The sequence below is a fragment of the Sturnus vulgaris genome, unplaced genomic scaffold (assembly GCF_052056855.1).
Source record: "Sturnus vulgaris isolate bStuVul1 unplaced genomic scaffold, bStuVul1.hap1 Scaffold_155, whole genome shotgun sequence".
NCBI classification, from domain to species: domain Eukaryota; kingdom Metazoa; phylum Chordata; class Aves; order Passeriformes; family Sturnidae; genus Sturnus; species Sturnus vulgaris.
Window position 1 is genome coordinate 2643638 of NW_028276072.1, and position 72089 is coordinate 2715726.

Genomic DNA, 72089 nt, shown 5'->3' on the forward strand with positions numbered 1-72089 from the left:
ATCTGTGCAGAAATCCCAGGCTTACCATCTTATTGGAAGTGTCCTCCGGAGCTGTGCCCAGGCTGGTCTGCATTGTCCTGCAGCCAGAGGCTTCCTGTGTCAAGGGCTGGGAGTGATTCTGCCCCAGTCACTTCTGAGCATCTTCCCAGCCCTGACTGATTGAAGCTCTCTGTGCCTCTGTGCTGTGCCCGAGGTGGCTGCAGGCAGTGCCCCAGCCCTGCTCTGCTGGGAAAGGAGCTGCTCATGAAGAGAAATGTGTTTTTGAAGCTCTTCTTGGTTGCCAGGATCTCCCTCTGTGCCAGGAGCCCAGCCCAGCTCATCAGCACAGACACAGCACAAGGACTTTAATGACCATCCTGGGGTTTGTACTGAGGCCCTGAATATCAATCCCTGAGAGGGAGATGAAGAAACCACTCAAGAACTCCAAGTCATAATCCAACTCCAAAGTTTCTTCAAGTTTTAATGGGTCCCACTGAGGGAAACAACTGAGAAAGTGTCCCCAGGTTCCAATTAGAGCAGGAAATTTGAGGCAGTGATGGCAAGTGGGGACAGCAGGGTGTGTGCCACCAAGGGCTGGGAGGAGACACCTTGTCCTGAGCCACTGGGGCCTCCTGGCACAGCCCCAGCAAGGCTGGCCACTGTCACCCCTTGTCCTGCCCTCAGCATCCCCCCACATCCCAGTGGCCTCAGGGATCTGCTGGGACGAGTCCCTGGGGAGCCTTGGTCAGGAATGGCCCTGGGGGCTCCTTCATGCTCCCAGGGACTGCAGGTTTTTCACAGGACTTTGGGTTTTGCTTTTGCCTTGGAATCTCTGAAAGCTTTTTGCAATCATGGCCTCCAATTATCTTCTTTAATTAGTCCCTTGAGAGCCTTTGTCAGAAAGAACACTCAGTGGGGCTCATTAATGCTTCAAGGTACTCAGGATTAATTTAAGTTCTACTTTTTGACACTGAGTCTCTGAGAGGTTTGTGCAGTGATGGCCTCCAATTATCTGCTTTAATTAGTCCCTTGAGTGGCTTTGTCACTAATGATACTCAGTGGGGTTCATTAATGTTTCAAGGTACTCTGTTTTTTAAGGTACTTGGAGGTTCCCTTTTGACACCAACTCTTTTAGTAGTTTATGCAATGATGCCCCCAATTATCTACTTTAATTAGTCCCTTGAGAGCTTTCTATTGATACTCAGTGGGGTTCATTAATACTTTGAGCTACTCAAGGTTTTAAAGGTACTTTGGATTTTCCTTTGGATTTCCCTTTCTCTCTGAGTTTCTGAGAGGTTTTTGGGCAATCCTGGTGTCCAGTTCTCTCCTCCAAGGAGTCCATGAGGAGCCTGTGTTGGGGATGGGCCTCAGTGGGACTCATTAATGCTTTGAGACACTTTGGGTTTTTCTTCTGACTTGGACTCCTGGAAAAGTTTGTGCAATCTCCTCTCAGGCCCTGAGTTTCAAGGGCTCAGCACCAAATGCACCCTGGGGCTGATTGGGATCAAGCAAGTCCTGCCAAACCATGGCTCTGCCTTGATGTCCATCTGGTCTGGTGTCATTCATTAGGAAGAGTTTCAAATCCAGTTATGGAGAAATATTTCCAAGAGATTCTAAGAAATACACATTCCTATTTTGAAGGGTGTATTTTATTGCTATTCTCTTTAGAGCAGGAAGTGATTACAGCATTCTGTGATTCATATTGATGCAGTGTCTCTCCTCAGGAGGTCTGGCCTGCTCACAGATGCTGTGCCTTGAGGTCTGAGCCAGTGTGGACAACCTTGCTCCACATTCCCCAATCCCATCCTGTCTGTCCTCACTCACCTGGGACCTGCTTTCTTTGCAGAATTGGCTGCACTCAGAGTAAGAGTGGTTTTCTTCCTTTTCTTTTTCTGAAGCAATCTAAAACTCCTGAGTTTCCCCATTACAAAGAGACACTCTCCTTAATTGTGTGCTAAGCCCAAGCTGCCACCATGGAGGTTTCTCTTCCCAAGGCAGAGCCAAGCAAGAACTTCTTTAGACATTTGGACTCCCTTAGTTCCCTGAGGCTTTGATTTGTCACCATGGACTCTTGGTTCTGTGAGGTTCTGTAGTGTCACAATGGATGTTTGGTTCCATGTGTCCCACAGTGTCACAGGGGTTTCCTTTTCCCTGTGGCAACCAGCAGCAGAACCCAATGACAGGGCCAAATGCCTGGGAAGAAGGAGGAGAAGGGGACATTTGGAGTGATGGTTTTTGTCTTCCCAGGGCACAGTGACATGGGCTGGGGCCCTGCTGTCCTGGAGATGGCTGAACACCGGCCTGCCCATGGAAGGGCTGAGAGACAACAACCTCTGTGCATGGAACTGCAACAGCAGAGAGCTCAGGCTGAAGGCTGGGTTTAACAGACTGTCACCAGCACAGGAACCATCAATGTGAGAGGAAAGATGTGTGCTCATGTCTTTCCAAATCATTTGGTGGGTGAAGGGATGGGTGTTAAGGTCTTTGAAATGGGTTGTAATGTTTCTACTGACTTTGGGCAGCAGGTTTGTTACCGGGCCCAGCCAGCTTGGCTCCTGACACAGACAAGGCTCTGCACAAGGCTGAACTCCTGAACTTCGGGGGGGAATGCCAGGTTCAAGGGGGGATATGGAGCTGGATGTTCAGGAAGGCTTTACCTTCCTAGTGCCTCGGTCAACGAGGAAAGGAAGAGGGCAACGTGCAGCTGAGATTTCAGGATAAAAGGAGGCTGCGCTCTCTGAAACCTCGAGAGAGAAAACCCCATGGGCGTGTGCCCTGGTGAACTCTCTCCCTTTATTCAAATAAAGTTGAAGGACTCCTCTGTCTCTTTTTTGGACATAAACCTCTGACAGTGACAACATGGAATCTCATGGAACCAAGTGTCCACAGTTTCACTGCACAGTCTTATAGCATCAATTGTCACAATGGACATTTGCTTGCATGAGCCTTGGAAATGTCCCATTGGCACCTGGGTTCCATCAGGCCCTGCTCTCTTGAAAATTTACCTGTTGTTCCAGGACATTCCATTGCCTCACAATGGTCTCCTTGGTCCCATGAGGCCCCTCTGTCTCACAATGCAGTCTTGGTTTCTTGAGATTCCCTTGTGTCACAATGGTCTCCTGTGTCCCATTATGCCCAGCTGTGTTACAATGGACACTTGGTTCCATGAGCAGTGGCAATGTCCCAGTGGCACCTGTGTTCCATGACACCCTGCTGTGTTACACCTGACAGTTTGTTCCATGAGATTCCACAGAGTCACACTGGTCACTTGGGTTCCATGAGGTCTCGCTGTTCTGACAATTGACACTTGGCTCCATCAGATTCCATTGCCCCACAATGTTCTCCTGGGTTCCAAGAGGCCCTGCTGTGTCTCATGGCCCCTTGTTTCCATGAGCCATGGCACGGTCCCACTTGCCCTGGGTTCCATGAGGACATGCCGTGTTCACAACTGGCACTTGCTTCCATGAGATTCCATTGTGTCACCATGGTCCCCATGTTTCCATGAGGCTCTGCTGTGTCACAATGGACACTGGATTCCACAAGAGCTGGCAATGTCCAAGTGGCACCTGGCTTCTGTGAGGCCCCACTGTGTTTCCAGCTGACACTTGTGTTCCCCAGACTGCCTTGTGTCACAGTGCTCTCCTGGGTGCCCTGAGCCCCTGCTGTGTCACAATGGACACTTGTTTCCATGACATCCCATTCTTAATTACAATGCCTTATGTTAATTTTTTAGTCAATCAAATACTTCTACAAAGTTTGCTAGCATCCTTTTTCACCAATCATTAATTGCTTTGCTTCCCATGGCTTTGCCACAATGCATCATTTATCAACCAATCCTATAACACTTCACAAACCTACACTGATAAACCATAAATTTCTAACTAACTTTATAACAGGTTCTATTGCTAAGCTTTACAAACTTTTACTATCTTACTTAACATACTGCTTTGCTTACATAATGCATATTTCTGTTTGCTTAAAACATATTTATACTTAAAATAAAAGCTTATATTCTTATTTTATATCTATTCTACTTTTAATGCTCAGATTGCCCAAGATTTCTCCAAGGGCTTAGGTCAAACCTTTGATCCTCTATGAGCCTGTATGCACAAGGCCCTGAGAGCTCTCTGTGCCTGCATTTCCCACACCACCTATCATCTCTGCCTCCAATTTCCTGCTCACACTGGAACCTGGGGACACTTTCTCAGTCGCAGCCCTCAGCAAGACCCATGAATGGTATCAGAAACTATGGAGTTCGATTCTGACTGAATTCTTGAGATGTTTCCTAGAAAACAATGGTTCTGCCTTGATTTCCCTCTTGTCTAGTCCAGATTATTCGGACGTTTTTCAACTCCAGTTATGGAGAAATATGACAAAGATCTTCTTAGAAATATCCATTCCTATTTTCAAGACTGTATTTTATTAATGTTGTCTTTAGGGCAGAGGTGATTGCAGCACTCTGTGATAGGTATTTGTGAGAAATGGATTTGTAAAGGATTCTCAAAGCCTGACTGAAAGCTCACACAGTCTTGTACATCTGGATGCAAACTCTGAGATAAGGTGTGCTGACTCAGAATGGTCCTGGAATAGAGAAGACATTGCTGAGAGAGAGATTGAACTAGAAACAAGTTTCAAACATTGGCCTTGTAAAAAGATCAAATATTTGGGAAAATTAGAACTGTGAAAAATGCATTGTGGTAAGACTACATGGAGTAAAAGACTAGGTGATTAGTGTTAGAATTATTAGCACCATTGTGTGGCAAAAGCTAATAAGCTGAAAAACATTTATAAAATATTGTAACCAGGAAAGAAGTTGGCTTCAGATAGAATGGCATGGAGTTTTACATCTCTTATGTTTCACTCTTCAAGGAGTCTGATCATGGAATAAAATCTTTTTAAAACCCCTCTCAGTTGCCCCATCTCTGTAGAGATGGGATTTTCCAACAATGCGGAGTCCTTGAACATCAGTCCCTGAGAGGGAGCTGAAAGAAAACTTCTCAAGAACTCAAAGACATATTCAAACTCCAAAGTTTCTTTAACTTTAATGGGTCTCAATGAGGGATATGACTGAGAAAGTGTCCCCAGGTTCCAGTTAGAGCAGAACACTGAAGGCTTTGATGACAGGTGGGGACAAACAAGGGAAAGGTGTCTCTGATGCTGAGCAAACCTGGATGTGTTTCAGGAATGCAAAGGGCCAAGGGCTGAGCCCCAGCCCCTGGCAAGGCAGATCCTGTCCCTCCCTCATTGCTCAGGGCTCTTCCCGGGCCACTGGGCTCTGGGCATGTGCAATGCCAAGGGCAGCACCATGGGGCGGCCCCTGCCAGGCTGCTGAGCAGGGACAAGGAGGCAATGAGGCCCCAGCACAGCAAGGCTCACTTGTCCCCTGCTGGCCTCAGGCCCAGGGCCAGCCTGCATGGCCCAAGTGCTGCAGGAGTTGGCTGTGTCAGGGCCTTTCAGCTGCTGCCCATCCCTGTGCCCTCTGCAGCCCAGGCTGTCCTACGGTGTCCCTGCAAGGATGTTTGGAAGAAAAGACATCTGGGTCAAGGATGCAGTGATAGAAAAAACAAGGACTGAAACTGGGAACATGGGGTGGGTTTCATGGCAATGGGTAAATTCTAATACACATGTAGCAACTGCATATGAGCAACATGCTTTTACACTCATGTGTCCAGGTCAGGTTAGGTGTTATCCCCTGCTGGACCTCAGACCTGAATAAATGATGCCCTCTTTAACATTAATTTAGTGTTAAGGATCCTTATTCTCATATTTTGGAGATTTGATCACAGCATGGCCTCACATACCCAAGGAGTGAGCTGTGACATTGGAACCTCATGGCACAAAGGCTCCATTGTGACACAGCAGAATCCCATGGAGCCAAGGGGCCATTTTGACATCGTGGGGCTGCATGGAACCTAAATCCCTTCAGAAACTGCAGGGCCACATGGAACTGATGGTCCATTGTGATACTGCAGATCCAAGGAGACCGTAGTGACACCATGGAAACAGTGAAAGGCCTCATGGAAATAAGGGACCATTATGACACATCAGGGCCTCATGGAACAGAGGATCCAAGGACACACTTTGGAACCAAGAAAGCTGTGGGTGACAACATGACAGTTCATGGAACCAGATATCCATTGTGACACAGCAAAGCCTCATGGAACCAAGGATCCATTGTGACACTCTGCAGCCTCATGGAACCACAAGCCTTGGCGATACAGCAGGGCCATGTTGAGCCAAGGGGCCATGGTGACAGTTCAGAACCTCATGGAACAAAGGGTCCATTTTTACACTGCGGGACCCTGTGGAACCATGGGAACCATTCTGATACTGTGGTGCTCAATGAAATAAAGGGGCCATTCTGATTGTGCCAGGCCTCATGGAGCCAAGGTGCCAATTGTGTCACAGTGGGGCTTCGTGGAACCAAAGGTCCATTGTGACACTGCAGGGCCTCATGGAACAATGGACACTATTGTGACTCTTTGGGACCCATGGGATCCAAGGGGCCATTGTGACACTGCAGGGCCTTGTTTAACCAAGGGACCATTTTTAGCACAGCAGGGTCTCATGAAATCAAGGGGACCACAGTGACAGTGTGGGGCTCCAAGGGATGAAGGGTCCATTCTGACACTGTGGAACCAAGGACACCATTGTTACACTGCAGGACATCATGGAACCAAGGAGGCCATTTTGAAGCAGTGAGGCATCATGGAACCATGGAGACCATGATGCCACTGTGGGGCCTGAGCTAACCTAAGGACCATTGTGGCACTGCAGGGACTCATGGAACCAAGGGCACAAGAGTGACACTGTGAGGCTCCAAGGGACTAAGGGCATTCTGACATTGCAGAACCAAGTGTCCATTGTGAAACAGCCAGGCCTCGTGAAAGCATGGAGGCCATTTAAAAGTTTGAGGCCATGTGAAACCAAATATCGATTTTAGCATTTCAGGGCCTTGTGAAACCAAGAGGACCCTAGTGACACTGGGGCTCAGTGAGACCAAGGGGTCACTGTGACACTGTGGGGTCTCACGGAACTAATGGCCTATTGTGACATTGCAGAGCTTTATAGAAACCGTGACACAACAGATCTCATTGAACAAAGGGGCCATTGTGACACTTTGCAGCCCCACAGAACCAAGGAGTCCATTGTGACACTACAGGGGATTGTTGGGCCAAGGTTCAATTGTGGCACTGTGTGGCACCACTGAACCAAGGAGACCATTGTGACACTGCAAGGACTCATGGAAGCAAGGGACAGTTGTTATACAATGGGGCTCCATGGGAACAAGGTGCCACTGTGACACTGCAGGGCCAATGGATCCAAGGGAACAGGTAACAGGTCTGGTTGGCTTGGCCTGACTTGTCCAAGTGCCCTCAGCATGTCAAGGGTCTCTTCTCATGTGCCCCTGAAACACTGGGGCTCTTGCCTTTCCTTCAAATACAAAAGAGCTGTCCTTCTCCTGCAGGTGTCCATGGCCAAAATGGGATTCTGCCTCCAAAATTCCCAATATCCAGGGGTTGCTCCTAGACAAAGACTGACATTTCCAACAAGTCTGGCTGCCCTTGGCTTCCTGAGAGCCATCTCTATCCTGCCTTGACACACTGAGGCCTTGGGCTGTCCTTCCTATGGAAAAGAGCTGTCCTTCCTGCCCAGACATCTATGGCCAAAACTGGTACTTCTCCAAAATTCCCTATCTGCAAGGGTTTCTCCCAGATGGAAAAAACTGCCAGGACAGACATGGCTGGCTGGCCTTGGCCTCTGATGGTCACCTCCAGTTTGCCTTGAAATACTGGGAGGGGGTCTGTGCTTTCCCTCCTATGGGAAAGAACTGGCCTTCTCATCCAGGCGTTCATGGCTGAAATTGGGATTCTGCCCCCAAAATTCTGTATATCCAAGGGTTGCTCCCAGATGAAAGCTTGCCAGGACAGATGGGTCTGGTTGGCCTTGGCCTTCAGTGGCTACTGCTCCTCTTTCCCTGAAGCACTGGGGCTCCATGCTTGCCTTCCTATGGAAAAGAACCATCCTTCTCTCAATGGTGCCATGGCCAACATTAGGATTCCACATTGCAAATTCCATATATTCAAGGACTGTTCCAGACAAGCCTGTCAGGTTAGACAGGTCAGGCTCCTCTTGGTGGCTGGTGGCTGTTGAGCATCAGCCCAGGAATCACAGAATCACAGGATCACAGGATCACAGAATCACAGAATCACACAATCACTAGGTTAGAGAAGACTGTCTTGGTTTAATTTTGACTTTCCCGGCCAATGCACCAAATTAATGTCTTGAGTTTGAGTTGCCAATTTGAATAAACTTATTTTTCTTGTTGTGAGACAGAACCAGGAGCAAAAGAGCAAGGCAGGCCTAAAACTTGAGAGAGTATAAAAGAAAATTTATTAACTACACAAACAAAAAGAGATGAAAAAAAAATTTCAGAATAAGATTTTCTAGATCACTCCTTCCCTCCCTCTCCCAATCTTCATAACAACAAAACAAACATACAACAAATACTTCGGTCAGTGCCCAATTTAGTCTTTTTCAGTTCACTCCTGGAGAGAGAAGTTTCTTCTTGTTGAAGTTGTAGGGATTTTTCCCACAAGAAGGAAAAAAACAGTTCTCTTGTGGTTTTGTCTTTCACGATTTGCATCCGCCCGGGAACCTGCAACCGTGACGCTCCTCCCACCTCTACAGCTGTCCCAAAGTTGTAGATGTGGGCCATGTCTGTCTCATGGGGTATTACTTTTAAGAATGAAATGTTCAACTGCAAAGATTCTCTCTGTCTCCTTTTTCTCTGCTCAGGCTTTATCTTCAGAAAACCAAAATCCCCTTCTTTTCTCAGGACAGAAATTCTCAACACAGGTGCTCTTTAGTCAAATCATCTATTAAATGGAACATTTCCATCCCCCCATGTCTCTTTCCATGGTTTATAGGAATATTCAGTACATCAGTTCATTCCTACAATTTCACAAAAAGATTTTCAGCCATTTCAGCATCTTCTCATTCTCTTTCCATCTTAAAAACTTAGCTCTTACATCACTGACTTCAGAAATCTTCTTATTTCCTTTCATATTCAAAGGAAAGGCTGGAGGCTTTGCAAATCTTATCTGAGGACTAAAGAGTTAAAGTTTAACACAACTACAAGAGTTGGGCCAGGCTCAGGCCGTGCTGGGGGTGTAGCTGAGGTGTCAATCAGCCTTTCTGGGGCTGGGCTGCAGCCCCACACTGCTCATGGCCACCCGGGCAGGCCCGGCCCGTCCGGCAGCAGCAAGAGTCGGCCTCCCCCCCACGCCAGAGCCGCAGGCCCGTGGAGGAGGAAGCTGTGAAGGTCTCATCACACAACTTTTCCTCCCTCCGGCCATCGGGTCCCCCTCGTTGGCAAACGGGGCCCAAGCGGCCCCCTGAGCCTTCCCCCCCCCCACGGGGGAGGCGGAAGCTCGGGTTGGTGTTACCTGCTCAGCCACCGGAAGACAAAGAGGCTCAGTTCCGGATTACCTTCCTCAAAATGTGTGTTCATGGAGCAAACTAACTTTCTCTAATTGGCTGTTGCAGGTATCCCAACCCCCAACCCCCACAGAGGAAATTCCCTTAGGAAGAATCTCTTCTGAGTTTCTTCTTCCTAAGTCAACCTATCACAAAGACTTCCAAGATCATCAAGTCCAACAAATGCCCTAACACCTAAACAAAACCAAGGCATTGAGTGCCATATCCAGTCTTTTTTTAACACATTCAGGGATGGTGTCTCCACCAACCCTTGGCAGATCATTCCAGTACTTTATCACCCTTTCTATAAAAAACTTTTTCCTAATAGCCAACCTATATTTCCCCTGGCACAGCTTAAGACTGTGTCCTCTGGTTCTGTCAGTTGCTGCCCAGTGAAAGAAACCAACCCACACGTGACTACAATCACCTGTCAGGGAGTTGCAGAGAGTCATAAGGTCACCCCTGAGTCTACTTTTCTCCAGGATAAACATCCCCAGCTCCCTCAGCCACTCCTCACAGGACTTCTGTTCCACACACCTCACCAGCCTTGATGCCCTTCTCTGGACACTCTCCAGCCCTTCCATGTCCTTCCTAAATTGGGGACCCAGAACTGGACACAGCACTCGAGGTGTGGCCTCACCAGTGCTGAGCACAGGGGAAGAATCACTGCCCTGCTCCTGCTGGCCACACCATTCCTGATCCAGGCCAGGAGCCATTGGCCTTCTTGGCCACCTGGGCACACTGCTGGCTCATGTCCAGCCTGCTGTCCATCAGTGCCCCCAGGGCCATTTCTGCCTGGCTGCTGTCCAGCCACTCTGTCCCCAGCCTGGAGCACTGCAGGGGTTGTTGTGGCCAAATGCAGGAACTGGCACTTGGTCTTGTTAAACCTCACCTTGTTGGATTTGGGCCCTGGATCCAGCCTGTCAAGGTCCCTCTGCAGAGCCCTCCTGCCCTCCAGCACATCCACACTCACACCCAGCTTGGTGCCATCTGCACATTTGCTGATGGTGCACTCAATGCCCTCATCCAGATCATCAATGCAGATATTGAAATCCACGCTGGCTGCCTCTGATCCCTCAGCCATCCTGTAGGTGCCCTGGGATGGCACTCAAGGTGATCTGTTCCATCACCTCACCAGGCACCCAGGTCAGGCTGACAGGCCTGCAGTTCCCCACATCCTCCTTCCAGCCCTTCTTGGGGATGGGCTCACATTGGCACCTCCAGTCCTCTGGCACCTCCCTGCTGAGCCAGCACTGATGAGAAATGATGGAGAGCAGCTTGGGGAGCTCATCCAGCAGCTCCCTCATCCCTCTAGGATGGATCCCACCTGGTCCCAGAGACACCTGTGAGCATCTGAGTGGCTCAGCACGTTCCCAGCTGCTTCCTCCTGGGTTACAGGGGGTCTGTTCTGCTCCCTGTCCCCATCTCCCAGCTCAGGAGAACACTTGTCCTGAGCACAACCTGTCTTGTTTTTAAAAACTGACGTGATGAAGGGGTTGAATACTTCAGCCTTTTCCTCATCTTTGGTAACCATATCCCCCCCCCCATAAGGAATGGAGATTTTCTTTATCCCTCCTTTTGCCATTAATGCATTTATAAATTCATTTTTGGTATCTTTCACAGAAGCAGCTGGGTTAACTCCTAATTTGAGCTTTCACCTCTGATTTTCTTTCTGCATGACCTAACGACTTCTTTAAACATTTCCTGAGTTGCCTGCCCCTCTGTCCAAAGGTAATGCACATTATTTTCTCCCTGAGTTCCTGGTAAAACCTCCCTGCCTAGCCAGGCCAGTTATTTTCCTCGCTAGCTCACTTCCTTCTGTGAGGAAAGTGAGAGACAGGTTGCTTCTGCTCCTTCAAGATTCCTTTCTTGAAGTGGCTCCATTATTCCTGGAATCCTTTAAGAGCTGTTTCCCATAAAAAAAATGAGTTCAATTATCCCCAAATCTGCATTCTGAATAGGCCGAAGTCTGCTCTCTGTAGGTCCAGTGTAGAAGTTTTGTTGATGCCCCACCTGATTTCACAGAATATTAAAAAACTGCATTATTTCATGGTCACTGTACCCCAAACAGCCTCTGAGCACCACATCTCCCACCAGCCCTTCTCTGTTTGTGAACAGCAGGACACAGAGCTTTCCTTGTGAGTGAGACGAGAAGGAATCTTGGTTTTAATCAAGGGCATATTATTTTTATTTTTCAGTTCAGAGAAGGGCTCACTGAAGCATTCCTTAAGTGATCTTGATGCTGAATGTCTCCTTAGGAGGTCTGGGCATGCAGAAGGATGAGCCCCTTGCAGGCCAACCCTGTTTGGACAACCTGCTCCTCACCCTCAGCCTCACCATGTCTGACATTGCCTATCTGGGACTGACATCCTAAAACATAAAAAACCCCTATCAATTTATTATTAATAATGTAATTTAATTAAATAATGACTACATAATTATGCTTTTATTTTTATAATACTATCATTCTTTTTTATACCAAATTTTTATATTTATATGAAAAAATCGATAAATTTTTAGCAATCAGAAAAGTTAATGGTCATTAGTTCTAAGAAACACAATTCACTTCATTAATTAATTGACCACTACTGGCCATTAATTTTCCCCTCTTTATGATAATTAGTGTTATTTTAATCCCTTTCTGTTCTTTTTAATCATTTTCACAGACAGGATAAAACAGGGCCACTTTAGGGTCCATGAAAACACTTCTGGGGTATATTTCAGGAAGTTTTGGGTCTGGGGAGACAATTTAGACAGAACTTGAGGGTCTGGAGGACACTTCAGGGAGCCGGGTGGTCACTTAAGGATTAGGACAGAAACTTCGGGGTCTGGGTGAGCTCTTGGGGGTCCAAGTGGGCACTTGGGGGGCTCTAACGGGGCTCTCCGGGGCGCGGGGGATGATGGGAGTTGTAGGCACAGGTATAATACGGTTCAATGGGGCCGCGGAGCATCATGGGAGTTGTAGGTGCAGCTGCAATGTCTCTCGGTGGAGTGTGGTGCATGATGGGAGATGAAGTCACGGCTGCAATAGCACTCTATGGGAACCACGGAGCATGATGGGAGCTGTAGTCCCGGAAGTGGCTCAGCCGGGGCGTTTGGGGGTCTGGGAAGGCACCTGGGGGACACTTTTGTGTCCGAGCCGAGACTTGAGGTGCTCAGGACGGAACGTGAATGGTTCGGGAACACTTGGGGGCAGCTTGGGGAGCTCTAACCGGGCTCTTTAGGGTGCAGGGCACGGCAGGAGTTTTAGGTATAGAACTGTGTTATGAGGGACTCTGAGGCCGTGGGGGATTACAGGAGTTGAATTCCCAGAAGTGACTGTAACGGGAATCTGTGGGGTTGGGAGCATTCAGGGGATCTGGGGACACTTTTAGGGGGTCCCGAATGGGTGCTGAGGAGGCACTTCTGAATCCTGGAGGGTCTGGGGGACACTTAAGGGACATGTGGGGGACGGACACCGGGGTTCTGTGGGGCGCGGGGCATGAGAGGTGTTGTAGTCCCGGCTCCAGTCGGGCTCTGTCAATCCCAGGATGTCCCAGGATGTCCCTGTGTTTTTAAGTGCAGCCCACAGTCCATCCCAGTCTACCCAGATTCCCCCTCAGCACTTCCCATCTTCCCAGGTTGTCCCAGTGCTCCCCAGTGTTCCCAAGGAAACTTGAACTTCTCCCGGTTGCTGTGGCAGCCAAAGCCAGCAGTGGGGTCAGTGCAGTGTCCATGGCCACAGCCCCTGGCAGTGGCCCAGGGCAGGTTGGGATGATGATCCACCCTCACAGCTGGCCCAGGGCAGCTCTGCAGTGGTTTTGGTGGAACCTTGGGCTGGCACACACCTGAGGAGTGTGTCTGCTTGCAGTGGGGAACATTAGGAGTTTTAGATTGCTTCAAAAAAAAAAAAAAAGAAAAAGAAGAAAACCCTCTTTGCCAGACTTCCTGAGTAGAGACCCTGGAACAACATCAATCACAGAATGCTGCTGTCACCTCTGCTCTAAAGAGAACAGTAATAAAATACACCCTTTATAATAGGAATTGATATTTCTAAGAAGCTCTTTGAAATATTTTTCCATAACTCGAGTTGAAAACCTTCCTAAAGAACTGCACCAGACCAGATGGAAATCAAGGCAGAGCCATGTTTTGTCAGGACTTGCTTGATCCCAATGAGCCCCTTGGTGCATTTGGTGCTGCCAAGGAGCTCCAAATAATATTTTGGAAATATTGGCTCTCTCTCTGCAGCTCTGCCTTTGCCAGGAGCCCGGCCCAGCTCAGCAGCACAGACACAGCACAAGGACTTTAATGACCCTCTCGGGGTTGGGGCTGAGTCCCTGAACATCAGTCCCTGAGAGGGAGTTGAAGAAATCTCTCAAGAATTCCAAATCAGATTCAAACTCCAAAGTTTCTGCTACTTTTAGTGAGTCTCATTGATAAACATGAAGGAGATTTCCCAAGCGTTGAATTAGAGCAGAAAATTGATGACAATTATTTCAGATAGGAAAAAACAGGGTAAATGAGGAAAAGAAACCTCTCAAGAATTCAAAGGCAGATGTCAAAGTTTCCTGAAGTTCTAATGGGTCCGAGTGAGGGACATGACAAATAAAGTGTCCTCCGGTGTGGGTTTATTCTTTTTACATTATATTTTTAAAGTGTATGTTTATTGTGTTTATGATGTATTTTTTAAGTGTGGGCTTTCGTGGGGATTTTTTCTTTTTCTAAATGAAGCAGAGACATGGGACTCCTGATTTGCTTTAGAAAGTGTAGCTTGTTTTTGAAATTTCCTATACAGGCAGGAAAGGTAAGGTGGTCTTACACATGTTCACAGCATGACTTAGAAGTTAAAACACTTATGTTTACAGTGGCTTTTCAGGATGTATTAACCAATAAAACACTGTCAACAGGGATATTTATGCTTCTAATTCAATACTAAAATATTTTGTCCTATTGAGTCATACTACAGTGTGAACTTTCTTAGCCAATCATATAACAGACAAACATACATTGCTGCACTCTGAAACTTGTTACCATTGTAACTAACTTTTTTCTTTCTATATCTTAAATTCTAATGCTAAACCAATCTCAACTCAACTATGCTTAATTCTAAGCTTTGCCTTACAGACCCAGTATTCTGAGAATTCCTTGCAGTTTGAATTTCAGCACTCAGGTTCCAGTTAGAGCAGAACACTGAAGGCTTTGATGACAGGTGGGGACAAACAAGGGAAAGGTGTCTCTGATGCTGAGCAAACCTGGATGTGTTTCAGGAATGCAAAGGGCCAAGGGCTGAGCCCCAGCCCCTGGCAAGGCAGATCCTGTCCCTCCCTCATTGCTCAGGGCTCTTCCCGGGCCACTGGGCTCTGGGCATGTGCAATGCCAAGGGCAGCACCATGGGGCGGCCCCTGCCAGGCTGCTGAGCAGGGACAAGGAGGCAATGAGGCCCCAGCACAGCAAGGCTCACTTGTCCCCTGCTGGCCTCAGGCCCAGGGCCAGCCTGCATGGCCCAAGTGCTGCAGGAGTTGGCTGTGTCAGGGCCTTTCAGCTGCTGCCCATCCCTGTGCCCTCTGCAGCCCAGGCTGTCCTACGGTGTCCATGCCCTGCACCAAATTAGTGTTAAGGAGTCTTAATCTGATATTTTGGAGATTTGGTGACAGCAGGGCCTCACAGTACGAAAGTTTCAACTGTGACACTATGGAATCTGAAGGTACAAAGGGGACTTTTGGTACTGTGGGAACTCATGGAACTAAAATCCATTGTGGCAGAGGGGCCACATGGAACCAAGGGGCCATAGTTACACTGTGGGTCTCATGAAACCAAAGATCCATTGTGATACTGCAGGGCCTCATGGAACAATGGAGACTATTATGAAACGGAATCACAGAATGAATGAGGAAGGAAAAGATCTTTGAGATCATCAAGTCCAACCTATGACCTAACATCACCTCAAAAACTGAACCATGACTCTGAGTGCCACGTCTTTTTTTTAATGCCTCCAGGGATGGTGACTCCACCACCTCCCTGGGCAGAAGATTCCAGTGCCCAATCACTCTTTCAGTGAAGAATTTTTTCCTGATGTCAAACCTATCCTACCCCTGGCTCATCTTCAGACTGTGTCCTCTCATTCTGTCAGGTGTTGCCTGGGAGAGGAAACCGACCCCCACCTGACTGCAACCTCTGCTCAGGTGGTTGTAGAGAGTCTCACTGGAGACCATTGTTTGTTTGGAATTGTTTGTTTGATTTTTGTTTTATTTTTTACTCAGCTCCTCGTGGCAGCTGTGGGCAGAGCTCTGTAGCTGTGTGTGACACTTGTGTGTGGCACAGTGAAGGTGTCCAGGGGGGCCTTGCCCGAGCTGTGTGCAGAGGAATCCCCATCAGGCCAGGCTGGGGGTGCTCCGTGGCCGGTGCCTTGCGTTGACTGGAAGCTGCCATGGAGCGTCTCCAGGGATGGAAGGTTGGGGCTGCCAGGGCTGTGGTGTCACAGACAGGGGAACGCTGGGGCTGCCACAGCTGCCGTGTCCCAGAGAGGGGAATGTTGGGGTGCCCTGCTCCTGGCCCGGCCCCAACAGCTCTGCCAGCTCCTCTCAAGGACACGAAGGCTGAGCCAAAGGGTGAGAATTGCAGGAGGGGCTGAGCTGGGAGGGACCCGGTGGGATCATGGAGTCCAGGGCCCTGCCCTGCACAGACAGCCCAACAAGGGGAGGCTGTGCATCCCTGGGAGAGGTGTCCAAAGGCTCCTGGAGCTGTGTGAGCCTTGCAGCTGGGAGCATATTTTGGGGATCCTGGTCAGTGATGGAGGATCAAAGAAGGAAGGGTGGAAGGAAGGAAGGGTGGAAGGGTGGAAGGGTGGAAGGGTGGAAGGAAGGAAGGAAGTGTGATAAATGTGATTCGTGCTAATTAAGTTGTAACTATATTAACAAAATTGTATTTAGATCAATAGAAGACAATTGTTACAGAGTGAGAAGGGGGAGATGGGTGAGGCAGGATAAAATACATCTCCCAGATGTTGGGAGTCGAAGAAGGAGGTTGGAAGAAAGTCAGATAAGAATAGTCGAAGGACAAAGGTCTGATAAGCGGCATCTAGAAATACAGCTTCAACCTTGAAGCTGTCAAAAATGGAATGATCACAAGCATGGGACTTAATTAAAGTCATGTTATGGAAAACATCTGCTCAGTCACACAGGGCGCCTGCGCTGCCTGCAGGTCACACCTCGGTCACTGATGAAGATGATGAGCCTTCATCGGAAATAAGACCCTTAAAAGGATAAGAGACCCCCAACCCATTAGTAGAGCATGTGCCGTGCAGTATAGTTGCGTAGATCTTAGGAATAGAAACTAGGAGGAGCTTTCTAGAAACTTCTGTAGCCTACAGTATATAAGTGGGATTGTTAGCCTGGATGCTTTGGTACGTGAGGAATGGGAGCCACTCCCCGTACCCCCGGTCGGAGGGGGGCCCCTCCCCGGTCGGTTTTGCTTATGCTTTATACGAACCCCAATTATACTAAATTACTTACTGCCAAATTTTGTATATTCTTAAATATATGCACTTTGATTGTTTCATCTCCAATACTTTAATTGTCATCTCCAATACTTTGATTGTATTCATTTTGTTACTATTAAAAACTTACTATTAAATTTAATCTTGTTGCTTGATAAATTGAGAAAAATAGAACATCATTCATAACAATTTGGTGCCGAAACCCGGGAACTCCAGTCCAAGTGAAGAGTGGCTGGTTTTGGGAAGGAGTTCCCCACCAATTGTTAAGGTGGTCCCAAGGCTAGACCAGGCTCTCTTGGAAAAGGAGTTCCAAATTAAAATAAAGCATAAGCCAAAGAAGCTCGCTACAAGGAGCTGTGCCAGAAGAAGGCTCCCGTGGGAACGCCGGCAGAAAGGGAAAGGTGCCCGTAAAACGTCTTGTGCACAAGAGCCCTGTGTGAAAACGGGGCTGTGTGAGCACCACGGGGTTGGGTAAAGGGGGCGGCTGTGTGCTTGTGTGTGAGTGAGGAAGGTCTGAAAGGGGAGAGCGAGTGAATACCCCGGGAGGGACTGGGAGGGAAAGTCCCAGCCCGAGAACTCACGAGAAAAGTCTTTGAGAAGGGAGCTGATGCTCAGAAGAAGTGATTTAAGAAGGGAGTAAATGAACCAGGTTCAACTATCTGTTGGGAGGATAATAGATGGAAGATTCAGTACGTGATTAAGAAAGAATTGTGGAAAATAGTCAGAAAGAGAGGTTGGGGAGAGAATAAAAGGAAAAGAAGGAATTAGGTAGGAAACAAGTGTTTGGCAAAAGAAGTGAGATTGGTATATTAAGCGAAGGAGTTGAACTGCAGAACGAATGAGAGAGAGCAAGGGAAATGTTGCCGCCAGAGATGGGTCAGAGGAAAAGTAAAATCTCTGACCCAGGGGTTGTGAAGTGTGAGAAAAATTCACAAGAACCCAGTGTGCCTGGGAACCAAGAGGGGGTTCCCAGAAGGGGAGCGAGATTCCTCAGGACAGCCCCCTGGGGATAGTGTTACAATACTAAAGTACAAGGGAATCCCAAAGAGAAAAAAGTAAGCAGAAAATTATACAGTACTGTATGTTTGAGTGGAGAAAAGAAAAGATTTGTGCAAATAATTTGTACTGGCCAGAGTTTAAATCATTTGAAGATTAGATTTGTCAGGTTTTAAATCTATATATGAGTTCAAAACAACGTTTTAATTAGGAAAAAAAGTGAATATGCTGCTTTGTGGCTTCCAAAAAGTGTGTGGGGGGTAAATTTATAGTTCAAAGGCAAGAAAAAGAAGGTTATTCGTTATACCCTTTGCAAACTAAAGGATGGGCAGCAAGAAGGGACCAGATAAAGCCATGGGACTCGTTAGATCACCTCCCACCCCCATACAGACAGCCTGGCCAGCCTGTCCAGCCCCTGGTCCCTGATGCACCCCATATTCAGGACGAGCCAGTAGCACACAGAACTAGAGGCAGAAGGGCACAGGAGGAAGAAAGTGACAAAGAGGATGAGGAAGTAGGAAGGGAAGATAGATTATACCCTCTTAGAGAGGTTCCAATGGCAAATCTGGCCCCAGGACAGGGACCTATTGGTTACGTGAGTGTTCCCCTGAATACTAGGGACGTTAGGAAATTTAAGAAAGAGATGGGCAGGATGCCAGAAGATCATATTGAGGTAGCAAAGAAACTAGATCAGTTATTAAGACTGAATATTTACACCTGAGTGGAATTGCAGTCTATTTTAGAAATCTTGTTTACAGTGGAAGAGAGAAATGATTAGATAGTCAGGAATATACAGGCTTAGAATAGAGATCATTAGAAGCCAAACCAAAGAGATCAGAAATGGCCTATGGCAGATCCAAATTGTAATAATCAGGAGGTAGAACATAGGCAAAATATGAGAGATTTCAAGTAAATGATTATCCAAGGTATTCAAGAAGCAATGCCCAGAGGACAAAATATAGGGAAATCTCTGAGTGAGCACCAAGGGAAAGATGAATGCCTGGCAGAATGGTTAAAGAGACTAAAAAAAAAAAAAAGGATTTGCAGTTATACTCAAGCATAGACCCCGATACACCAGCAGGGCAGGTCCTTTTGAAAACACAATTTGTAGCTAAGTCTTAGGGGGGGACATCAGGAAAAAATTAGAAAAATTGGAAGATTAGCAGGATAGGAGCTTCAGGAGTTGTTAAAGGAAGCACAAGAAGCGTATGTTCGGAGAGATGAGGAAAAGAAAATTAAAGCCAGGATTCTAATGACAGCAATCCAAGAAATACAAACAGCCACAAACACAAAGAATTTATCAGGAAAAAAATATTAATTCAAGAAAACTAAGGGGGGGTCAGGAGCTCATTTATTTAATATGAACCAAAATACCAGAAGACCCCTTGATAAAGCTGAAAGTAGATTCTCAAAATGAAGAAATCATATTTTTAGTAGACACAAGGACTTTGTTTTAGTTTAAGGTAAATTTAGAAAGAAACTTTTGAATAGAATTTTTCTGGGAAACAAATTTAAGCAATCTTTTTTTAATTAGTTAGAGAAAAAAAATATTTCCTCAGAGAGAAGTGGAAAAAATAACTATTTATTTAACAGGCAAAACACTTTTCAGTATAAAAATGAACAATATTAAACAACAAAACTTCTTATTGTTTCAAAAAAATGACAGATTCAAAAGAAGGTTTTTTTGTAAGTTGCAGCTTAACTTACTTAGTCTGGTATCAGTTCCTTCAGTACTGGGAAATGCCTTGGCCCAGGCCAGGCTAGGTGAGCTACAGTGTGAGCTTCCAGTGCTTTCTTGGGTTTTCAGTCCAGAGCAAAATTAAATAATTCAAGAAAAAAAAAGAAGAAAAACACACTCCAGGGAATTTTTTTTTACTTTAATTGGTTAAAAAGAAAAAAAAAAAAAAAACCTAACCAAAAAGCAAAAGAGAGTTCTCTCCCGCTGTCCACTGCAGACAACTAGGTCTGTGAGCAGGAATGTGGGGGAGTCAGTGTAGTTTCTGATAACTAATTCTGCACTCAGTCTCTCCTCTTTCACTCCTGGAATCAGTCTTAAAGCTGCAGAATTCAATATTCAACACCAACTGAACAGACTATTTAAAGATACAAGCATCATAAAATAAAAAGAAACAATTTGGCTGATAATAAAGCAGGGGGGAGCCCTAGGAAAAAACGGCAGTGTGAGTGTGGCTTTTCGGGAAGCAAAAGCACAGGGTGGGGCAACATGCTTTTCCTTGGCAGAAGTGGAGGCTGTGAAAAAGCTGGGGGTAACCCTGAAAAAAGGATGAATTTTTCTGCCCAATAGTAAAAGAGCGGTGCCAGGACTTTTGGCCCAACAGATCCCAGACAGCTCACATGGGGGGATTCACTGGGGCACCAGAGCACTTTGTGACCATTTTTGTAAAATTTTATTAAAAAAAAAAAAAAAAAAAACAAACAAATTACTCAAAAAAAATTGTAATAAATCAAATGAAACTAAGGAGAGTACTGGGTGCCAAAAACTACAGTCCATATAGAGTTAGCATAGAACCACTGTACTTTGGGACCAAGGGAGAATGTGATTTTTGTATGTGCAGTGAAAAAAAATATTATTTTACTGCTGTTTGAAATACCAGTTTAAAGTTGTTTTAAAAGGTGCATTATCAAAGTCTGGGCATCCTGAATTAACTGCCTGCTGCAACCTCATTGAACCTGAAGGCAGAACAGTGCTGATGAGAAAGAATCAGACACCTCGTTGATCAATGAAAACAGCCCAGGAGGATTGAAAAATTTCTCCAAAAGCCTCCAACAGTCAACATTAACTGATTTATTTGAAGAACTACCACTCAAGAGAAAGAGACTGATAACACCTATTATTGAGGAGGCCCAAAAACAATTAGAACATTGGCAATGTCGTACTCATGGCTTAGAATGCCGCCCATGGATTTGTATTCTTTGCACTTGCTGTTTTTAATTCATGGTGGAGAGTAACTAGGGCAAAAGAAAAAGAGAGACAATTGCTTTGTTTCAGTTGTTCAGGGCGTATGCATGATCAGCTAACAACAGAAGGATTTTTTAGTGACTTCTATGGGAAACCATTAAGACATGAAAACGGGACCTTTTATGCCGCAATCCAACTAATAGAGAATCAGGACCAGCTACTCCTTGCCATATTAACTTTTGTGCAGGCTAAAGAACAAGCAATCCAAAATATTATAAATCAGAGTATCATAACTGGCAATTGCTGTGGAGAAGAAGTCTATGTGCCACGTAGTAAATACGTCTCACCAGCAAATTGGCATCGCGAGTATATCTATTGGTGGAAAAGAAGCTTTAGAAAACCAAAAAGAAGAATTATTTAATTGAAATAGTGTAATTTTGTTGTGGTTGGCATATCTCCGGAGCTTTACTAAATTGGGGAAAAAAAAAATTTATTAGCTAATCAATCTAGGGAAAGAGATAAGGCAGTGCTGCAGAACTATAAATATTTTGTGCCATCTTTGGAACAGAAAAAGTTAAAATAGATCGTGCGAACCTTATGAGGCCAAGGGTACCAAAGAAAAAGAAATCCCAGGATAAAAACTTTGCTACCGAGAAGATGGACATCTCGGCCCTTGGCTGCAACCCAAGGGGCCTTGAGACAGGTAGAAAGTTAAAATTCCTGAGGATTCTTTTCATGGTGCTTACAATAATACCCCTAGCAACTGGCCAGAACCGTAAGACTGCATGGAATGGAAAAGAACAGGCCATGCAGGAACAAATTACAAGACGACAAACCACTCAAGAAGCAGAAATAAAGACACGAACCCTTCCTGATCCCTGTGACAAATGCAATCAATCCATGTGAGTCAAGAATAAGATGGAATCAGTATTTGTGGCACACCCATATATTAGTGCAGCTTTTTATGATCATAACAGCTTCTTAGAAATTTGTGTAAAAAGTTCAAAATTGTATTGGGTAAGAAAAAATTTGGGATTCAGGGGACGAGCTCCTTACCCTAATGATAATCAACTCTGTCCTAGATACGAACATTTTTTGTGTTTTGAAAAGGATGAAAAAGGAAAAGGGCCAAAGAAAAAACTAATTGGAAACAATGAAGGATAGGGAAATAATCAAAAGGAAAGAGTTAGAAGAACTGGATGAGCTGTATAAACAATTAAAACAGCACTATAGCAACTGGGATTTGCCAACTTCAAACAAAAATTTGTTTGTAGATCTGATGCAAGAAATTGCCACCGAATTAGGGTTATCTAAATGTTTTGTCTGTGGAGGACTTAGAATGGCTGAAAGATGGCCATGGAGAGGTGAGGGTTTAGCTCCAGAACAATTTTTAAAATGGAATCATACTCAAATTTCTAAGACATTAAAGCAGCCTGAGGGTTGGGTCCTGAGTCATCAAGTCATTGGGACAGTTTGTATAACTCGGGAAGGGAGAAAATACACTGAAGTGGTGGGATATACTCCTTGCCTATCTACTTTAGTAGTAAATTCAGACAATAACACAAAGACCTGGCGACCCAAGAGTCCTACTGGATATTGGGGAATAATGAAAGAAATGGATTGTGAGTGGAATCATCAAACTGATTTGTGCTGGCATAGCAGTCCTGGAGCTAATCCCTACAAATCTATAAAAGACTTAAAATCTTATTGGGAACAACCAGAAAACACAGAAAACAGATGAAAGGGAGGCCTCTGATGGAATATATTGGATTTGTGGGCATACAGTGAACTACCCCGAAAGTAGGAGGGAACTTGTACCTAGGAGTTCTATGACCCTCCTTCTTTGTCATACCAAGGTCTAAGGGCAATATACTAGGAACACCACTTTATGAAACCTTAGAAAGAAAGAAAATAGAATTAAACCTCAACCTTCCAATGGCAGGAGGAAACCAAAAATGGAAAGATGAAGAATTGCCTGCAGAAAGAATTATAGCACATTATGAACCTGCTACTTGGGCTCAGGATGGATCTTGGGGATATAGAACTCCAATTTGCCTATTAAATCGACTGATAAGGCTCCAGGCAGTAGTGGAAGTCGTCTCAAACCATAGGGCAGATGCTTTGAAGTTGTTGGCCAAACAGCATTCACAGATGTGAACATTTGTATATCAAAAGAGAATTGCCCTAGATTATCTGCTGGCAGAAGAAGGAGGAGTTTGTGGGAGGTTTAATGAATCTGAGTGCTGTGTGGAAATAGATGATCACGGGGAGGCCATCACAAAACTTGCTGATGAAATTAAAAGAGTGGCACATGTACCAGTTCAAAAATGGAATTCTATTCTGAAAGCTGATTGGTGGGATAATCTTTTTGGGGGTGTGTGGTGGAAAAAATTGGGATTCATGCTATTATGTTCTGGTTTAGGACTATTGTTTCTGCCTTGCATGATACCTTGTCTAATTAGAATAATCCACTCACTAATTCCAGGAATGCAACTTACAGCCATGCCCATTGATCTGGAATCAACAGCAAAAAGGAAAGTGAATTTCTTGATGGTACTAAAAGCACGATCCACTCACACTCAAGGGAGAGAGATCAAGAAAATGGTGACTGAATGCAAAGAGAATACCCTGGCACGAGAAATGTTAATAAAATTTGAGAAGGAGTGTGAAAAGCTGAACACAGCATGAGAAATGTTAGAAAAATTGGAGGCTAGTATGAAGGAACATAGAGAATACCAAGCAAGAACTTTTTAAAGCACGAATCAATATGATCAAAAAGAGAAATGGGGGAATTGTGATAAATGTGATTCATGCTAATTAAATTGTAACTATATTAGCAATACTGTATTTAAATCATTAGAAGACAATTGTTACAGAGTGAGGGAGGAGATGGGTGAGACGGGGCAAAGGACATCTCCCAGATGTTGGGAGTCGAAGAAGGAGGTTGGAAGGGAATAGTAGAAGCAGCATCTAGAAATAAAAGTTTTGACCTTGAAATGGGTCAAATTGGGATGATTTCATGCATGGAACTTAATTTTATAGTGGGAACTTATGCTTAGTTATATAACCCAAGCTTAGGGCACCATACAACATTGTGACATAGATTTTTAGGAATAGAAACTAGGAGGATTTTTCTAGAAACTTCTGTAGCCTACAGTATATAAGTGGGATTGTTAGCCTGGATGCTTTGGTACGAGAGGAAGGGCGAGCCCCTCCCCGTACCCCTGGTCAGTTTTGCTTATGCTTTATACAAACCTCAATTATACTAAATTACTTACTCTTAAATTTTGCACATCCTGAAATATATGTATTCTATACTTTGATTGTATTCATCTCAAATACTTTGATTGTATACATTTATAAAAATTACTATCAGAAATTTGCTGCTAAATTTAATCTTGTTGTTTGATAAATTGGATAAATAGAATAACATTCATAACCCTTCCTTCCTTCCTTCCTTCCTTCCTTCCTTCCTTCCTTCCTTCCTTCCTTCCTTCCTTCCTTCCTTCCTTCCTTCCTTCCTTCCTTCCTTCCTTCCTTCCTTCCACCCTTCCTTCCTTCCTTCCTTCCTTCCTTCCTTCCTTCCTTCCTTCCTTCCTTCCTTCCTTCCTTCCTTCCTTCCTTCCTTCCTTCCTTCCTTCCTTCCTTCCTTCCTTCCTTCCTTCCTTCCTTCCTTCCTTCCTTCCTTCCTTCCTTCCTTCCTTCCTTCCTTCCCTCCTTACCCTTTCCAACCTTCCACCCTTCCTTCCTTCCTTCCTTCCTTCCTTCCACCCTTCCTTCTTTCCACCCTTCCTTCTTTGATCCTCCATCACTGACCAGGATCCCCAAAATATGCTCCCAGCTGCAAGGCTCACACAGCTCCAGGAGCCTTTGGACACCTCTCCCAGGGATGCACAGCCTCGCCTTGTTGGGCTGTCTGTGCAGGGCAGGGCCCTGGACTCCATGATCCCACCGGGTCCCTCCCAGCTCAGCCCCTCCCGCAATTCTCACCCTTTGGCTCAGCCTTTGTGTCCTTGAGAGGAGCTGGCAGAGCTGTTGGGGCCGGGCCAGGAGCAGGGCACCCCAACATTCCCCTCTCTGGGACACGGCAGCTGTGGCAGCCCCAGCGTTCCCCTGTCTGTGACACCACAGCCCTGGCAGCCCCAACCTTCCATCCCTGGAGACGCTCCATGGCAGCTTCCAGTCAACGCAAGGCACCGGCCACGGAGCACCCCCAGCCTGGCCTGATGGGGATTCCTCTGCACACAGCTCGGGCAAGGCCCCCCTGGACACCTTCACTGTGCCACACACAAGTGTCACACACAGCTACAGAGCTCTGCCCACAGCTGCCACGAGGAGATGATTAAAAAATTAAAACAAAATTTAAAATTATAAACTGCAATAATCAAACCCATCCGAGAAAACAAACAAATCCAACAAGAACAACAACAAAAACAAAACTAAAAACCACTAGAGAAGGAGAACATCCCCCCCAATAGACCCATTCCATCCTTCACTTGGTACAGCTGCATGCACACAGAGGCTGAGACTGCAAAAAAAGAAGATTCCTTGAGGACATTTGCAGGAAAAGCAGGTTTAGGACAGGCTCTCAGTTCCGACTGTTCTCAGCAGATTGAAAACGGCCCCTTTGGCACCTGCAGGGCCCTTGCCAATGGCAAGTGCCACACCCTCAGCCCGTGGGGGAGAAAAGGGCTCTGAATTGCCCACCCTGGCATGTAAACCCTGCTCCCAGGCTACTTCACACACAGGATTGTTCTGGATGAATCCAGAAAGCTGAGGGTCTGCTCTGGCTCCTCCATGTCCTAAAGCTGCCAGAGAGAAGAAATTGAGGGTGGGCTCCAGCAGCACAATCCCTGCTGGCCCAGGGCACAGGGCCAGGAAGGTCTCTGCGTGCCCAGCCTTTGCTCCAGCCAAGAAAAGCTCCCGGCACAGGCTCACCTTTCGTGCTCAGCCAGAACCCCCGAGTGCCCCAGCAGCAGGAAACTGACGGCTCTGGGCGGCACCGATGCTGGCAAACGCCAGACCTGGGCACTGCCAGCGTCAACAATCTGCTGGATCTGCAGTCCTGGCACCCACAAATCACCAGATCTGAGCAGTGCTGGTGCTGGAACCGGGGAATTGCCGAGTTTTGGCTTTCTGTGCATGCAAATTGCTGGACTTGGGATGTGCTGGTGTTGGGATGGATAATGATTTGACAGGAAAGTCTCACAGATGTGTATGAATGTGATAAATGTGATTCGTGCTAATTAAATTGTAACTATATTAGCAAAATTGCACTCATATCAATAGAATATAATTGTTACAAAGCCAAAAAAAAAGGAAATGAGTGAGATCACGTAGATGGAATCCTCCAGATGTTGGAAGGGAATAGTAAAAGGATGTAGGTCTGATAAGGAGCATCTAGAAATAGAAAGAATCAGCCTTGAAATGGGCCAAAATGGGATGATTCCAGGCATGGGATTCAATTAGAGTCCTATTATGGAAAACATCTGCTCAGTTACACAGGGCGCCTGTGCTACCTGCAGGTCACACCTCAGTCATTGATGAAGATGATGAGCCTTCATCAGAAATAAGAACCTCAAAAGGATGAGAGACCCCCTAACCCATTAGTAGAGTATGTGCCGTACACACAGTTACATAGATTTTAGGAATAGAAACTAGGAGGAGCTTTCTAGAAACTTCTCTATTAATATGTATTAGCACAGAGTATATAAGTGGGATTTTGGCCTTGATTGTTCAGTACGTGAGGAAGGGCGAGCCCCTCCCCATAGCCCCAGTTGGTTTTGCTTATGCTTTATAGGAACCTCAATTAACTAAATTACTAACTGCCAAATTTTGTATATATTCAGATATATGTATCCAATATATTTTGATTGTATTCATTTATATACAATTGTTGCTATTTAAAAAAATGCTGCAAAATTTAACCTTGTTGTCTGATATATTGTATAAACAGAACGACATTCATGACAGATAGAAGCATTTCCAGAGTGATCTTGATGCTGAATGTCTCCTTAGGAGCTCTGGGCACAGAGAAGAATGAGCCCTTTGCTGGCTGGCCCTGTTTGGACAACCTGCTCCTCACCCCCATCATAATTGTGTCATGATATCGCCCACCTTTGACTGACAGCCCAAATTAGAAAAAAAAAAGAAATTTCTCTTTAAATTAAAAATGTTCTTAAATATTAAAATGTAATTATATTTTTCTTATTTATAATAGTACTATTCTATATTTTTATAACCAAATTTTTATATTTATAATAAAACTCTATATATTATTAGCAACCAAAAAAATTACTGGCCAATGGTTCTAAGTAACACAATTCCCTTCATTAATTAAATAAACTCTCCGGGTTATTTATTTCTCCCTCTTTACAATAATTTGTAATATTTGAAGTCATTTGGTCACCTTTATTATCATCTTTTTCTCCGACCGGGTCCAGGGGGGCACTTCTGGTCCAGGGAGACATTTCTGGGGCACATTCACGGCAATTTTGGGTCTGGGGAAAGAATTCAGAAGGAAGTTGAGGACGGGAGGACACTTGGGAGCATCGAGTGGGCACTACCAGAGAACTTAGAGATCCTGAGGGAAAGTCTGGGCTTCGGCTGTTACCTGGCTGTTTCACGGAGGCCCTTGGAGGTCAGGGAGGGGAATCTGGGGCCATTCGGGGTCCGGACGGGCACTCGGGGGCTCTAACGGGGCTCTCCGGGGCGCGGGGGGTGATGGGAGTTGTAGGCGCGGGTATAATAAGGTTTAATGGGGCCGTGGAGCATCACGGGAGTTGTAGGCGCAGCTGCAGTGTCTCTCAGTGGGGCGCGGGGCACGATGGGAGATGAAGTCATGGTTAGAATGACGTTTTACCGGAACCATAGAGCATTATGGGAGCTGTAGTCCCGGAAGTTGTTCTTACGGAGAGTTTGAGGGTCTGAGAAGGCACTTGGGGAACGCATTTGCCTCTGAGTGGCGACTTCAGATCCTCAGGGGGGAACATATAGAGGTTGGGAGAACTTGGGGTGAGCCTCCAGAGTTCTAACAGGGCTCTTATGGTGCAGGGCATGGCAGGAGTTTTCGACTCGGGACTGGGTTATGAGGTGCTCTGAGCTCATGGAAGATGGCAGGAGATGAATTCCCAGAAATAGCTGTAGGGGCATCTATGGGGTTGGGAGCATTCAAGGTATCTGGGAACATTTTTGGGGGGTCTCCAATGGGCCCTGAGGGGGCAATTAGGGATCCTCCAGGCATATGGGGGGCGGTTACCAGGGGGTTCTGTGGAGCGTGGGGCATGATGGGTGTTGTAGTCCCAGCTCCAATGGGGCTCTATGGGGCCGCGGGGCATGATGGGAGTTAGAGGCAGAAAGGAAAGATGGCACCGACTGCAGGCACCGCCCCCGAAGCACCGATCCCCGGAGCTGAACCTCCTTGGTGGGACCTTGGGCTGGCTCACACCTGAGGAGTGTGTCTGTTTGCAGTGGGGAAAAATGTGAGTTTTAGATTGCTTCAAAACTAAAAAAAAAGGAAAAAACCCTCTTTGCCTGAGTGCAGCCATTTCTCCAAGCAAAGCAGGTCACAGGTGAGCACAGACAGGATGGGGATGGGGAATGTGGAGCAAGGTTGTCCACACTGGGTCAGACCTCAAGGCACAGCTTCTGTGAGCAGGCCAGACCTCCTGAGGAGAGACCCTGCATCAATATCAACCACAAAATGCTGCAATCACATCTCTTCTAAACAGAACAGTAATAAAATACATTCTTTAAAATACAATGTGTATTTCTAAGAATCCCTTTAAAATACTTCTCCATAACTGGAATAGGAAACCTTCCTCATGAGCTGATCTAGACCAGAGGGAAATCAAGGCAGAGCCATGGTTTGTTAGGAAACCTCTCAAGAATTCAGTCAGAATTGAACTCCAAAGTTTCCTAAACTTTTAATGGTTCCCACTGAGGGACACGACTGAGAAAGTGTCCCCAGGTTCCAGTTAGACCAGACAACTGGAGAGAGTGATGAAAAGTGTGGACAAAGAGAAGACAAGTGTTGGTGCTATTATGAATGATGTTCTATTTTTCCAATTTATCAAGCAACAAGATTAAATTTAATAGTAGATTTTTAATAGTAATAAAATGAATACATTCAAAGTATTAGAGATGACAATGTATTGGAGATGAAACAATCAAAGTGCATATATTTAAGAAGATACAAAATTTGGCAGTAAGTAATTTAGTATAAGTGAGGTTCATATAAAGCATAAGCAAAACTGACCAGGGAGGGGCTCCCCCTCTGACCGGGGATACGGGGAGTGGCTCCCATTCCTCACGTACCAAAGCATCCAGGCTAACAACCCCACTTATATACTGTAGGCTACAGAAGTTTCTAGAAAACTCCTCCTAGTTTCTATTCCTAAAATCTACATCACAATGTGTACAGTGCATGCTCTACTAATGGGTTAGGGGGTCTCTCATCCTTTTGAGGGTCTTATTTCCGATGAAGGTTCATCATCTTCCTCAGTGACCGAGGTGTGACCTGCAGGTAGCACAGGTGCACTGTGTGACTGAGCAGATGTTTTCCATTACAAGACTTTAATTGAGTCCCATGCTTGGAATCATCCCATTTTGGCCCATTTCAAGGTTGAAACTTTCTATTTCTAGATGCTGCTTGTCAGACCTACGTCCTTCTACTATTCTTGTTTGACTTTCTTCCAACCTCCTTGTTCGACTCCCCACATCTGGAAGATGTCCTTTGCCCTGTCTCACCCCTCTTCCCCCTCACTCTGTAACAATTGTCTTCTATTGATCTAAATACAATTTTGTTAATATAGTTGCAATTTAATTAGCACGAATCACATTTATCACACTCCTCTCCTGGGCTGGGCCACCATGGCTGGGGCAGCGAGGCACAAAGGGGCCACAGAGCCTCTGCCAGGGCTGACAGCAAGGCCAGGCACACACAAGGAATTGCTGAGCATGGCCTGTGCTGGGCAGGGCTGGCTGTGGCAAGGGCAGAGCTCAGCTGGCCTTGGTGGCTGCAGGAAAAGCCAAGAGCCCAAAGAGCCTCCATGGCTGTGCTGGAGAGCAAGGCTGGAGGAGGGAAATGCAGGGCTGCTGTGGGGTGGGGAGGGGATTGAATTCCAGCAGACACATCAGCTTGCAAGGTGCTCTGCTGTTCCTCAGCTGCTCTCTGAGACATCCAATCCCAGCTCAGCCCCTCAGGGCACTGGGGCCCTACAAGGGGCACTGCCTATCTATGGGCACATAAGTGATGGCTGCCTGGAAAGGGGCACTGGTTTTAATACTTGCACATGTCATAATATACAAGCACATTCTGATTATCTGGGTCATTTGAGTACTTTTAGCAAATGGCAAATTTTTTCCCACCAGGAACCGGAGTTTTCTGGACCTACTGGTTTCTTCTGCTGATAGCAGGAAAAGAAATCCTGATCTTCCTGTCTACTTGTGTCACCAATATTCAGTCTATTATCTCCTCTTCCTCTTCCTTCAGGTGTTTCCATCTCTCCTGTTTAAATGGCCATGTCTAAGGACATCTCTTCACTAGACCAGCTGGATCTATGTCCTTTCCATTGCTCCCAGATTTCCTCCTCCAGATTCTCTCTGGTCATTCAAGTGCCTCTCAACTGACTGCTTTCATGCTTTGAGCTGCAGGCAGTTGCTCAGTCTTTCAGAAGTTTAAGTAAATATCACATTAGTCAACGTCTTAATTGTGATTATATCTATCACAGAATTCCCTTTTCTTATGCCTTTGTCTAAGACTGTTCCTGTACAGAAGTCCTCTGGGGATGGTGGACATGTCAGATGCTGCTGGGACATCCCAGAGAGTGAGGGAGGAGTTGTGATGGTTATTAAACTGCATCATGTTCAACTTTTGTCTGTTGGCGAGAAACCTTTCTGTGCCTCTGAGTCTCCCCAGTCTCTGAGCCCAAAGGACACAAACCTGATGAGCTGTGGTTCCCACTGCAGTGGTGGCACTTGCACCTCCCTTCATACCCACAGCAGAGCTGCCTTGTCCCACAAAGTCCCTGGCAATGCAGGGATGACAAAATCGGGAAAGGCTGTGGGGATCAGGTGCAGGACAGAGACAGGGAGAAGAATGACTTTTGTATTTTATAGAGCTGTGCCTTCCCTTGGTTTTGTTTGCTGACAATAAATGAACATCCCTCTGTGTCTCAGGCAGCTCCTTCTCCAAGGAAAGCAGGTGGGAGTTGGTGCCAAGGAGCTGAAAGCTGCAGGCACAGCCTGGAGTGGAGGGAGCTCAGATTTGCACAAGGCTGCTCTGAGTGCCAGGGGTTGGATGGGTGAATTGTTGAGGTGGGGGTAGTGACAGAGTGTGATTGATTGTCAATCATAAAGAGTCTCGATTTTCTTATCAATTAAAACTGCATGAGGAGGTACTAGGATTAGGTGACAATTGGAGATTGCACATATCAGTTTATTAACAGTAAAAAGAAAAACTAAACAGAACCAAAAATATTTTCTCATTGTCTTTGTAAATAGAACATATTCAGTTTGAATACTTTTGAAATCTTCCTAATTAACCACAAAAGATTTGAAAACTTACATCAAATTATTTCCCAAGGCTTGGCTTTTTAAGGTGTTCTGTATGTTAATGAGCCCTGGGGCACTGAATCCCTGAACTCAAGAGCTGAAGGCTGAACAAGCCTCTGGAGAAGTCAAATTCAGCAGCAGCCTCGGAGTTGCTGAGGATGTCAGCAGCCCCCACTGGGGCCATCCCTGCCCAGAGACCGTGGGGGAATGGGCAGACAAGGAGAGTGTCCCTGGGGCTGAGGAAGCAGAACTCAGAGGCACCAGAGGGTCCAGGTGGAAATGGAATGTGGAATGTGGCTGTGAAAGCCCTGCCTGGGCTGTGCCAAGCAGGACACACAAGCCCTGGCTCCCATCCCCCAAATAATGCTCACAGCGAGACATTTAAAAGGAATTAAAATTATTTGTGTTCACTGAGTTGGATGTACTGGAGAAAAACCAACAAGAGATTCTCAGGAGCTCAAAACAACAAAACAGACTTTACTGACAACTTCAGAAAATCTGAGAAATTTTGGCAAAATATTTAATACGACATTTAATCAACAAAAAAGGCTTCTCAAAGCATTAACTTGGCCCATTGTACTTCTCTAAGCCTGCTCAATTTTAAATCAATCAAAATTTGCGAGAGGCCAGAAATAGAAGAAGACACAGAAGAAGGGAAGGACATATAAGATACAGAGAAGCACACAAACAGCTACCAACTCCTGGATTCCAGCAGTGTTCAGACAGAAATTCCAAGAGGAGGTAGAGTCAAGACGTGTACTTGTCTCGTGGTCAGCCTTAGATACATCCTTGGTCTTCCTGGGCCCTTCCCCCAGGTGGGACTTTCAGTCATTTGGTCCCTCAGGAGCTGGGCTGAGGCTCCAGGGGTGGGTGTGGAGCATTGCCTTTGGTGTGCCAGGGACTGGCAGACACTGCTGGGCTGGGATAGAGGCTCGGGGGGGGGATTGGGGTTACAGGGCAGGGCAAGGCTGCACCTGCCCCTATCTCCCAGAGCTACGAAATATTTTGAGCCAACAATCTGCTCCAGTCTCTCACAACAGGAATGTTGAAGTGGAATCCCAATTCTGGCCATGGGCACCTGGCTGAGAAGGACAGTTCTTTTTTGTAGGAAAGCACAGAGCCTCAGTGTTTGGAAGGCGGGTGAGAGCCTCACTAGGCTATGGCCAGCCAGACTTGCCAGTAATGGCAGATTCTGTCTGGGAGCAGTCTTTGGGTAATAGAGAATTTTGGAGGTGGAATCTCAGTCTTGGCCATGGGTGCCTGTGGAAGCAGGGCAGTTCTTTCCCATAGGAAGGAAAGTACGGAGCCTTCCTCACTAAGTGGGGACAGAAGAGAGGTGACCCTTGTGAAACCACTGTCAGACATTCTTGTCCTGGCAATATTCCTATGGGAGTAATCCCTGGATATAAGGAACTGCCACCAGAGCCTGCACCAAAGGTGCTGCCAGGGTTTAGGGTCTCCATGTTTGGATTCATCCTCCTGGTGCTGTGGAAGAAGGTGAAGAGGGGTCCCCAGGGGCCGTGTGTGTCCCTCCAGAGCATGTGTGATCCTCCCATCCTGGTGTCACCCCCTTTTCCCTCCCCACAGGGCTCCTGCCCCAGGTTCTGCTCCACCAGGACGGAATTTGGGGATGGGGCAGAGGGGGCTGACCCCAGCCCAGCCCCTTTGTTCAGCACCGAGCTGGGCTTGGGGCTGCAGGAGGAAGAGGCCAAGGGGAAGCAGATCCTGCAGGTGGGACAGTGCTTGGGCTCAGGGCAAGGTCCTGCCCTACACACCTGGCTCAGGTGTGACCCTGCCCTGGAAAGGGAGCCAGACATTCCCATCCCCATGGATCAGGGCTGGGAGCAGCACTTGGAGCATGGACATGGAAATACTGGGAGTGACTGGGACCACACTGAGGGCTACTGGGAACAACTGGGAATGACAGATGTGTGCTGAAGGTAATTGGGATATACTGGGAATGAGTGAGATCATCCTGGGGGTAACTGGAACCATACTGGGGACTCTGGAATGACTGAGAATGAGCATGCTGTGGGCAACTGGGATATACTGGGAGTGTCTGGAAGAATACTGGCAGGGACAACACTCGGTGCAACTGGGATCATGTTGGGGGCCACTGGGAGCAACTGGGAGTGACTGTGTCTCTACTGGGGGCCACTGAGATCATACTGGCCATAACTGGGACTACACTAGGAGCAGCTGGGTGCAACTGGGATGACACTGAGGAGGACTTGGACCATACTGGGAGTGACCAGGAGCATGCTGAGGGCAGTTTGGACCATGTTGGGGGCAACTGGGATATATTGGGAGCAACTGGAGCTGCACTGAGAGTGAACTGGAGTGGCTGTGGGCAACTGGAATCATGCTAGAGCCAACTGGGAAGAAGTGGGAGTGACAGGGAGCATGCTGGGGTCAACTGGGACATACTGAGAGAGACTGGGAGTCACTGGGATTATACTGGGAATGGCTGGAACCAAGGCAGTGGCCTGGGCTGGGTGAAGTGGGGCCTCAGGGTGTGCAGGGAACGCTGTGACCCTGCAGGGCCTGATGGAACCAAGGGGACTGTACTGACACTGTGTGGCTCCATGGAATGTAGGGATCATTGGGAAACTGAGACTTCATCAAACCAAGGGTCCATTGTGACACCGTGGGACCTCGTGGAACCGTGGAGACCATTATGGTGCTTTGGGGTGTCAAGGAACCAAAGAGACCATTGTGACACTGAGGGGACTCATGGAATCATGGAGACCATTGTGACACTACAAGGCCCTGTGGAATAAGCAAAGCACTAAGACACTGTGAGGTCTCATGGAACCATGGAAAGAACATTGTGACCCTGATGGTCCCCAGAGAAGCAGGATGACCATTGTGATATTGTGGGGCTTCATGAAACCAAGAAACCTTTGTGACACTGCAGGGCTGCAGAGAATTAAAGATCCATTGTGACACTGAGAGCCTCATGTCATCAGTGGTCCATTGTGACACTGTGGAGCCAAAGGAGACCATTGTGACACTGCAGGGCTTCATGGAACCTTGGGGCAATTTTGACATTGTGGAACCCCATTGACCCAAGGGTTCATTGTGACACTGCAGGGCTGCATGGAACCAAAGCTCCAGGGTGACACAGAACTGTCCTATAATCAGTGCTCCATTGGGACACTGTGGAGCCAAAGGAGCATTTGCATTGTGACACCACAAAGCCAAGCTTTGTGGTCCAAAGGTTCATTGTGACTTTGTGGGCCTCATGGAACTGAGGAGTTACATGACACTGTGGGGACTGTGGAACCACAGAGATCATGACACTGCTGGACCCCATGGAATCCATGGGACCATTGTGCCACTGCAGGGCCCCATAAAACCAAGGGAACACAGAACAGCTCTGGCTGGTTTGGCCTCCAGGGAGCCACCTGACTGGTCCAGCTGACCTTGGCATGTTGAGGGTCTCTTCTCATCTGCTACTGAAACACTGGGGCTCCCTGCTTTCATTCCTATGGAAAAGAACTGCCTTTCTCCTCCAGGCATCCATGGACAGAATTGGAATTTCACTGCCAAATTTCCTTATATCCAAGGATTGTTCCCATAGGAATATTGCCAGAAAAGTCTGGCTGGCAGTGGTTTCACCAGGGTCTTCTCTCATCTGTCCCCAAAACCCTGGGGAAGGCTCCGTGTGTTCCTTCCTATGGGAAAGAACTGTACTGCTTCACCAGGTGCCCATGGATGAGATTAGGATTCCACCTCCAAAATTCCCTATATCCATAGACTATTCCCAGACAAAATCTGCCATTACTGATTAGCCTGGCTGGCCTTGGCCTAGTGAGGCTCTCACCGGCCTTCCAAACACTGAGGCTCTGCGCTTTCCTTCCTATGAAAAAGAACTGTCCTTCTTGGCCAGCAGCCCATGGCCAGAATTGGGATTCCACCTCCAACACTGCATATTGTGAGAGACTGGAGGAGATTGCTGGCTCAAAATATTCCATGTGTGGGGGAGGAAGGGGCAGGTGCAGCCTTGCCCTGCCCTGTAACCCCAGCACTGCACTGCCCTGTAACCCCAATCCCCCCCCCGAGCCTCTATCCCAGCCCAGCAGTGTCTGCCAGTCCCTGGCACACCAAAGGCAATGCTCCACACCCACCCCTGAGCCCCAGCCCAGCTCCTGAGTGACCAAATGACTGAAAGTCCCACCTGGGGGAAGGGCCCAAGAAGACAAAGGATATATTTAAGGCTGAACACAAGGCAAGGACACATCTTGACTCTACCTCCTCTTGGAATTTTTGTCTCAACACTGCTGGAATCTAGGAGTTGGTAGATGTGTGTGTGCTTCTCCATAGTTTTTTTGTCTTTCACTCTGTGTCTTCTATTTCTTCTGTTTCTGTCCTCTTGCAAGTTTTGAATAACTTAAAATTTAACTCTTCTTTCTTGAGCTCTTCAGTTCAGGAATTCAGTAAGAAAAATTCATAAATATTTGTTCGAAACACCCAAACAAGAAAAGTCCCTGGGAATATTTAAGTTTTCAATTCTTTTGTGGTTAATTAGATAGATTTCAGAAGTGTATTCAAAACAAATATACTATATTGAAGACAATACAGAGAGAACTGATTTATCTTGTTGTCCTGGGGTACAATGCAAAAATGTGTATTCTATCACCCTCTGTTAAAATGTGGGAGGGGTGGTGATCCTTATCTCTGTGGGAGATATCCTCTGCTGATGTGCCATCTGATAAGATCAGGGGGATGATCATCGTTATCTTTTCACAACCCATCCTTCCTCCAGAAGATATATTCCGTTAATGGGCCATTAAGTCCTATTGTGTGACTGATAAGATTACATCACCCCATTGGGAGATGCCCCAACCAGGGGCAGGAGCCAAGCCTTTCCTACCTAGATAAAAAACTGGGGTTTGGGACCCGAGGGCAGACCTTTCCACTGGATCCCAGAGGAAAGTCGGACCATTTCCACATCATCGCTGGATTTTCAGAGGAAAACTGCACCTTCTACAGGATCACTGCTTCAACAGAACCACATCCGTCATCCAGGAGGACTGCAGCCACCATTTATACGGACTGCTACCAACACCCTGACTGACAGGGTGTTAGGTTGTATTTCTGACTGTGTCGGTGGTTGTTTCTTTTATATTATTGCATGTATTTTATTTTTTCTCTTTTCTCCTATTAAATTGTATTGCTGACTTGGAGTCTCGTAATGGTTTTACTTTCAAACCAACACACCCTATTGATTTCAAAAGGTAGACCTGATGTTCCTAAATCCCCTTTGATTTTTTAAAATAGGTCGACTTGCTATTCCTACATTGCCATTGATTTCAAAGGGTAGACCTGATGTCCAAAAGATCTCTATTGGGAGTTTAATATTACAAGAGATGGAATAACTGAGAGACATTGTCAAAAATGGTTTATTGCTTTATTTCATCAGTCTCATAGAAGGGTGAGACATTAAAAATGTTACATCCAGTGCCATAATATCAGAAACTTCCTCATTCTTAGTTACAAATGCCTTATATTAGTTTTTTAGCCAATCAAAAACTTGTATGAACTTTGCTGTGTCTTTTTACACCAATCATTAATTGCTTTGCTTCCCATGACTTTGGTGCAATGCATCATTTTTCAGTATATCATATCACACTGCACAAACCTACATTGATACATCTTAACATCTAATTAACTTTATAACAAATTATTTTTGCTAAACTTTAAAATCTTTTACTATCTTACTTAACATACTGCTTTGCTTACATAATCCATATTTCTGTTTTCTTGAAATATATTTTTACTTAAACTACAAACTTATATTCTTGTTTTATGTCTGTTTCACTTTAATGCTCTAATTCTCTAAGCCTTCTCCAAGGTCTTAGCTCAAACCTTGGATCCATCTCTATCTCTGAGCCTGTATGCCCAAGGCCCTGAGAGCTCTCTGTGCCTGCATTTCCCACACCACAGTATCCCAATGGACCCTTGGTTCTGTGGAGATTCACAATGGCAGAAGGGTCTTCTTGGTTCCACAAGGTCCTGCAGAGCTCCTTGATTTAACAAGGCCTCAAAGTGTCATCATGGCCTCCAGGATTCCATGAGGCCCCACAGTGTCACAATGGACCTTTGTTTCCATGGGGTCCAGCACTGTTCCATGAATCCTTAGTTCCATGGGGCCCTGTAATGTCACAATGGACTCCTTTGTTCAATGATGCCACACATTGTGACAATTGCCCCTTGGCCTGCCAGGACTCCATAGTGTCACAACGATTCCTTGCTTCAGTGAGGTCTTGTAGTGTCACAATGGACTCCATGATTCCATGAGGCCCTGCAGTGTCACAATGGCCCCTTGATTTCATAAGGCCCTGAAATGCCACAATGGCCCTTTTGTTTCACAAAGCCTCAAATTGTAAAAATGGACTCCATTGTTTCATGAGGCCCTGCTCTGTCACAAAGGACTCTTGGCTCTATGATGCCTCATAGTATCACAATGGTCTCCTTGGTTCTGCAGTGTCAGAATGGCCCCTCGGTCCCTTGGAGCTCACAGTGTCACTCTTGTGCCCTTGTTTCCATGAGGCCCTGCAGTGCCACAATGGTCCTTTGGTTCCATGTGGCCTCAAAGTGTCCTCATGGCCTCCTTGGTTCCATGACACCCTGTAGTGTAACAATGATCTCCTTAGTTCCACAGTGTCAGAATGGCCCCTTTGTCCCATGGAGCCCCACACTGTCACTGTGCTCCCCTTGATTCCATGAGGCCCTGCCGTGCTACAATGGCCCCAATGGCTACAATGGTCTACAGGGAGACTCTCTACAACCACCTGAACAGAGGTTGCAGTCAGGTGGGGGTCCGTTTCCTCTCCCAGGCAACACCTGACAGAATGAGAGGACACAGTCTGAAGATGAGCCAGGGGTGTATAGGTTTGACATCAGGAAAAAATTCTTCACTGCAAGAGTGATTGGGCACTGGAATCTTCTGCCCAGGGAGGTGATGGAGTCACCATCCCTGGTAGCATTAAAAAAAAGTCTGGACGTGGCACACAGAACCATGGTTTAGTTTTTGAGGTGATGTTAGGTCATAGGTTGGACTTGATGATTTCAAAGATCTTTTCCAACCTTGTTCATTCTGTGATTCTGCTTCATGAAGCCCTGTGATGTCACAATGGACTCTTGGTTCCATGAGGGGTGGCAGTATCAGAATGGCTCCTTTGTTTCTATGAAGTTCCACAGTCTCACAAAGGTGTCTCTGCTTCCATGAGATTCTCCTGCATCACAATGGCCCCTTGGTTCCATGAGGTTCCAAGCTGTCACAGTTGACTCCTCGGTTCTGAGGCCCCACTGTTGCCAAATCTGCAAAATATCAGAATAGGACTCCTTAACACTAATTAGGTATTAAAGAGGACATCATTTATTCAGGCTTGAAGTCCAACATGGGATAACTCCCAACCTTACATGGACATGTGATTCATTTCCTATGGGAAAAAAGCACCTTTCACATCCAGGCATACATGAACAAAGTTGGGAATCTGCTTCCAGAATTCCCTTTACCCAAGGAGAGCTCGCAGACAAAAAGCTGTCATGACTGGCTGGCCTTGGCTTCCTGAGAGCCAGCACTCATCTGCCTTTTGAAACACTGAGGCTCTTTGCTTTCCTAATGAAAAGAAATCTTCTTCCATTCCAGGCACCCACAACCAAAGTTGAGATTTCACCTCCAATAATCCCTGTGTCCAAGGATAGTCACCAGAAGAAAGGTGTCAGGAGATACAGGTCTGGCTGGCTTGGCCCATGGGAGGTCATCTCTCATCTTCTTCCAAAACACTTGGGCTTCGAGCTTTTCTTTCCTATGGAAAAAAGCATCCATCTGACCAGGCACCCATGGCCGAAATTTGGATTCCATCTCCAAAACACTTGACATCCAAGGATTGCTCCCAAGTGAAAGCTGCCAGGACAGACAGGTCTGGCTGCCCCAGGCCTTTTGGGGGCTGCCTCGCACCCGCTTTCCAAACATGCAGGCTCTGTGCTTTCCTTCCTATGGAAAAGAACTGTCCTTCTCCTCCGAGTGTCCATGTCTAAGATTGGGATGAGGTGTCACAATTGACTCCTTGGGTCTGTGAGGCCACACAGCCAACAAATCTCCAAAATATAGCAATAAGACTCCTTAACACTAATCTGGTCTTAAAGAGGTCATCATTTATTCAGGCCTGAGGTCCAGCAGGGGAAAACACCAAACCTTACATAGACATGTGATGCCAAAAGTATGTTGCTCATATGCAATTGCTACATGTTATTACAATTTACTCATTTCCATAAAACCCACCCCAAGTTCCCAGGTTCAGTCCTTGCTTTTTCTGTCTCTGCACCCTTGAGACAGATGTCTTCTTCTTTTGCAACCATCCCTGCCAGGAAAACAGTCCCTCAATACCTCGTTTCTCTGCTGAAAGTTCAAAGACACAGTAGAAATTGATTGAAACCTTTTGACATCAAGGCCAAGGCTTTGTGTGTCCAGGCAGAGGCAGGCAGGAGGCAGAGCTGTCAGCAAAGGAAGGGGCCAGCGAGGTGGGGCAGCCGGGGGATGACGACAGCCTGCAGGGACAGAGGCGCAGGGCATGGACACCGTAGGACAGCCTGGGCTGCAGAGGGCACAGGGATGGGCAGCAGCTGAAAGGCCCTGACACAGCCAACTCCTGCAGCACTTGGGCCACGCAGGCTGGCCCTGGGCCTGAGGCCAGCAGGGGACAAGTGAGCCTTGCTGTGCTGGGGCCTCATTGCCTCCTTGTCCCTGCTCAGCAGCCTGGCAGGGGCCGCCCCATGGTGCTGCCCTTGGCATTGCACATGCCCAGAGCCCAGTGGCCCGGGAAGAGCCCTGAGCAATGAGGGAGGGACAGGATCTGCCTTGCCAGGGGCTGGGGCTCAGCCCTTGGCCCTTTGCATTCCTGAAACACATCCAGGTTTGCTCAGCATCAGAGACACCTTTCCCTTGTTTGTCCCCACCTGTCATCAGTGCGTCCATTGTTCTGCACTAACAGCAACCTGGGGACATTTTCCGAGTCATATCCCTCAGTAGAATCCATTAAAACTTCAATAAGCTTTGGAGTTTGAATATGTCTTTGAGTGCTTGAGAAGTTTTCTTTCAGCTCCCTCTCAGTGACTGATGTTCAGGGATTCCGCATTGTTGGAAAATCCCAGCTCTACAGAGATGGGGCAACTGAGAGGGGTTTTAAAAAGATTTTATTCCATTATCAGACTCCTTGAAGGGTGAAATATACAAGATATAAATCTCAATGCCATTCTATCAGAAGCCAACTTGTTTCCTGGTTACAATATTTTATACATGTTTTTCAGCCTATTAGTTTTTGCCACACAATGGTGCTAATACTTCTAACACCACCAAATATTTGCTCTACGTAGTCTTACCACAATGCATTTTTCACAGTTCTAATTCTCAAAAATATCTGATCTTTTTGCAAGTCCATTGTTTGAAACTTGTTTCTCGTTCAATCTCTCTCTCAGCAATGTCTTCTCTATTCCAGGGCCTCTCTGAGTCAGCACACCTTATCTCAGAGTTTGCATCCAGATGTACAAGACTGTGTGAGCTTTCATTCAGGCTTTGAGAATCCTTTACAAATCCATTTCTCACAAATATCTATCACAGAATGCTGCAATCACCTCTGCTCTAAAGAGAACATTAATAAAATACAGTCTTGAAAATAGGAATAGATATTTCTAAGAATATCTTTGTCATATTTCTCCATAACTGGAGTTGAAAAACGTCCGAATAATCTGGACTAGACCAGAGGGAAATCATGGCAGAACCGTTGCTTTCTAGGAAACTTCTCAAGAATTCAGTCATAATCGAACTCCAAATTTTCTGATACCATTCATGGGTCTTGCTGAGGGCTGCAACAGAGAAAGTGTCCCCAGGTTCCAGTGTGAGCAAGAAATTGGAGGCAGAGATGACAGGTGGTGTGGGAAATGCAGGCACAGAGAGCTCTCAGGGCCTTGTGCATACAGGCTCACAGAGGATCGAAGGTTTGACCCAAGACCCTGGAGAAATCTTGGGCAATCTGAGCATTAAAAGTAGAATAGATAGAAAACAAGAATATGAGCTTTTAATTTAAATATAAATACGTTTTAAGCAAACAGAAATATGCCTTACGTAAGCAAAGCAGTATGTTAAGTAAGATAGTAAACGATTGTAAAGCTTAGCAATAGAACCTGTTATAAAGTTAATTGGAAGTATAAGATATATCAATGTAGGTTTGTGAAGTGTTATAGGATTGGTTGATAAATTATGCATTGCAGCAAAGCCATGGGAAGCAAAGCAATTAATGATTGGTGAAAAAGGATGCTAGCAAACTTTGTTGAAGTATTTGATTGACTAAAAAGCTAACATAAGGCATTGTAATTAAGAATGGGATGTCATGGAAGCAAGTGTCCATTGTGACACAGCAGGGACTCAGGGCACCCAGGAGAGCACTGGGACACAAGGCAGTCTGGGGAACACAAGTGTCAGCTGCAAACACAGTGGGGCCTCACAGAAGCCAGGTGCCACTTGGACATTGCCAGCTCTTGTGGAATCCAGTGTCCATTGTGACACAGCAGAGCCTCATGGAAACATGGGGACCATGGTGACACAATGGAATCTCATGGAAGCAAATATCAATTGTGAACATGGCATGGCCTCATGGAACCCAGGGCAAGTGGGACCATGCCATGGCTCATGGAAACAAGGGGCCATGAGACACAGCAGGGCCTCTTGGAACCCAGGAGAACATTGTGGGGCAATGGAATCTGATGGAGCCAAGTGTCAATTGTCAGAACAGAGAGGCCTCATGGAACCCAAGTGACCCTTGGGACTCCATGGAATCTCATGGAACAAACTGTCAGGTGTAACACAGCAGGGTGTCATGGAACACAGGTGCCACTGGGACATTGCCACTGCTCATGGAACCAAGTGTCCATTGTAACACAGCTGGGCATAATGGGACACAGGAGACCATTGTGACACAAAGGAGTCTCAAGGAATCAAGGCTGCATTGTGACACAGAGAGGCCTCATGGGACCAAGGAGACCATTGTGAGGCAATGGAATGTCCTGGAACAACAGGTACATTTTCAAGAGAGCAGGGCCTGATGGAACCCAGGTGCCAGTGGGACATTTCCAAGGCTCATGCAAGCAAATGTCCATTGTGACAATTGATGCTATAAGACTGTGCCATGAAACTGTGGACTCTTGGTTCCATGAGATTCCATGTTGTCACTGTCAGAGGTTTATGTCCAAAAAAGAGACAGAGGAGTCCTTCAACTTTATTCGAATAAAGGGAGAGAGTTCACCAGGGCACACGCCCACGGGGTTTTCTCTCTCGAGGTTTCAGAGGGCACAGCCTTCTTTTATCCTGAAATCTCAGCTGCACGTTGCCCTCTTCCTTTCCTCACTGACTGAGGCACTAGGAAGGTAAAGCCTTCCTGAACATCCTGCTCCATATCCCCCCTTGAACCTGGCATTCCCCCCCGAAGTTCAGGAGTTCAGCCTTGTGCAGACCCTTGTCCAAGGATTGGTCCCATATGAAACTTGCCAGGACAGACAGCTTTGGCTGGACTTGGCCTCTTGGGGGCCACCTCTCATCTGCCTTTGAAACACTTTGGGGCTGTGCTTTTCTTCCCATGGAAAAAAATCTTTCAAGTCCAGGCATACAAGGCCAAAATTGGGAATTCATCTCCAAAATTCTAAGTATAGCTCTGACAAAATCTGCCTGGACTGACAAGTATAACTTCCCTTGGCTTCCTGAGGGCCACTCTCAGCTGCATTGAAACACAGGGGCTGTGCTTTCCTTCCTATGGAAAAGAATTAACCTTCTCTTCCAGGTGTCCATGGCAAAAATTAGAATTTGGCCTCAAAAATTCCATTTATCAAAGGATTGCTCCCAGAAAAACACAGCCAAGACAAACAGGTCTGGCTGACCTTGGCATCTGGTGAATGCCTTTCATCTTTCACTTCTGGGGTTCTGCGGTTTCCTTCCCACAGAAAAGAACTGTACCTCTTGTCCAGGTGCCCATGGACTCAAGCACTTGACCACAGTATAGGGGCAAAGGAGCTCTGTGCTGAGTGGAGTGGAGAGTGAATACAGCAGAGGAGAGCCCTGGGAGGGATTGAAGATCAGTTTCAGAGACGGTGGATACCTTTGACATAGAGGAAAACAGCCAGAGAAAGAAAGAAATAATGCCAAGTGCAGCTTGGGTGATCCAGAGTTGACAAAAGGATAAAGGAATTTCTCTCGCAGGGCAGGCCTGTGGTGCAACACATCCCCCAGCAGGAGTCTGGAGCAGCCCAAGGCTCTGTGTGTGCAGGCAGAGGCAGGCAGGAGGCAGAGCTGTCAGCAAAGGAAGGGGCCAGCGAGGTGGGGCAGCCGGGGGATGACGACAGCCTGCAGGGACAGAGGCGCAGGGCATGGACACCGTAGGACAGCCTGGGCTGCAGAGGGCACAGGGATGGGCAGCAGCTGAAAGGCCCTGACACAGCCAACTCCTGCAGCACTTGGGCCATGCAGGCTGGCCCTGGGCCTGAGGCCAGCAGGGGACAAGTGAGCCTTGCTGTGCTGGGGCCTCATTGCCTCCTTGTCCCTGCTCAGCAGCCTGGCAGGGGCCGCCCCATGGTGCTGCCCTTGGCATTGCACATGGCCAGAGCCCAGTGGCCCGGGAAGAGCCCTGAGCAATGAGGGAGGGACAGGATCTGCCTTGCCAGGGGCTGGGGCTCAGCCCTTGGCCCTTTGCATTCCTGAAACACATCCAGGTGTGCTCAGCACCAGAGACAACTTTCCTTTGTTTGTCCCCACCTGTCATCACTGTCTCCAGTGTTCTGCTCTAACTGGAACCTGGGGACACTTTCATGTGAGTTGTGTCTCTCAGTGGGACCCATAAAAAGTTAAAGAAACTTTTGAGTTTAAATATAATTTAGAGTTCTCCAGAAGTTTTTTGAACACTCTCTCAGGGAATGATTATGATGTAAACAGCACCAAAGCCCCAAGAGATTCATTAACGTCCTTGTGCTGTGTCTGTGCTGCTGAGCTGGGCCAGGCTCCTGACACAGAGGCAGCTCCCAAGGTAAACCAAGAGAAGCTTCAAAAAGACATTTCTGCTGAGGAGCAGCTCCTCTGCCAGCCCAGCAGGGCTGAGGGCACTGCCTGCAGGCACTGAGGGCACAGGAGCCAGGCACAGACAGGCTCAAGGCAATCAGGACTGGGAAGACATTGAGCTGAGACTGCACTTGGGGAAACATCTTCACATTCCTGGACATGGTGAGTGTGTGGGTGCAGGGCAATGTCCCCTGTGCTCCTGGAGGGATCTCCTGGAGCCAGCATGGGCAGCTCTCAGCCTGCTTGGGAGCTCTCCATGGACTGTGGATGGGAGCTGTGGCTGCAAAGAGTGACTCCTGCAAGGCAGGTCCTGCTGCTGTGCAGAGGGTGCTGTGTGTGCCACGGCTGCTCACAGCTCCAGCTCATTCCCAGGTCATTTCTGAGGGGACTTTTCATGAGTTCATTCAGAGCAGGAATTTTTTGCTTGAGTCTCTGCTTTCCTGAATCTGTGCTCCCACTTTTCCCAAGTTCAGCTTGGTGGGAATGGAAACTCAGCTGTGCAGGGTAGAGCAGGGGCTGAGGCTCTTGAACCATCACTCTGAGATTTCCTGGGAGCCTCAGCAGGTGCCTCCACCTCCCCAGCCTCCAGATCCACCCAGCATCACCTTTCCATGGTGCCCAGGCTTGGGGGAACTGTTCTTTAATCCCTGCACCCCCGAGCAGCTGCAGGGCAGAGCTGGCCCAGGGGCTGGGCTGGGCTCTGGCAGCTCTGGCAGGGAAGGAGCTCGGGGCCACAGGAACAGCTCGGGCTGGGACAGCTCAAGCTGCAGAGCCATGGGCAGGGAGGGAGGGAGGCAGTGCTGAGGGAAGCCCTGCTGCAGGGCAGATGTGACACCTGCCAGCCCTGCCCTGCAGGGCAGACACTGCCCTGAGCAGCACAGCTCTGGTGTCCCCTCCCAGCCAGCTCAGCCCTCAGCCCGGGGGCTCAGGGCCCTCAGTCCCCTCCTGGGCTGGCAGAGCAGCACCAGACATGAAGGGAATCTCTCCTGCCATGTGCCCATTCCCTGCTGACCAGGACCTGAGGGCCACTGTCCTGCCCTGGTGCTGCCTGGGAGGGGCTGGGCAGGGATGGACAGGGAAAGGATTTTCCTCAGGGCCAGCTCTCTCTCTCCTTGCCTTGCCCAGGTGCTCCTGGCATTGCTGAAGGGCTCTCTGGCAATGGCAGCTCCAGCTGCAGGCTCAGGCCCAGCCCTTGGGCTCCTCCTGTGCAGGCTGAGCACAGCAATGGGGTGTCCCAGCTCCCTGTGCCCCGGGGAGCTCAGGCCAGGGCAGGCTGGGAGGCTGGGAATGAGCTGACTCTCCTCAAGCAGTGCCATGGACAGGACCCTTGGTGTGTCCTCAGGATGCCATCCAAGCTTTGAGCTGCCTCCAGGGGACACTGGGGGACAGGAGTGTCCTTGGCCAGGAGTGGGCCTGAGACTGTGAGAAGGGCTGAGCCAGGTTGCTCTGCTGTCCCTCTGCTCTCAGCTGTGTCAGGCTGATTTCAGGGGAACACAGTGACTGCCCTGGATCTCAGAAAGGGCAGCTGGGGACAGATGGAGTGACAGAGCAGTTCCCCTCACCCTTCACTGAGTTACAGCTCTTGCATTGCACAGTTCTCTCTGATCTCCCTGGGCACAGCAGGAATCCCTCTCAAACTGCCTTTGGCCATCACTGTTCCTTAGCCCTGGGACAGGAGATGCTGCAAAGCTCCTCTGCCTCAGGAGCAGATTGGCCTGATGAAATCCAGCCTCAGAACTGGCCCCTGTCCCTGTTCCCATGACCCCACTGCTGCAGAGCAGAGCTGACCCCTCAGTGTCCATAGACAGGGTCCCTGCTCCTCACAGCAACGGGGCCAGATCCCAGCAGAGCTCCAGGCATGAGGCTGAAGGAACGGATTTGACAAAAGGAAAATGGGGTGGTGCAGACCAGCAGGGGCAGGGCTGGGAGAAAGGGCTCGGACATTGCTCAGCAACGTCTCCCCTGAATTATAACTGTGTCCTCCTTCAACAGGACTCCATGGCCACAGTGCAGAAATGTCCAACAGCAGCTCCATCAGCCACTTCCTCCTGCTGCCATTGGCAGACACGCGGCAGCTGCAGCTCCTGCACTTCTGCCTCTTCCTGGCCATCTCCCTGGCTGCCCTCCTGGCCAACGGCCTCATCATCAGCGCCGTAGCCTGCGGCCACCACCTGCACACCCCCATGTTCTTCTTCCTGCTCAACCTGGCCCTCAGCAACCTGGGCTCCATCTGCACCACTGTCCCCAAAGCCATGCACAATTCCCTCTGGGACATCAGACACATCTCCTACTCAGGATGTGCTGCTCAGCTCTTTTTCTTTCTGTTCTTTATCTCAGCAGAGTATTTCCTCCTGACCATCATGTGCTACGACCGCTACGTGTCCATCTGCAAACCCCTGCACTACGGGACCCTCCTGGGCAGCAGAGCTTGTGCCCACATGGCAGCAGCTGCCTGGGCCAGTGCCTTTCTCTATTCACTGCTGCACACAGCCAATACATTTTCCTTGCCCCTGTGCCATGGCAATGTCCTGGGCCAGTTCTTCTGTGAAATCCCACAGATCCTCAAGCTCTCCTGCTCCAAATCCTACCTCAGGGAACTTGGACTTGTTGCTATTAGTGTCTGTTTAACTTTTGGTTGTTTTGTGTTCGTTGTTTTCTCCTATGTGCAGATCTTCAGGGCTGTGCTGAGGATCCCCTCAGAGCAGGGACGGCACAAAGCCTTTTCCACCTGCCTCCCTCACCTGGCTGTGGTCTCCCTGTTCCTAAGCACTGCAGTGTTTGCCTACCTGAAGCCTCCCTCCATCTCCTCCCCATACCTGGATCTGGCAGTGTCAGTTCTGTACTCGGTGGTGCCTCCAGCCCTGAACCCTCTCATCTACAGCCTGAGGAGTCAGGAGCTCAAGAATGCCCTGAGAAAATTGATGCTTCTATATTTCCAGAAGCATTAAACACTTTTCAGCTGCAGAACTTTCAGAATGTAACTCTCTACAATCTCAGGTTTTTTTTTTTCCTTATTTGTCCATTTTTTCTATGATAACTTTTTCTATTTTTGCATGTTTCTTACTAAATACTGTTGCATTACTCTTTGCATTGCTGCATTAATATCTACCTTTCTTTTGAAAGAGAAAGATTTGAAAGTGGTCTGTTCCTTATGCATTTCAATAAAAACAATTGCCTGCCCTGCCCTGTGTGTCCAGGATTCTTCCTCAGCCCTTCTCTGTCTCTGCAGGGCAGTGCCTGTGAGCAGAGGTGGAGGGAAGAAACTCCCAGCACAGCAGCACAGCCAGGGACAATGGCCCTGGCTCTTCCCACATCTGCTCCCCTCCTTGCCAGCCCTTCTGTGGCTGTGAGGCCGCAGTGCTCTGGCAGCTTGGTCACTGTCCTGCTGTGTGTCCGTGCTGTGCCCACAGGCAGGGACAGGCCATGGGCACTGCTGGGACACAACTGGGCTCCAGCACAGCAGCTCCATCAGCAAAGGGCATCTCCTGAGGGCAGGGCAGGAAGGCTTTGCTCTCCTCCAGAGCTGCTGTCAGCAATGTGCTGCTGGAATGCCCTGGCCAAGCAAAGCCCAGTGCCTGGGGCAGAGGGGCAGTGTGCAGGGGGCGCACAGCAGTGTCCTGGCACAGTCAGAGCTCCTGGGATGGACCTGAGGAGCAGCAGGGCAGGGCCTGGGCTGTGTCTTTGTTCTGGGCACAGCCTGGGAAGGTGCCCCAGGGCAATTGTCCCACACCAGCCCCTGCAATCACCACACCCAGCACTGGCCTCTCCCCCAGCTGCAGGAGGTTGTTTGTCCCTGCATGGAGGGACACCAAGTGACCAGGCCAGCAGGCCATGTTTGGTGTGTCCTGAGGAGATTTCAGCAGTGCATCGTGTGTGTGGGGGGAGATGAACCCGAATGAGCACAAACACCATCATCAGCACTCGGGGGTGGCACAGTTCTGGTGGCACAAACAGTGCCTTGAGGCCACTACACTCTAGAAAACCACCTGAATTCATTACTGGGCTGTGGTTAGGATTGCATAGAGAGAAACATCCTGGGCAGGGAGGCTCCAGGAAAAAATGCTCAGGACAGCCATGGACTGCACAGAGAGACCTTTGGAGTTCTCTGGTCTGTGGGGAGAAATCAGAGCTGCCTCCCTTCTGAACCATCCCAAGGACCTGGACAGGGCTGTGCTGTGCTCTGGGCACTGACCTGGAACTGAGGGATATGGAAAAGGCCTTTGGTGTCAGGGATGCTGACAAGGCTGGGCAGTGTCACTGTGAGACCTCTCTCAAGCCCCTTGGAAAGGGCAGAGCCATCCCAGAGGGTCCTGGGCACTTGGGAAGGGCAGACATGGAATCAGTCTGCAAACAGGGCAGGGAGGGGCACTGGGACAGTCACAGACTGGTCAGGCTCAGCAGGGAAGGGCATGTGGCAAATCCTCCTGCAGCCATTGCAGGCACTGGCAGCACAAGGCAGGGATTGCAGAATCCTTGTGAAAGGGAAAAGAAGGGGATGTTGTGTGCCCAGACTTTAGCCAGGCCTGGGACATGGTCTGCTGTGCTCTCCTCAGAGCCAGACTGGACAGAGCTGGGCTGCAGGAGAGGAACATGGAGCGGCGAGGGGAGGGTGGGAATTTGGCACAGAGTCCTTTTGGCAGCCACTCCTTGGTGACATCCCTCAGTGACCAGCCCTTGACCACCAGTGTGGAACATTTCTATTATTGCTACAATGGCATGAAATGCACTTTCAATTCCTTTATGCATGCTGCCAAGTTGTAGGGAGTCTGTGACCAAACACATCTAGTTAATGGTGACTGCAGGACATAATTAGGCAAGATGACTGAGTTAGGTAAATTTTTCTTGCCTTCAGATCCCAGCCAAGCCACAAGGCAGAAAACACTTATGCATCAGAAGAAAGGCAGTTCAAATGGGAAGAACCCAAACCCAACCAAAAAAATAACAAAGCAAGGCTCACTCACAACACAAAACCCCCTAAACAAAGCAACCCCAAAAAGCAAAGGCCACACACAGAAGAAAAGTAAATCCAAAAGAAATCTCCAATGAGCAGAAAGTGGAGTAGATTCTATGTGTTGGTGCTGTTTTGAAAGGCAAACATCTTAAAAAAGAAATTAATCCCGTACCCCCTTGCCCTCCGCTTCTCTCAGTTTATTGCTGATAGTGGTATGACATGGAATGGAACATCCCTTGGGCCAGTCCAGCCCAGCTGTCCCATCCCATCAGGAACACTTGCCCACCCCAAGCCCATGGCTTGGAGGGGGTTGCAGGCACACCTCATGTGGGGCGAGCACTGTGACAAGGACAGGAGAACAGAACAACATTTACACTTATCAAGGGCAGAGAGCAGAACAGCACAGCCTTGGAGAAATGCACAAAGGATGTAGCTGAGGCAGACAGAAGTCACACAAAATGCAAGGAGGATGCCAGCTCAGCTCTGCATGGCTGACAAAGCAGAAGTTATACAAAACAATAATATTGCCCTTACTCAAAAGTGGGGGTTGAGGAGAAGGCCCCTGAAAAGGGCATTGGATGTTGAAGACTGACCCCAAAGAACCATATAAGGACTTGTGATAAGGAATGCAACTATGTTCAGTAAATTCAAAGAAAGTGGGGATAGCTAAAGAGTATGTAACCAGTGTGTGTGATAAAAACTCTGTTCATTTGATGCTCAGTGCACTTGAATGGAGGAAGGTTTGCCAAAGTCACCACCATGATGTGATAAAGAATATCTGCTTTCAGATACTCCAAACTGTGTTCAAAAGTTTCTATCCTGTGGGTTTCAGTATCAGTGGTGTCCCTGACTCCATAATGCCCCTTGCACAGTTTCACAATGGCTCCTTGGTTCCATGAGGCCCTGCTGTATAACAATGCTGTTGGAGTCAGTAAGTCAGGAGTTTCTCTGAATCCTTCAGGGAGATATCAGAATGCAGGGATTGAGTTGAAACTTTTAGATGGATTGAAGTATATTAGGCCTCTCACCTATAAGGCAGAGGTGAAGATTTAGGTTGTAACATGAGAGAGAGAAAATAAGTAAGTAAATGGAATAAGTTTTAAGTGCTTTTAGTAAGCAAAAAGTCGTAAATGCCTGAGAAGAATTACATGTTCTAGTGAAGATTGAAAAACATACTAGTGTTTCCTTAGAGGCTCCAAGAACCTGGCTTCAGACATAATAGAGTTAAGAATACTGCTTACATTTTTCAGTTAGAACAAGATAGGCCATGAACGTAGTCTATACGTAGCCTGGCGTGCTAAGAAACCAGAATTCTAATAGGTTAAGAAGCAGTGGTCCCAGTTTGTGTCTTAGCTAGTTGGAAAGTTTCTATAAAAGAACATGCATCAGGGAGAGCTGGTGCTCTATGCCATGTGCATTTTGCCATTGCATTTTGCCACTGCAGTTTTGCCATTGCTTTATGCCATTGCTTTGCTTTGTTTTTGCTTTTGAGACTGATGTGCTTCTGCAATAAACAACTTCATAGCAACTATTAGCTGCTTCGCTTTTTACACAAAAAGAGAATAAGCCCGACAGTGTGGGTGCCCAAGAGGTATCCAGAGGTCTCCCTGAAGCCTCACAGGACCCTGCTGTATCACCCTAAACCCTCAGTGCCATGAGGTTCTGGAGTGTCACAATGATCTCCCTGGTTCAATGAGGTCCTGGAGTGTCACAATGGCTGCTTGGTTCCATGAGCTTCCATAGTACCAACAATGATCTCCTTGTTTCTGCAGTGTCATAGTGGACCCTTGGTTCCAGAATGTTCCTAAATGTCACTGGTCTCTAATGCCAGCCAGGGTTTTACACACAGAAACATAAACGGGACAGGACTGCTGTAGAACGTGTCTTGAGCTGCTTTATTATTATTTTTTCCTCCCAAGCATCAGTCTCATTACAAGGTTGGGACAGAGGGAAGATGCCAGCAGCTCATGTCCTCAGCAACAGCCAGAGAACGTGATGTTACAACACATTTTGAAAGTTTTTTGACCAATCACAACAGCAAAAACATTGACAGTAGTTCAATTCAACTATAAGTACACGTATACCTTTGGTTAAAACAATGCTTGCTTATTTTGAATACAATACCTACTTGTAAGCCTTAAAATACAATGCACAGAGCTCCATTATTAGGCTTAGACCTTCCTAATATCTTGCTAGATAGACTTTTCTGCAGCTTAGAGAGTAATTCTCGCCACGTGTTAATACACAGACCATTGTTCTATTTGTCCTTGCTTTCTACATTTCATGTAGCTTTTCTGCTGACATGCCTTATGCTTTCCACTTAGCTCTAATTGCAGTTTGCTGTCTCTGAGGCCTGCTTTTTTCAGCATTCCCAAAATCCTCTGATTTTAAAGATTCCCACAGTCTCCTTGGTTCCATGTGGCCCTGCTGTGTCACCACAGCCCCTTGGTTCCATGAGTTTCTGGGCTGTCAACAATGGTTCCTTTGTTCCAATGAGGAACTGCTGTGTCACACTGGACCCTGGGTTCCATGAAGTTCTTCAGTGTCACAGTGGCCCCATGGATCCATGAGGTCCCACAGTGTCACCATGGTCTCCTTGGATCTGCATTGTCACAATGGAACATTGATTCCATGTGGCCTCGCTGTGTCATAATGGTTTCCTTGATCCCATAATTCCCCTCAGTGTCACAATGGAGCCCTGTTTTTGTGAGGCTCTGAACTGTCACAATTGTCTCCTTGGTTCCCTGAGCACACCAAAGCTTTGCATAAACATTGAGCAGCACCTGCTTAACACACCTGGGAATATCTGTCTGCATTCAAACGTGGGGTTAAAGGTGAGAATGGCACCAACAGCTTCCACCTGCAACAGAGATCCAGGGAAAGAACAGAGACATAAAATTCAGCTGAAAGACTCAGAGAATTCTGCTTACAAAGATCATTGTTGCTCACACTGGCCCTTCTGGAAATGTGACATCATTCCAGGCAGCCTGGACTGAGCATGTGGTTCCTCAGTGGGGTTTGTTGTTCAGGAAACCTGCTCAGGCTTTTCCATTCTGTCCTCACAAACAGGAAAACTTCTCCTGGGCCAGTGTGCAGGCAGAGCCCTGAGGAGAGCAGGTGGGACATGGTGCAATGGGCAGGGACACCCATCTGCAGAGCTCAGGGGACAAGGTTCTGGTGCAGGGCACAGGGATGTCAGTCCCAGGTGGGCAATTTCAGACATGGTGAGGTTGGGGGTGAGGAGCAGGTTGTCCAAACAGGGTCAGCCTGCAAGGGGTTCATTCTTCTGTGGGCCCACACCTCCTAAGGAGACATTCAGCATCAAGATCACATGGGAAATACTTCAAACCCGTCTCCTTCTCTAAACTGAAAAATAAAAACATGCTCGATAACAAAAAGAAAAAGTCATGAGTTGCACATCGAAATTTTCCTCCAAACTGGCTCCAAGCAGATGCACAAGGCCTGGAGATATGAAGACAATTGAAGGAAGACAAAGAGCTCCTGAGGGCTTTCTATATTTTAATGAGCCTCTCTGTGGATTTGGGGCTGACTCCAGGAGCCTCAGGCACTGAGAGAAGGTTGAAGAAGCTGCTCCAGGAGTCAGAAGCAAAACTCCAAGTCCCTTGGAGCATCACTGGCCCCACTGAGGGCAGGGAGTGCCAAAGGCTCCCCAGGGAGTGGTGAGAGCAGATCCTTGAGGGCAGGATTGCAGGAGCCCGAGGCTGTGAGCAGGGAACTGCAATGCTGAGCAAGGCCTGGGCTGGCTGGAGGAAGCAGAAAGGCCAAGGCCTGAGCCCAGGCCTGGCCCAGCAGGGCCTGTCCCTCACAGGTGGCTCGGGGCTGTTCCTGGGGCAGTGGGATGGCAGGGGCAGCAAGGACAAATGTCATCAAGCTGTGTGACACTCCAGATGCTCATGGAACCAAGGGCCAGTGTGACACAGCAGGGCCTGATGGAAACAAGAGGCCATGGTGAGCCTGCAGGGCTGTAACACCCCAGGACACTGAAATGCTGGGGGTGACCAAAGGTTCTTTTACTTGAGTTTGGTACAAAGGAGGAACCCCAGCCAGATATACTCAAGAGGTCAAATGAAATAAAAATTTTGCTGGTAAAGTATAGAAAATGAAGGAACTTTGGAAAAGGATTTAATGAAACATCCTAGTCAACATAAAACACTTATCATAGCAGTAACTTCATTAACATTTCCCATTTTACCTTAGAAACATTTAAACACTTAAGATGTTGAGGTACCCCAAACTGTTCCATATAAAGAGCATTAGAAGGAGAGGAAAGAGAGAGACAAAAGGACAGAAGCTCTATAGACAGACACACACATGGCTCCCATCTCCTAGGGTTCCAGTGTGGGTGAGACACAGACCCCAGGAGAAGGCAGGGTATGGATCATGGGTTGAGCTCCTGCTCTGTGTTTTAAGCCCCTGGGCCTTCGTGGGCCTCCCCCAGGTGGGACTTGTGATTGCTGGGGCAATCAGAGCCTGGGTCAGCACCACCCCACTGCTGCCCGAAACCCCAAGTAAAACACAAACTAACAGAGTGTCAGTTTATGCGGTGCTTTATTCAGGGCCCGGGGACCTGCGGACTCGCGTCCCAAGTCAGGATCCCACTGGTTCCCTTTTTAGAGGGTTTTTTATACCCTTTTTACAAATAGTGTATGTGCAGAAGTACACATTCTTCTGTAGATACATTCACCTTGAAGACAGCATTTTGGCGTCATAAATCTTACATGGTTGCTTATCTTAGGACTATAGTGTTCTCCCCCTCAATCTCTCTCTTACGCCACTGCCCACCACCAGTACTTTATTTATGTTTATACTTTAACCTTATCACTAACGGTTCTGCATGCTCTCAGCACAGCACATTCCTAAGTTAGTTTCCCAGGGCCTACTCTGGGGACTGCAGTCTTCAAGCCTTAGCATTACTACTACTATTATGGTTTATACACTTTATATTCTAATATTCAGGATTTCTAGTCCATATGGTAACAACTCCCCCCTTTTGAGCATTCTTCAGAGTCTTCTGCAAGGATGCTCAATTCTTCCAAGTGATAGTTTCTAGATATGATGGTGGAGGGTTGTTTCAGGAAGTTGGTTGAATCACTTCTTTTCGAGTCAGGGCCTTCATGATTTGCCGTGTGTGTGTTCCTTCTTTAGCAATTATTCCTAAAAGACATCTATACATAATCACAATTACTACAATGATTATTACAATCATTATTCCATTTTGAATAATTGAGGATAACCAACCAGAGACCTGGATTCCCAAAGAACTGAATAAAGCTCCAACCCAATTATGTTCTGCATCCTTTTGTACTTCATGTATGTTTAGTTCAATTCGCTCCAATTGACCTATATCCTTTTCTACTTCCTTCGTGACATTTGGGATATGTACACAACAGTGATCATCCCTTCCTTGTAAATATCCACAAACTCCATGTTCCTTTAATAAGAGCAGATCTAATGCCATTCTATTCTGGATTGTCATCCTGGTTGTGGCTTGTAATTGTAGATTAAGATCTCTAAATCCCTTTTTTGTTACTGCTGCCAATCTTTCTGTCTGCTCTAGTAATTTATATAACATTTCCCGGTTTCTATATGTAGATACAGGTGCAAATAAAGATTCAAGCATCCAACCGAATTTTACACTTTCCCCTGGCTCGTGCCATTCATTCTCTAGATTTACTGCCTCGTCTGTCTCAGGGCTTAATCCCCTTTTCGTCCTTTTCTCTTGGTCTTCCTTGGTTAATTTGGACTGTTTCCAAAATGGACATAAGGTTGGTATCCCTAACGTTATTTGAGTAATCGGACCACCTATCGGTAAATGTGTAGTCCATTGGCCATGTCCCATTACCCAGACTGAATTTCCGGGGCTTCGTACTGTGGTTGATTGACAATCTTTCCGAGCTCCTTTTAATTCTCCCGTTATTGTATGGTTGTATCTCTGACATTCACATCCCCATTTCAACAACACCCGGACGGGTACTAATCCAATTTGGGATTCTGGGGTATCACAGGTTATGACTTTACTACAGTTCCAACCTGATATTTGGGCTAGTCTGTTGTGGTGCACTGTTTCAGCTTCGAGGGCCCCTGGATGTTCCTGTTTTCTTGACCACTCGATACACCAGTGTATTGATCCGATATAACTATAGGGTTCCAGTAGGCTAGGACCCCAAATTGCTTTCCATTGCTCCCACTCTTCTTTCCCTTCTTGACACACTATCTCATGATAATAATCTACTACAGGTTTTCTTCTTTTCTGATTTACTTCAAATGTGCACCACCCAACATTTTTGTATTGACCTATTTTAGTGAATACAGAATTTGGTAATTTTAAACATTCCGATCTTTGCCCTGGGGTTGACCACCGTCTTCCATAGGTATAAACCTCTTCTACTATTCTAGTGCGATTTCGTAGCTCTCTGTGGCATTTCCTCCTTCCATTTACTATATTTGGGGGCATTTCTCCCAATGGGATGATTCCCCACGGTATAGGGTCACTTGCTGCCTTTGGCAAGGGCAAACACGCTGTTATTGCTGTTACATTTTGCATTTTCCCAAAATCCCTAATTAATCCCACTACCAAATTCTCTTGCCCCAATTCCTGTTTCACATTTTCCATTTCTTTTGCTTGTTGGACCGTTCTAGTTTCTCTCATCCTGCAAAGATTCCCTAATTTGAGAGTGCAATTGATTCTCAATGAAGGACCATCCCACATGTCAACTCTCATACTTGTGGGTGTTACTTGTATTGGATAAGAATGCCTTTTTGTCTTAAAACCCTCCGCCAAAATGTTTCCATCTAAGTTCCCATAATCGAAGCTTTCCCTGATCCATACCATGCATGAAAATTGACCAACCTGAGCTTTTTGCAAGTGTGAGATCATTAGGGTAGTATTACCTTTCTGTTGTTTCATATCCCAAATTGTCACAATCCCTTCTGAAAATACCTTATTTGTAGTGATCAATTTCCATTTCGTCTTTACTTCATCAAATCCAGCTCCCTGGTCATCAGAAAACAAACAGGTTAGATTTACATTTGCCCCTTGTGGTACAATCACTGTTGGTTTAGGAACAGTAACTTTAACAAAGGCATCTCCGATACGAGCAATGTTCAACATTAACATCGCAATCAAGGCCTTGCCCTGAACACCAGTTTTGTGTCGGTTAAAGGCTGGACTTCCCATCGTGATGGGACTTTCTTGATTCGGGTGTAGTGTATCCAATTGTTGATCCCTTGGACCTTCACGGCTGTGTATGTAGTCATAATCACTTGTCGGGGACCGTCCCATGTTTCTTTTAGTGGTTCCACATTCCAGTTTTTTATGTAGACTTGGTGTCCAGGCTGTATATCGTGGACGGGATTCTCCAGAGGCAAAGGTCGATTCCACTGCAACGCCCCCCGTAGTGCTGTAAGAGTCTTATTGAGAGACAAAATGTAATTTACCAGTACCTGATCTCCCACCACATTCGGGTCCCCTTTGTAAGTTGCAGCATGATAGGGTTTGCCGTATAAAATTTCATACGGACTTACTCCTACCTTGTCTCTAGGTTTGATCCTGACCCTTAACAGAGCTAAAGGTAATGCTTGAGGCCATTGTATCTTTGCTTCTTGGCAGATTTTCTTAATCTGGCCTTTTAGTGTCTGATTCATCTTTTCTACTTGTCCACTAGACTGAGGTCTCCAAGGTGTATGGAGATTCCATGTTATCCCAAGTACCTTAGCCACTTCTTGCACTATTCCTGCCACAAAATGAGGTCCCCTATCTGAGGACATCCCTAGTGGGATTCCAAACCTAGGGATGATCTCTCGAAGTAAAGTTTTAATCACTTCTTTTGCTTGGTTTGTTCTACATGGGAATGCCTCTGGCCAGCCTGAGAAGGTACATACATAGACTAAAACATACTTATACCCCTGTGCTTTTGGTAATTCTGAAAAATCTATCTGCCAATAATCTCCTGGCTGTGGGCCTATTTGCAATTTTCCCATTTGCACTTGCCTACGTGTCATTGGGTTGTTCTTAATACAAACTGGACACATTGCATTGATCCTTTTGGCCATTGTTAACATCTGATTGGAGATTATTTCTCGTTTTAGAAATTGCACTAAAGCTTCTGCTCCCCAATGGCTTTTGTTATGTTCAATTTCTAATATCATTTTCATTATTTTTGTTGGCAATATCACTTGTCCTACGGCAGTTACATACCATCCGGCCGCATTCTTCTTAGCTTGTACTAGCCGTGCTAATTTTCCATCTTCTGGTAGGTATACTGGTACTTCGTCCATAAAAGCTTCTGCAGGGTTGGTACGTGCTGGTAGCAACGCCATTTGGGTCCATACCTCGCAAGCAGCCTGTCTGGCTGCTCTGTCAGCCAGACGATTTCCCTGGAATGCTCTTTCTTCTCCCTGCTGGTGTCCTTTTACATGCATTACTGCTACCGCCTGGGGCTTATGTACTGCTTCCAGTAGTTGCACAATTTGTTCTCGGTGTTTAATTGACGAACCCTGTGAATTTAATAGTTCTCTCTCCTTCCATAATGACCCATGTACATGTATTACCCCAAATGCATATTTAGAATCAGTCCAAATATTTACTCTTTTCCCTTGACTCAATTCCAAGGCTCGGATGAGGGCTTGGATTTCAGCTTTTTGTGCTGATGTTCCGGGAGCCAAGGCTCTGGCTTCTATAACCTGTCTTAGAGTTACCACTGCATACCCGGCGTACCTGGTTCCATTCTCCACGAAACTAGATCCATCGGTATACAGCTCCCATTCAGGTTCGTCTAAGGGCTCATCCTTTAGATCCTTGCGGGTAGCGTATACCTGTTCGATGGTCTCCACACAGTCGTGTACCAGGTTGCCTTCTTCTTGGGTGGCTCTAAGAAATTCGGCTGGATTGAGATGGTTAGTTACCTTCATTTCAACATCATCATGTTCTCTAAGGATTGCCTGGTATTGCAGCATACGGCTGGAGGAGAGCCAATGCCCCCCTTTTTGTTCCAAAACTGCTATTACCATATGTGGGACAAACACTTCCATTTTCTGCCCCATAGTTAGTTTTCTAGCTTCTTGTATCAGAAGCACTGTTGCAGCAACAGCTCTAAGGCAGCCAGGCCATCCAGCGCTTACTGGATCCAGTTGTTTTGAGAAGTACCCCACCGGGCGCTTCCATGTTCCCAATTTTTGTGTCAGCACCCCAATCCCCAGTCTTTGCCTCTCATTTAGATATAGTTGAAAGGGTTTTGTGAGATCTGGCAACCCTAATGCAGGTGCCTCTTTTAGAGCTTGCTTCAAGTTCTGAAATGACTTTTCTTGTATTTTATTCCATTTAAATTCAGGATTCTTGACTGCCTCATACAGAGGTTTTGCTTTTAGTTCAAATTCTGGAATCCACAACCGGCACCACCCTGCCATTCCTAAAAAGGACCTTAACTCTTAACTCTTAAAACCCTGGATTTCGAGGTGTCGGTATAGCACATATTGCCTGGATCCGGTTCACCCCTAATTTCTGAACTCCTTGTGATATCTCGCATCCCAAATAAATGACTTGTGTTCTTACCAGCTGGGCCTTTTCTTTTGACACTCGGTATCCAGCTTGTCCGAGCATGTTGAGGAGTTCAATGCTGAGTCTTCGACAGATGTCTTCTTCTGTTGAGGCTAGAAAAATATCATCTATGTACTGTAGAAGAATAAATGAGAAAGGTGACTCCTTTACCTGGGTTAGTTTCCATTCTTCCAGTTCCCGGGCTAGTTGGTTTCCGAAGATGGTTGGAGAATTCTTGAATCCTTGTGGTAAGCGTGTCCAGGTGAGCTGTCTTTTTTGTCCTGTAGCAGGGTTTTCCCATTCGAAAGCAAAAATTTTCCTACTTTCAAATGCCAAAGGGATACAGAAGAATGCATCTTTCAAGTCAATTACTGTGAACCATTTAAATTTCTCCGAGACAGCTGTTAGCAATGTATATGGATTTGCTACTACTGGATGAATATCCTTTGTTATATTATTAATTGCCCTCAGATCTTGAACTAACCTGTACTTACCATTGGACTTCTTTACCGGAAATACGGGGGTATTGAATTCTGATTCACATTCCTGTAATATCCCTAAACTAACAAACTGATCTATTAAGGGTGCTACTCCTTTCCGAGCCTCTAGTTTCAGAGGGTACTGCCTTATCCGTACGGGTTGTGCTCCTTCCTTCAATTCCACAACTACCGGTTGTGCTGCTTTTGATTTTCCAGGGATCCCTGTTTCCCATACCCATGGTACCACAGCCTGTTCTATTTCTGTGGGGATTTCTGTTGCCTCTACTTCTTTCACTGTAAATAATTTGGCTATAATATCTTCTGGAATTTCTAATTTTACTCTTCCTTTTTCAAAGATTATTTTTGCCTCTAACATTGTGTCCTGGTTTTGGCCAAATTTGGGGGAAAACCTCCAGGAGGAGCCCCCAGACAGCAAACCCCACGGCTCCTCCTCCCCCCCACCCCCCCACCGGGTTCGGGAAGAATTTCCTTGGAGAAGAGTGGGAGAAAAAACCTGTTTATTTAACAAGCAAGACACTCCCCAGCACAGGGAAAAAAAGACAACACCAGCTGACAAAAAACTCTTTCACCGTTCTGAAGGGATGACAAGTTCAGTCTCTCTGGCGAGTGGTCGCTCAGTTATCAGTCTCTGGCGCTGGGGAATGACTGCTGCAGGTGACAAAGGGTAGACTCCCGGTGTTTCTTGGGGTTTCCCAGGTCCCCGTCTGTTCAGATGGTATCCAGGAGAGGGAGGGGACGGGGTGGAAGAGAAAACGGTCCAGGGAAAAAGTTGGACTGCCTAGCTGAACTAACTAATAAGCAAAAAGCAAGGGCAAAGCGAAGGAAAGAAAAAGAGGCAGAAGCGAGCAAGCAGGCAAGCAAGCAGGCAAGCAAGCAAGCAGGCAAGCAAGCAAGCAAGCAAGCCGAGCTAAAATCTCTCCTAAACATAGACCATGGGGGAGGTGAGCCGGCTGATAACAAGACAAAACAAAGCTTCACTCTCAGAGTCAGTCCTGGAAGCACAGGACATAATACCAAACATAATCAGGACACACGATTGGAGATACAAACACCATAACATCACCCTAGGACACATTGATAACAAATCCCTCCCCATTAATGATTCCGGGCTATTTGGCATGTATAAAAATTGATGATCAAATTCTTTCCCCCCAAACTTTATATCCAACGGACGTAAAAATGCCCTTTCTTCAACCTGTCCTGTAACCCCTACCACCCGAATGGTAGAATCACTTAGAGGTCCTAATTTGGTGTTAATTGCAGAATATGTAGCCCCCGTATCTACTCTAAATTCCAATGGTTCCCCGTCTACTTCTAAAACTACCTTCAGATCCCGATCTAGTCAGCTTTGATTCTGGTAGCTTCCTATCATAAAGGCTTGGGTGACACCTTGTGGCCCTCCCTGAACTGCACTTGAATTATTTATCAACACCTCCCCGCTATTCAGCCCGAATCCCATACCTTGATTAAGTGGACATTCGTTTTTCCAGTGTCCTCTGTTCTTGCACAAGGCACACTGATCCAATCCCAATCTCATTTTTCCTTGTCCCATTTGTAATTGGTTTGGGAATCCCCTTCCACCCATCGAAATTCCTCCCCTAGCCATTCCTCGCCCCCGTCCGCGCCCCCGGCCACCTCCCCACATACCATTCCCCGTTATCTGCTGTAGTACTGCCAACATACTAGCTTGTTGCTTCTTAGCAGTCTCTTTTTCCCTATTATTATACACCTTCCACGCAACTTCTAAAAGTTTATCCAAATTCCGTGTATCTTCCCCTTCTAATTTCTGCAACTTTTTCCGAATATCCTCTTGGGATTGTCCCATAAAAATTAAAGCTAGCTGCAATTTCCCTGATTCCCCTTCAATTTCTAAACTGGTATATTTTCGAGCAGTTTCCTTAAGCCTTTCTAAGAAAGCTGACGGGGACTCATTTTTCTCCTGCCTTACTGAATACAACTTGGACCAGTTTAACGTCTTAGGTATCCCGCTCCGTATTCCTTCTATCAACAATTCTTGATAAGCCTTAAGTCTACGGTAACCCCCTGTTGAATTAACATTCCACTCTGGATCCTCCCACGGCACCAAATCATTTAATGTACCATCCGCTATTTGCAACCTAATCATTTCTTGTGCCTTTTCCCTCATAGCTTTAAACACCATCTCTTTCTCAGTAGAGTCCATTATTGTATCCAGTAAGACCTGTAAATCATTCCAGTCTGGATTTTGTGTTTTAATCACCATTTTCACTACCCTTGCCGCCCGTTCAGGATCCTCCCGATAAGCCCCCACAGACTGCTTCCAAATTAACAAATCATTAGGAGAAAAAGGAACTTTCACCATTACTCATTCCCCGTGGGGTCCAACCGCTTCCCGCAACGGAGCCATCAATTGTGCACCCCTTTTTCCCTTCTTCTCCCGCCCGCTACGGGTCCTTTCACATAGAGGAGTACGCGGCTTATCAACGACTTTTCCTTTCTCTAAATCCCCCCCCTTTTCTTCCTCATTCACCTCTTCATCCGACTCACTCGGTTCACTCTCCTTCGGGGGGGGGGCACTAGGTGCTACCAACAGAGAAACATCCTCCTCAGGGTCTGACAACTTAACAGAATACTCCTTCCCTTTTTGCCACCCTTTGCAGCCCGCACAACCATCTGTTGCTGTTTTTAAGACCATAACGCCACACTCCTTCTGCCATTCTGGCTTATTTTTCAAATAATAAAACAAATCAAGATACAGGATTTCTTCCCATTTCTCATTATTTTGTAAGAAATGCATAAGAGGAGTTATAATATCAGGATTTAGAGTACCATTTCGGGGCCATTGCATACCCTCAGGTTCGTATTGGGGCCACACATGATTACAAAAATCAATCAATTTCTTTTTACTCAGTTCTTGACCAAATTTCCCCACCTTCCAATGTTGCAACAAACAGCCCAAGGGTGAATCATTCGGAATTTCCATCCCCGAACTAGCCAGAACTTTAAAGGTTTTAAAAGGCATCATAACACTCACACCCACGCACTTTACTATTATTTCCACACTCACACACCCTTTACCACAATTCTTGCCTTTCTCGTCACGGCGAGTGGCAAGTGCTGGATCTGCGCAATCACTGTTGCGTCTGATGACCAGCGCCTAGGCTTCCTTTTCCACAACCTTTAAGACGTCCTTTGCCCCCGGTGCGGGATCACCGTCCCGTCTTAATCGGCGGGCTTTCCCTTTCAATAAAGAATAAAGCACCTTGCGGGCTTACCTCACAGTCGTCCGTCAGGCGCAGGGTCGGGCACGGGTTGATGTGTCCCCAGAAATCACCTGGTGCCGGCGTGGAGTAGATCAGCTCGCGAACCGCCCCTGCCGCCCCCAGAGTCCTGCCGCGGTGGCCAAAACTGCTGCCTGAAACCCCAAGTAAAACACAAACTAACAGAGTGTCAGTTTATGCGGTGCTTTATTCAGGGCCCGGGGACCTGCGGACTCACGTCCCAAGTCAGGATCCCACTGGTTCCCTTTTTAGAGGGTTTTTTATACCCTTTTTACAAATGGTTTATGTGCAGAAGTACACATTCTTCTGTAGATACATTCACCTTGAAGATAGCATTTTGCGTCATAAATCTTACATGGTTGCTTATCTTAGGACTATAGTGTTCTCCTCCTCAATCTCTCTCTTACGCCACTGCCCACCACCAGTACTTTATTTATGTTTATACTTTAACCTTATCACTAACGGTTCTGCATGCTCTTAGCACAGCACATTCCTAAGTTAGTTTCCCAGGGCCTACTCTGGGGACTGCAGTCTTCAAGCCTTAGCATTACTACTACTATTATGGTTTATACACTTTATATTCTAATATTCAGGATTTCTAGTCCATACAGTAGCACCACTGTGTGACTGATTGACAGCTCATCCCCAGGTGTCTGGGACATTGATCTCATCCAGCCTCTGACAGTGACCATGGTGACACTGCAGAACCTCATGGAACCATGGGTCAGTTGTGACAAGGACAGCAGCAGATCCAAAGACACCATGGAGACACTCTGGAACCTCATGGAACCAAAGAGACCATTGTGACACTCTGGTGACTCATGGAATCAGGGGGACCATTGTGAAAATCAGGACTCCTATGGAACCAAGGGTAGAGGATGAAGCTGTGGGGCCTGTAGAACCAAGGAGCCATTGTGACACTGAAAGAGAGGGAATTAGAATTTAAATAAAAGTGTTAAAGGTAAAAATACAGGTGGATGCTTCAACTAGAAGGGAGCTGACAAGATGCTATGACTGCTTAAAATTCACTGTCTTTGCAAGAACAGGGCAGAGCAAGGCTACAAGGTAAGATAGATGGGCAAGAATGTGCAAACGGGATGGATGAGAGAGGCCCCTTCCAGATAAGGGAGATTCCTTAGATACCTGAGCCAGCAAAAACTGGCATCAAGGTCTGGAAAGTGACCAGAGACTAATATGTACACACAAAGAGGCGAGGTGGAAAGTTCAACTGAGAGGAAGACTCTTTACTTCACCCCAAGGACCCCCAGATGACCACCAGAGTGACCAACAAGGAGCAGTGTGCAGTCTCAAAGAGGCGCAGAGCTAATTTTAATATGAAGCAGGGGTGGTTAGGAAATGAATATGTATTTGGTGTATTGTGCAATCCTAGTTTGTAGAGAATTAAAAGAGGCTCAGGTTGCTGAAGGTGTGCATGATTTTGGAGGAGCTATCCCCCATGCACCTCAGTGCTGAGTAAAATACATATCTGTAACTTACTTTGTGGGTTATAAAGATTTTCTGTGCATCAATTTGGGTGACCTCACTGCCCCCCTGAGATTTTGGGTGCCCCTTTGCTCTCCCCAGAGCTGGAGCTTTTGCAGAACACTGTCTTCACCAACCCGACAGGCCAAAGTGCTCGGGTGTACCTGTGCTGCATCCTCTCCCAAGGTAACTCAGGGCTCCCCCCCACCCCTGGGGTCCTCACCTGGAGTTTTGGGGTGCACCCTGTATGTTGGGGTGCCCCTCGACAGCCCATCCCCACAGAGGATCATCTGTGTCCACGTTGACTGGGAGGATGCAGCAGTGGCCATCAACTTTTCGCAGCCCGTCATAGTGAGTTGGGACACTTGGGTGCCCCAAACATCACATGGATACCCCAAAATATCACCTGAGTACAGTTGGGTACCCCCAAAAGTCACCTGGGTATCTCCCCAAAATCACCTGGATCCCCTCCAAAACCACCTGAGTACACCTGGGTATCCCCAAAAATATCCTGGATCACCTCAAAAATCATCTGGATACCTCTGGGTCTCCATTGGACACCTGCATCACCCTAAACCCCTGGGGCCCCCCAAAACTAGTGTCCCAAAAATCCTCATTGCTTTGATTGGGTAAACCTGGTGTCCCTACATTCCCATTGGTTTCAATAGGGTAGACCTGGTATCCTGTTTATCTCCATTTATTTTTATTTTTCACTTCCAGTGGTCACAGTTATGCCCCAGTGCTCCCAGTAACCCCAGTGCCTTCTCTTAGCTGCTCCCAGTGCTCCCAGTGTTCCCAGTTTAACCAGTAACCCTTTCCAATCAAGCCCTATTAATGGATAGACCTGGTGTCCCTAAATCCCCAAATGATGTCAGTGGTGTACACCTGGTGAGCCTTGATCCCCTTTGACTTCAATGGCTGACCTGATGTCCCCAAATCTTTTGTGCTAAAAATTCCAGTCTTGGGCCTGGAATTCCCAGAATTTGGGCTGAAAACGGAGATCTTTGGGCTTTCCTGGAGGCACAGCTCCAGCACAGGCCGCAGGTGTGGGATCAAGAAATTCAGAATTGGCTTCCAGGAATTCATCAAGGACTTCCAGAGCATCAGCACTGCAATCCCGGAGTGGAAATTCCCAGAATTCAGCACAACATTTCCCCCAAATTTCCCCATTTTAGCACCAAATTTCCTCAAAATCCCCATTGATTTTAATGGATAGACCTGGTGTCCTTAAATCCATATTGACTATAATTGGCAGCTTTGATGTCCAAATAATGCCTATCAGGATATTATTATTACAAAAGACAGGGCAACTGAGAGATATTGGAAAAGATGGTTTATGGCCTCATGGCATCAGTCTCATAGAAAGTGAGACATTAAAGGTGTTACATCCAACACCATCATATCAGAAGCTGCCTCATTCTTAGTTAAAATGCCTTATGTTAGGTTTTTAGGCAATCAAATACTTCTACAAAGTTCTCTATCATCTTTTTACACCAATCATTAATTGCTTTGCATCCCATGGCTTTGCTGGAATGCATCATTTTTTAACCAATCATAAAACACTTTACAAACTTACATTGATACATCTTAAACTTCTAACTTTATAAGAGGTTCTATTACTAAGCTTTAAAATCTTTTACTATCTCACTTAACATACTGCTTTGCTTACATAATACATATTCCTGTTTGCTTAAAATATATTTCTACTTAAACTACAAATTTATACATTTGTTTTATGTCTATTTTACTTTTCACGCTCTAATTGTCCAAGCCTTCTCCAAGGTCTTAAGTCAAACCTTGTATCCATCTCAATCTCTGAGCCTGTATGCACAAGGCCCTGAGAGCTCTCCGTGCCTGCATTTCCCACACCACCTGTCATCTCTGCCTCCAATTTCCTGCTCACACTGGAACCTGCAGACACTTTCTGAGTCACAGGCCTCAGCAAGACACATGAACGGTATCAGAAACTTTGCAGTTCGATTCTGACTGAATTCTTCAGAGGTTTCCTAGAAAATCACAGTTCTGCCTTGATTTCCGTCTGGTCTGGTCCAGTTCATTCAGCAGATTTTCAACTCCACTTATGGAGAAATATAACAAAGACTGTCTTAGAAATATCTTTTCTGATTTTAAAGGGCTTATCCATTCCTATTTTGTTACTGTTCTCTTTAGAGCAGAGGTGATTGCAGCATTCTGTGATTGATATTTGTGAGAAATGGATTTGTAAAGGATTCTCAATGCCTGACTGAAAGCTCACACAGTCTTGTACATCTGGATGCAAACTCTGAGATAAGGTGTGCTGACTCAGAATGGCCCTGGAATAGAGAAGACATTGCTGAGAGAGAGATTGAACTAGAAACAAGTTTCAAACAATGGCCTTGCAAAAAGATCAGATATTTTTGAGAATTAGAACTGTGAATGATGCATTGTGACAAGACCACGTGAGGTAAAATACTAGGTGATTGGTGCTAGAATTATTTGCATCATTGTGTGGCAAAAGCTAATAGGCTGAAACACATTTATAAAATATTGTAAGCAGGAAATAAGTTGACTTCAGAGAAAATGGCATGGAGTTTTACATCTCTTATGTTTCACCCTTCAAGGAGTTTGATAATGGAATAAAATCTTTTTAAAACCCCTCTAATGTTGCCCTATCTCTGTAGAGCTGGGATTTTCCAACAGTACTGAGACCCTGAACATCAGTCCCTGAGAGGGAGCTGAAGGAAAACTTAAAAGTCATGTTCAAGCTCCAAAGTTTCTTTAAATTTAATGGGTCTCAATGCGGGACACAACTGAGAAAGTGTCCCCAGGTTCCAGTTAGAGCAGAACACTGGAGGCACTGATGACAGGTGGGGACAAACAAAGGAAAGGTGTCTGTGATGCTGAGCAAACCTGGATGTGTTTCAGGAATGCAAAGGGCCAAGGGCTGAGCCCCAGCCCCTGGCAAGGCAGATCCTGTCCCTCCCTCATTGCTCAGGGCTCTTCCCGGGCCACTGGGCTCTGGGCATGTGCAATGCCAAGGGCAGCACCATGGGGCGGCCCCTGCCAGGCTGCTGAGCAGGGACAAGGAGGCAATGAGGCCCCAGCACAGCAAGGCTCACTTGTCCCCTGCTGGCCTCAGGCCCAGGGCCAGCCTGCATGGCCCAAGTGCTGCAGGAGTTGGCTGTGTCAGGGCCTTTCAGCTGCTGCCCATCCCTGTGCCCTCTGCAGCCCAGGCTGTCCTACGGTGTCCATGCCCTGCGCCTCTGTCCCTGCAGGCTGTCGTCATCCCCCGGCTGCCCCACCTCGCTGGCCCCTTCCTTTGCTGACAGCTCTGCCTCCTGCCTGCCTCTGCCTGCACACACAAAGCCTTGGCCTTGACACCAAAAAGAGTTCATTCTATTTTTACTCTGCCTGTGAATTTTTAGCACAGGAACAAGGCATGCAGGGGCTGATTTCCCAGCCAGGATGGTTTGAAGAGAGTAAGAAAATATCTGGCTCAAAGGTGGAGTGATAGAAAAAACAAGGACACAACCTGGTAACTTAGGGTGGGTTTTATGGAAATGGGTAAATTGTAATACACATGTAGTCAATGAATATATGCAACACACTTGTAGAATTGTGTCTCTACATAAGTTTAGCAGTTATTCCACATTGGACCTGATGTCTGAAAGAAATTATGCCCTTTCTAGAACCAAATTACTGTTAAAACTGTCTTATTCTGATGTTTTGGGGATTTGGTGACAGTGGGGCCTCACAGAACCAAGGAGTCAACTGTGACACTATGGAACCTCAAGGAACAAAGGGGCCTTTTGACAATATGAGAGGTTTCAGAGTAAAAATCCATTTTAAAAGAGTGGAGCCACATGGAACCAATGGTCCCTTGTTCTACTGCAGATCCAAGGAGGCCATGGTGGCGCTGTGGAAGCTCCTACAACCATGGGTGCATTGTGACACTGCAGAGCCTCCCAGATCCAAGGAGTTCATTGTGACACTGCAGAGCCTCACAGAACCAAGGTGACCATGTTATACTACAGAACCTCATGGAACAAATGGTCCATGGTGACATTGTAGAAATGTTGCTGAGAGTATGAAAGCTCAAGGAACCAGAAGTCCATTGTGACCAAGGGGCCATTGTGACACTGAGAAACCTCTTGGCACCAAGGGTTTGTTATTACACTGTGGGGACTCATGGAACAAAAGGTCCATTGTGACATTGCAGGGCCTCATGGAACAATGGAGACAATTATGAAACAGAATCACAAAATGAATGAGGTTGGAAAAGACATGTGAAACCTTCAAATCCAACCTGTGACCTAACATCACCTCAAAAACTAAACCATGGCTCTGAGTGCCACTTACAGACTTTTTTTTTTGCTGCCAGGGACCGCCACTTCCCTGGGCAGAAGATGCCACTGCCCAATCACTCTTTCAGTGAAGAATTTTTCTGCTGATGTCAAACCTAAACTACCCCTGGCTCATCTTCAGACTGTGTCTTCTCATTCTGTCAGGTCTTGCCTGGGAGAGGAGACCGACCCCCACCTGACTGAAACCTCTGTTCAGGTGGTTGTAGAGAGTCTCACTGGAGACCATTGTAGCCATTGGGGCCATTGTAGCACGGCAGGGCCTCATGGAATCAAGGGGAGCACAGTGACAGTGTGGGGCTCCATGGGACAAAGGTGCCATTCTGACACTGTGGAACCAAGGAGAATTTTGTTGCACTACAGGGCATCATGGAAGCAAGGAGACCATGATGACACTTTGAGGCCACATAGAACCAAAGGACCATTGTGGCACTGCAGGGACTCATGGAAACAAGGGCATAAGAGTGACACTGTGAGCTCCAAGGGACCGAGGGGGCATTCTGACACTGCAAAACCAAGGAGACCATTGTGACACTATGGGACACCATGGAACCAAGGCTCCATTGTGTCACAGCATGGCCTCGTGAAACCATGGAGGCCATTTTTACAATTTGAGGCTTTGTGAAACAAAGGGACCATTGTGGCATTTCAGGGCCTTATGAAACCAAAGAATTCATAGTGATACTGTGGGGCTCCATGGTACCATGGGGCCATAGTGACACTTTGGGATCTCATGGAATCATGGAGACTATTGTGACACTTTGTAGCCCCATTGAACCAAAGGTCTATTGTGACACTGTGGGGCCTCATAGAATCCTGGAGGCCATGATGACACTTTGAGGCCTCGTTGAATCAAGGAACTCTGCAGAACCTTGTGGAACTAAGGAGACCGTTCTGACACTGTGAGTCCTCATGGAACCAAGGGTCCATTGGGATACTGTGGCACCAAGGAGACTCCTGTGACACTGCAAGGGCTCAGGGAAACAAGGGACCATTGTGATGATGTGGAACCCCATGAAAACAAGTAGCCAGTGTGACACAGCTGGGCCTCATGGAGCCAAGGATCCAATATAACACAGCCACTGTGACACTGCAGGGCCCCATGGATCCAAGGGAACAGGTCTGGTAGGCTTGGTCTTACTGGTCCAACTGCCCTTGGCATATTGAGGGTCTCTTATAATGTGCCCCTAAAAGCCTGACGCTCTGGGCTTTCCTTCAAATGGAAAAGAACTATGCTTTTCATCCAGGCACCCATTGCCAAAATGAGATTTCCCTCTCCAAAATTCTCAACATCCATGATTGCTGCCAAACAAAAGTTGCCATTTCCAACATTCTGGCTGCCCTTGGCTTCCTTAGGGCTGGGTCTCATCTGTATTCAAACACTGGGGCTCCATGCTCTCCTTCCTATGAAAAAAAAACCATCCCTCTTCCAGAGGCACTCATGGCAAAAATTGATGCTTTTCCTCCTGAATTCCTATCCACAAGGATTTCTACCAGACAAAAGCTACCAGGACAGACAGGTCTGGCTGGCCTTGGCCTCTGGTGGCTGCAGTTCATGAGGCCATGAAACACGGGGGATTCATGGATTCCTTCCTGTGGAGATCATGGTGAAACTGTGGGGCCCCATGGAAGCATGGAGACCATTGTGACACTTTGGGGCCTTCTGAAATGAAAGAGCCATTGTGACGTTGTGGGGACACCATGGATCCAAGGGATTATTGTGACACTGTGGATACCCTGTGGAACCAAGGACATCATTGTGGCCCTGCTGGGCTGCATGGTGCCAAGGGGCCGGTGTGAAGCAGCAGGGCTTTGTGGAACCAAGAGGCCATTGTTGCATTCCAGGGCCTGGTGCAGCCCAAGGGCCGTTGTGATCCTGCAGGGCACCGTGGATCCATGGAGACCATTGTGGCATTGCAAGGCCCCATGGAATCATGGAGACCATTGTGACACTGTGGGGAACCAAAGGGCCATTGTGACCCTGCAGGACCTCATGGCAGCAAGGGGCCATTGTTACACTGCAGAAACAAGGAGAACATTGTGACACTCTGAAGCCCCAAAGAATTAAGGCGAGAGCCCAGGAGATAAAACCCACTCCTGTCAGCTGAGCTGTGTGACTCTGCAGGGCCAGGACACGTTCCAGCAGGTGTGTGCTGCTGTGCCATGTCCCCTGGCAGGGATCTCAGACAGGCAGGTGCAGCACTGAGGAATTCGGTCTGTGGCCTTGGTGGCATGGCCAGTGTGAGAAGGTGCCCCAGGGTTTGGAGCATCCCTCCAGTCTCTTCTATCAGCCACTTCCAGACCTGGGCTCTCTCCCCAGTTTCTTGGTCTATTTGTTCTGTGCTTATCTCCTTCCTCCTGCCGATTTCAGCACTGCTCTAGGGGCAGCATCAGCCCTGCCCGGGCTCCCTCCTCACCCAGCCCTTGGCAGACCCCAGAGCAGGGCTCTCTGTGACCCCTGGCACGGGATGTGGGTGCTGGGACTGGACACTGAGGTGTGGAGTGGACACTCTGGTGGGGAACATTTGCCCACCCAAAACACTCCCTGTGCTGTGCCGTGTCTGATGAGGGGATGTGGGGCCTGTGCTGGCCAGGGGTTCTGTGCTGCCTCAGGGACAAATGACAGGCATGAGCCACAGCACAACGACCAGGAGGTGGAAGTGAGGAGAAGCTACAGAGGAGGAATTCAGAAATCTGCCCTGAGTGTGTGTTCATGTGTTTAGGAAAGCCAAAGCTCAGCTGGAGCTGATGGAAGCTGCAGGCAACACCCAGAGCAAAGTCAATTCATTGCTGTGTTAGAATTCAAAGTACAAGGAATTTTCAGAATATTGGGTCTGTAAGCCAAAGCTTAGAACTAAACACAGTTAAGTAGAGATAGGTTTAGCTTTAGAATTTAAGATCTAGAAGAAATAAAGGTACTTAGAAAGGGAAAAAAAGTTGTGAGTGCAGCAATGTTAAGTTTGTGTGTCTGCATATAATTGGCTAAGAAATTTCACTCTGTATCATCAATCAGTAGGAGGAAATATCTTAGTATTGAATTAGAAACATAGATATCTCTGTTGACAGTGTTTTATTGGTTAATAAATCCTTAAAAGACATTGTAAACTTAACTCTGGTGACTTTTAAGCCATGCTGTGACCATCTGTAAGACAAACTTACCCTTTCTGCCTGGATAGAAAATAAAAAAAATAAACTACACTGTCTAAAGCAACTCAGAACTCCTGTCTCTTTGCTTCCTTTGGGAAAGAAAAATCTCCACCAAAAATTGTAACATAAAAACAATATGCCCACACTTTAAAAATATATCATAAAAACAATAAACAAACACTTTAAAATGTAACATAAGAAGAATAAACCCACACCCCGGGACACTTTCTCAGCCGTGTCCCTCAGTGGCACCTATGAGAACTTCAAGAAGTTTGGACTTTGAATCTGACTTTGAATTCTTGAGAGGTTTCTTTTCCTCCTTTACCCTATTTTTGCCTACCT